The 58,867-nt window shown below is 40.9% G+C and overlaps 2 protein-coding genes across 2 annotated transcripts; one reads left to right on the plus strand and one right to left on the minus strand.

Annotated features, from left to right (window-relative positions):
• Positions 1-12,561: 12,561 nt before the first annotated feature.
• On the minus strand, positions 12,562-25,549 carry rlim (ring finger protein, LIM domain interacting). Its single transcript, NM_001016091.2, is given in 4 exon segments — positions 12,562-14,679; positions 16,442-16,525; positions 17,562-17,760; positions 25,499-25,549. Coding segments are annotated over 3 exon segments (1,920 nt in total). The 5' UTR covers positions 17,731-17,760; positions 25,499-25,549; the 3' UTR covers positions 12,562-13,012.
• Positions 25,550-30,386: 4,837 nt separating this feature from the next.
• Positions 30,387-46,820, plus strand: zdhhc15 (zinc finger DHHC-type containing 15). The gene is made up of 12 exons (XM_002931791.5): positions 30,387-30,602; positions 34,189-34,215; positions 35,053-35,147; positions 36,699-36,819; positions 37,313-37,382; positions 39,508-39,540; positions 40,109-40,229; positions 40,692-40,824; positions 43,336-43,462; positions 44,521-44,630; positions 44,722-44,795; positions 45,435-46,820. Exons 1-11 carry the CDS (start codon positions 30,467-30,469, stop codon positions 44,763-44,765), a joined length of 1,017 nt encoding a protein of 338 aa, XP_002931837.1. The 5' UTR covers positions 30,387-30,466; the 3' UTR covers positions 44,766-44,795; positions 45,435-46,820.
• Positions 46,821-58,867: the final 12,047 nt, after the last annotated feature.

Genomic DNA, 58,867 nt, shown 5'->3' on the forward strand with positions numbered 1-58,867 from the left:
TCCATTTCTATGTAGGAAGAAAGAGATGAAATGGAAGGAAGGATAGATGTTATAAGGAGAAGGATTTAAAAGAAAAAAGCAAGAAGAGGGACAAAAAAATAGTTTGGAGAGTTGCTTGGTGGGCCCTGGGCAGTCCAGTCTGATACTGCTACTTCCTACACACTAAATGTCAACAAGCAAACATTTGACTTTTAGAGTAGAGTACCAATGGGTCAGGCAGGTTCAGACTAACATTTTCACAAGATTTGTGGGTCAAGAGCATGTTCAGGCCATACTCTTCCTCCCACCCTTCCTGCCTGACCTTACTGTGCCCTGCCTCCACCTCTGGCAGCCTTTATTTATAGGCCCTTTCTGATCTCAGAGATGGTGTCAGGCAGGTGGGGGGGGGGGGGTCTATAAATATTGGGTGTGGGTTAGGGTCAGGTGTTGGTTGACTTTTTGTCGACCCGCACATCACTGTAGTACAGTACTTGGCATTCCCTGTGCTTTCAGATGATTAAAACCTCTTTTAAGACAAAGCAACTTTTAGTCTTAAAGGAGAACTATACCTTCCCTAAAATGCGTGTTGCTTCCCTACCACTCTCCCCCAAGGATCCTAAGCTTAGAGATGCAAAAATATTCCCCAATGAGAATCATCATTACCAGCACCTCATTGCCAGAAATACTAGAACTCAATGAATTAGGTGGAAATGAGTGTAGCCGAGGCCAGACCAGATGTGACACAGTTGGGCAGTTTGTATATATTTCAGTATACAGAGATATAATACCCACTTTGTTTGTTTGAAGCAACTTTCCAGTATAAATTTTATAAAAGTAATAACAAATGAAAGCATTCTGGCCATTTGTATTCTATGTTTTACTATTTCCAAATCTTTCCAGCCCAATGAACTGTAGAACACAAAGTTAGCTACACCGTGTATTGCCGCTTGTACAGTCTCCATCCTCTCAGTCCATGGACCATGGGTGTATGGCTTCACCACTTTGAAGACCAAACAGAAAATATACTACAACTAACACAGAGTCCCATGCAAGCATGTAATAGTATATTGTGCTTAATACCTGGGAAGCTCCAAGCACACGCTACACTCTGAGATAGGAACCTATTTTCAGGTACCATATGTTGCATGGTCTTTCCCAGTCTTGTGAATATACAGATTATTTCAGGTAAAAGCCGAAGGGAATCACTGCTCCCATTGACTTATTCAGCACCTCCTGTTCATGGCCTTCAGCTCATGCCTGATGCATAGGAAGAAGTCATTTCACAGAGTACATTCTGATAATTTGTATAATGCTCACGGTGTCCCAGTTCTGAATAATGAATAAGGACCTGCTGATAATCTAATTACAATTCACATTTATCCTCTCCAGCCATAAATAAAGCAACAGTCACACGCAGGCATGGACAGAGCGGGACCCTGACTTCCAGTTAGGGAGTTAGAGTTGGATTCCAGCTCCCAGCAGTCACAGCCAGATAAGGGATGCAGGGGGCTGTTGTTAACCAGCAATGGGAATTGCTGATTGGGACTTAATTAAAATGGAGGCTATGGGAGATGGCCTTCCTGAAATTTGGGGCTTGGATAACAGGTTTCCAGAGAACAGATTCTATACCTGAATGTCTGAAAAGCTGTAGCAAAATGACAAATATTCTTAGAATCTCATTGCCTACATGTTACCATGGATATTTCTGCTTTCGCAAATAAGAAATAGACCCTAGAAACAAACAAGGTCACAAGTGCTTCAGAATGCGAATGGTTAAAAGCGCTGCAGAGACTTGTCCTTAGCGCCAGCTCTCTGTTTAATCTTTAGCAGCTGTGGCGAAGGACAATAAACACTATTTATTGTACTAAAACTAAATTGGGGAGTTTGGGGATTACTGTGCAAAGGAACACATTAATACATGGTAACGGCCTTTGGAGGGGCTCCAGCCTGTAAGGGAACGTTACAGAACAAGATGAAGCCTGTGAAGTGCAATAGGCTGGGAATGAACACCGATCTCACACGCAGCTCAGCTCTGTACTAATTACCCCAGTGCGGCCCAGCAGCCAGTCTCCCACAGTATCTTTTGTCTCTGCAAATTAATGGAGGGGGGGTCTGTTAAGCTTTTTCTGGTATATCCTTACTGGGCGACCACTGTGGTGTTCTCCTTCCCTGACGCAGACCATTGTTGTTGGCTTCTGTGCTAACAATATGGTTAATTGCTGACACAGTAGAACACTGCATGTGTCTTCAGATGTGCCTGACAGCCTGAGACAGGATGTGCTGCCAAGTGATATTTCATCTACCGTGTTCCTGCGATTCGCTCACTTGTGTTTTTTTTATGTTGGATTTTTGGGATCCATAGCTGTTTTACAGAAATGTCCAAACTAACTCACCCCCCCCCCCCCCCCCGGCTGTTGCTGAACTACAACTCCTTTCATCCTTGGCAAGCTAATAGGAATTGTAGTATCAAAAGGTGCATACCATAATTTGGATTGAACAAAGCACCTTATAAAGTAAAATATGAGGGTCAACCAACGTCTAAAGGGATGATCTTTTAGTTCACACAGAAAGGTCCAAGCAGGGAAACTGCCCTGGACTACACACATTGTGGGCGCTAATAAAGCATAATGCACTCCAATGCATGCTATTTGCTGACAATCTCTGGGAAGGGACTGTGGCTGTGGGATAGCAGGTATAGTAGGGAGAGATGGTGCCTATAGTAGCAGTGGGATAATAGCCTCCGGGAAGAGACTGTGGCTGTGGGATCGCAGGTATAGTAGGGAGAGATGGTGCCTATAGTAGCAGTGGGATAAAAGCCTCTGGGAAGGGACTGTGGCTGTGGGATAGCAGGTATAGTAGGGAGAGATGGTGCCTATAGTAGCAGTGGGATAAAAGCCTCTGGGAAGGGACTGTGGCTGTGGGATAGCAGGTATAGTAGGGAGAGATGGTGCCTATAGTAGCAGTGGGGGGATAATAGCCTCTGGGAAGGGATTGTGGCTGTGGGATAGCAGGTATAGTAGGGAGAGATGGTGCCTATAGTAGCAGTGGGATAATAGCCTCCGGGAAGAGACTGTGGCTGTGGGATAGCAGGTATAGTAGGGAGAGATGGTGCCTATAGTAGCAGTGGGATAATAGCCTCTGGGAAGGGACTGTGGCGGTGAAATAGCAGGTATAGTAGGGAGAGATGGTGCCTATAGTAGCAGTGGGATAATAGCCTCTGGGAAGGGACTGTAGCTGTGGGATAGCAGGTATAGTAGGGAGAGATGGTGCCTATAGTAGCAGTGGGATAATAGCCTTTGGGAAGGGACTGTGGCTGTGGGATAGCAGATATAGTAGGGAGAGATGGTGCCTATAGTAGCAGTAGGATAATAGCCTCTGGGAAGGGACTGGGGCTGTTGGATAGCAGGTATAGTAGGGAGAGATGGTGCCTATAGTAGCAGTGGGATAATAGCCTCTGGGAAGGGACTGTGGCTGTTGGATAGCAGGTATAGTAGGGAGAGATGGTGACTATAGTAGCAGTGGGATAATAGCCTCTGGGAAGGGACTGGGGCTGTGGGATAGCAGGTATAGTAGGGAGAGATGGTGCCTATAGTAGCAGTGGGGGGATAATAGCCTCTGGGAAGGGACTGTGGCTGTTGGATAGCAGGTATAGTAGGGAGAGATGGTGCCTATAGTAGCAGAGGGGATAATAGCCTCTGGGAAGGGACTGTGGCGGTGAAATAGCAGGTATAGTAGGGAGAGATGGTGCCTATAGTAGCAGTGGGATAATAGCCTCTGGGAAGGGACTGTGGCTGTGGGATAGCAGGTATAGTAGGGAGAGATGGTGCCTATAGTAGCAGTGGGATAATAGCCTTTGGGAAGGGACTGTGGCTGTGGGATAGCAGGTATAGTAGGGAGAGATGGTGCCTATAGTAGCAGTGGGGATAATAGCCTCTGGGAAGGGACTGTGGCTGTGGTATAGGAGGTATAGTAGGGAGAGATGGTGCCTATAGTAGCAGTGGGATAATAGCCTCTGGGAAGGGACTTTGGCTGTGGGATAGCAGGTATAGTAGGAAAAGATGGCACCTAAAGTAGCAGTGGGGATAAAAACCTCTGGGAAGGGACTGTGGCTGTGGGATAGCAGGTATAGTAGGGAGAGATGGTGCCTATAGTAGCAGTGAGGATAATAGCCTCTGGGAAGGGACTGTGGCTGTGGGATAGTAGGTATAGTAGGGAGAGATGGTGCCTATAGTAGCAGCGGGGAAAATAGCCTTTGGGAAGGGGCTGCAACTATGGGATAGAAAGTATAGTGGGTCAAGATGGTAACACTGACACCTTATATTAGTATTTATGTGCCAATGTAATTTTAAATGGCAACAAGCACAAACTGACAGCTGAAGGTCTGTTTGCCCCAGCAAGACTATGGAATTTCAGTTAAAAATCCATAAAACCAACTCATATGCATTCTTAATCAAAACAGTTTAAGTTATGTATGTATACTGTATGTATTTTTTTTCCCACAGTAAGCGATTAACTCAATATTGATGGCATCCTACTAAATCTCCTCTTTGGAGTTTCAGGCTGCTCTTCTAACTAAGCCCTAAACTATATATCACACCTAGTATGATCTATGACAGAGTGTATTTGGACACTAAGTACAACTTAACCTAGCTTCTACTTTTCCCTCACCTGCCTGCTCAGGCGGGATTTCTCTGCAAATGGACCCAGAGCACATGAGTGCTCCAACCTATATACTTTGACACAGTGCCATCTAGTGGCCAAGCAAGACCTAGACTAGAAATACAAGGGTCATACTTTGACCCAAGTAGTGGAGCTTATTTTCCTTCTAATCTAAGCACCCCCTTAGCTGTCCAAATCTCTAGGGGACTGCTTGAGGAAAGGGGTAGCTTTCAAATGGGGGATCACTGACTCTAGTAGCCAAAAACTACTGCTCCTTAAGGTACAGTTTTAGTGTTGTTGTTCCTTTTTTTAACTTTACTTTATATTCAGACCACTGCTTGGTTGCTAGGGTAATTTGCTACTAAATTTCCAATTGGAGAGCTGCTGAAGAAAAAAAATAATTTAAAAAAACGCAAATAATAAAAAATTAAGACCGATTGCAAAAAAGGGATTCTGGGAACAAATTCCTTAAGGCTCTTAGAAAATTCCCATTTACATGAGTTTATCCTATAGGCTAAAGCTCACCCACTGATAATAGCTGATCAGATTTCCAACTACAGACCGGTTTAGGATAAACCCATGTAAATGGGAATTTTCTAAGAGCCTTAAGGAATTTGTCCACGCAACTCATGACTGTCAGGTCTTTCCAGGCCCCCACTTGTAATAAGCACCCACTCTAATGCCAGATCCTGTTAAGGAGTCAAGGGCAGGTTTAGGAACCAGAGTAAAGGTCCTCACCAGTACTTGTGAATTCCACCACACAGACAAGGTATTATTAACCATTAAGGCGCCCAAAGCCCATGACTAGGATGGCAACTTTAGGAGCATTCTTCAGCAGCTGGGACCATCTGTGGAAAAGGTCTGAACTGGTCCTAAATACAGCCCCGCACACAAATGCCCTTAAGGTGTGACCCACACAGTATCAGGCCTGGACTGGCAATGCCAGAGGGGCTTCTATAGAGGCCAATCTGTGCTTTACACTTGCCCTGTGTGGAGCTGTTTGGGTCTTCAACATCTCTTATATCTTTGTTTTTTCATTGTAATACAAGATGACTCCAATTGTGATGAAAATTTGCAGAAGAGGCTGTATATTTTTGATTTTAAGTTATTTGTATAGTCTGTCACATTGTTTGTGAATACAGTGCAGGCGAAATTACTGTGGAGTAAAATCCCCAGCGATGATATTAGTCAGATGTATTGGAAATTAGCATTTCTTTCTGTATAATACAGACTTTGATTTTGAGCTCATAAAAAAATCAGTATCTTTGGCACATTCCTGCCCTCTAGTGTCTATGGGGCATATTGCATAACAAGAACTCAGGTCTGACACCACAATCCTTCAAATTACACATATTGAGTTATTGCTTTACAAGTTCCAAGCTTTATTTAGGGCACCATTATATATAAATACATCGATAGAGAATAGCGTATTTTATAGGAGTACAGTACACTTTCCTTGGAAGGTATACTGCTTATAAATGGTGTTAATTGGGCATGCATTTCCCATAGATTTATATCAGAGCATGTGAGTGTATTTGACAGTGAATAGACATTAATTTTCTGCCTACTCCTTCCAAGCTACTATCAGTGGCATAATTGGAAGGGCCCCGAAGCATTATCTCTGCAGAGGCATTGTCATAGCAGGTAATATGGCAGCTCCATCTGCTCTGTATACATGTAACTGAACAGGAAAAGCACTGTGCACAAATAATGTTGTAGCCTTCTGTCCAATTGAAAATAAGGATAACAACATATACACCTGATATATAAAAGGTTTCAGGAAGGCAGTTGGGATGTTTTAGCCTTACACATACAGCAATGACAGGCCATTTTGACTGCTAAGGAGCAGGATGTGTGACAGAATAAGGAATTTCCATTGGAAACAGCTTGCAAAGCACAGCTGCCCAACCAGTCTATTAGGCCCACATACTCCATACACACCAGGGCTCCTAGCACATATTCTCTGCCATGGTTTTTTAAGTTGGCAGGGAAACACCCAAAATTGGCCGTGCAGCTTATTTGACATTTCTCTCCTGGCTGAACAAGGAACCCGATGGGGTATAAAATCCATTACCCGGAAAGCTCCAAATTACAGGAAGGCCATCTCCCATAGAGTTCATTTTAATCAAATATCTCAAATTTTTAATAATGGTTTCCTTTTTCTCTGCAATAACAAAACAGTGTCTTGTACTTGATCTCAACTAAGATAATAAAAATTACAGAAAAAATTACTGTAGACTTCAGGTATGGAGATCAAAATGATGGAAAGATTTCTCATCCGAAACCCCCAGGCCCTGAGCTTTCTGGCTGTCAGGTCCCATATCTACACAAGATTTTAGATTGAATAGATTGAAGATTTTAGATGAATGGCGTCCCAGGGCATATTATGTATGTGACTAATAAAACCTGGTTTCTCAGTAAGGTGCTGTTGGATCAGTATTGGATAGCAGCTGTGGAGTCTGCCTCTACGCTCACACTACGACTAACTTTGAATCAATGGGAGAAGTCAGATGGCCAATTTTGCCATCTGGTGGCCCCAGATCTTATGACCGAGACGGGGTGGTGATAGATCGAGGCTGTTGCTCCAACGTGAATCCTTTTGGATTAAGAAATTAGACACACTTTCGCCAAAGGGACTTAATGAGTACTGTTCTCTTAATTGCTTTTTGCCAGTTAGGTGATTTTAAAGTGTAGTATGTATTGCAATATAACTGGGGTAGCACTTATGTAAACATAGATCCTGCTTACCCTGCTGTGAGCATAGTTTATGTCTGATTAGGGCAGTGGGGCCGGTTGACTGATGCGTAACCTGTGGGTGGGGTTAATCTTGTATATAAAGTTTTATTGAATAATTTTTGTATTGAGGGTATAACATCGAGAACAAGGTCCTAGACCTGGACCGAAACGTTGATGTAACGATTATGTAATTATCTACAATAAAGTCAAATATTTGGAATTGGAGTGCGCATGATTCGTGGAGAAATTTATATATATATATATATATACACAAACATACATACATATACACTCATCTTATGTTGTTCTATAATGAGCAGAAGCTAAAATTTTGTCATCTTAATTAAACTCAACGCTCACCATCTGAGAGCCCCATATCTAACATCCCTGCTTAATGGGAATGTAAAAATCTCTCCACCACTATATTCTCAAGCAGTGGTCTAAACCATCTTTCCAGGCAGTCACTGGCTAACTCTGGGGGAGAGCCAAAGTGCTATTGTTTAGCTCAAGGATCCCCAACCTTTTTAACCTGTGAGCAACACAACCATAAGAAAAAGTTAATGGGGTGCACTAAAGGGGCTGTTATAAGCTATTTGGTACCCCCTATATGCACTGGCAGCCTACAGGAGGTTCTGTGTGGCAGAACACCTGATTGTTATGCAGCCAAAACTTTCTTCCAAGCCAGAAATTAAAAAATAAGCACCTGCTTTGAGGCTACTGGGAGCAACATCCAAGGGGTTGGGGTGCTTGCGAGTCACTGGTTAGGAATCACTGCTTTAGCCTATCTAGATTCACTAGAAGTGTCCTTGTTTAAACAAGGTGCTCAACTGCCCTTTCCTGAGCTGCATCCCATTTGTCAGGTCAAAAAGTGCTATGAGCCCAGTACACGGAGGAGAGAAGTGCCTGAATGTGGGCATGGAGCCTGCCATTTACTGGAATAGTCAGTGACAGGCAGCACAGACACATCTCTTCCAGCACTGTATGAACCTTGCACAGCAGAACATGCAAACAAACAGCCAGATATTTGTTACAGACCCCTGCATTTATTAGACATGCCCCTGATTTCTTGAATGATCTGGTTATGTTAGTATAGAATAGCTTGTTATAGATACACAGTATGGTGGCTCCCACACTTTGCATACGTTCAGCTACACAGAGAAGAAACATTCATGCTGAACAATAAACCATGTGTTCCTAAATCCTGCCTTTCCCTTCATTTTGTGCAATGGAAACGTTTAGCGGTGAAAGCAAATGACTTCTCAGATTACTATGAGCGGGGATGCACCAGCAGCAAGTGCAAGCTTCTCACCCTCTTGCCATTCATTTGCAAACCAGGGCCAGCCTTAGTGAGACAAGCAATAGATATACTGTATGTGGGTTACTGGTAAGAAATATGTACAGTATAATTGAAAAGAAAAAATATGAAACAAAGAAAAAAAATGTTACATAAGCAATAAAGTTAATTAAGTGACCAACCTCTCACAATATATCTCATGCTAGAGACTCAGGTTCCCAGGGGTCCGTACCTCTGTCCCAGCATGCACAATGTATCTATGATGGTTACCTTGACTAATCAAAGTCAGTGATTATCGGACTTTTTCTTTTCCGAGTCCCCTTTGGAGGTCAAATGTTTGGTCAGGGCCCCTTCAGCGCAAAACACATACAGGAAAATATTAGTGAACCAGCCACAGAATTATCTCAGACAGCAGATACAGTCACCCCAAATCTCGCCCCTTATTGACCTCAGAGCCAGGCTTTTATATGGCTATTGCTATTGTGGGTGACACATTTCCCCGAAATGCCTTTCCACCAGCAACAAAGTGAATCGCTGGCAGAAAGGCATACGTGTCACTTTATTTTTCCAAAGTTGTGTAAAGTTTCCTCCTTCAGCCAACTTTAGAAAATAAAGCAACACATATGACTTTTCACTGGCGATTCACTTTGTTGCCGGTGGAAATGCATTTCAGGGAAATAAGTTGCCCGCTGTAGCAGAGATTTATCATGCGTGACTAATCTCTTCATGGGGCATTAGCCTAAGCTGTATTTAGAAAATCAAACAAACACTTCCCAAATCTCAGCCTTCAGCCACCAGCCCTTGCTCCAGGACCCATGGTGCCAAATCACAATATGGAGATCACTGATCTAAGCCAATGGGGCAGTGTAACCCTACACATATAAAGTATGCAAATGCCTTTTTTTCTTTTATACATACACACTTCCTTACCTGGGTTATAATTTCCTGCTTGAATAAATGAATTCCAGCAGTCACAGCAGAAACATCAGTTGTAAATATACAAACTTTACTTTATCTTTATATTAGATCCTTTAGTGAAGTGCAGGAGAGAGCAGGCATCAAACTATACTCACTGCATTTTATAGGGGTACACAGAAAAAAGATGCTGAATATGGCACTTGAATCTATTTCAGCTAGTTAAAAGCTGGCATCCAGTTGGCTCTGCACACAACACCATGATTCCATAACCAAAATGAGCAGCAACAACATGATGGAGTCTTTGTAAGTCGCTCAAATGCTTTGTGGGTGTTACCTGCAGCTACTGCTAGGCATCAATTACATGTGTTCTTTAGCATGAAAAATTATTTAATAAAGTGAAAAATACCCCTTTTTGCCATAAGCTCATTCAGTTGGGCCTGTATAAAAAGGTACAGGAGTCTGAAATTGGCAAAAATGTATTTTTTTTTTTTTTTTTTCAGAAACACCCGATTCCTCAGATTGAAAGGGAACCATATTAGCCTTTTTCCTAACACCCCCCTCAGGCGAGAAGAGCCACTTAACTCATCCCTCTGTTTGCTGCATGTTGAAATCATGGATTCCATTCCCACAATCCATCACTTAAACAAGGAACAAGATGAGGGAAAGGTTGAATAACTTCCAGCCTAAATGATCCTTTTGAGTCAGAGCCAGGCTAATAGGTTTATTTCAATCAGAAGAATAGTGTGTGTAAAACATATATTTTTTTCCTTGTTTTTTTTTTTTTTTTGAAGTTCAGATCGTGTTTATGCATCTTTTTTTTTTTTTTTTTTTAACATAAGCCCCACTGGATGATCATAGAGTATATTTCCCCTTTAATGTTAAGTTTCAACTGATGTACAGGTATGGGGTCCATTATCTGGAAACCCGTTATCGAGAAAGTTCCAAATTACGGGAAGGCCATCTCCCATAGACTCCATTATCAGGAAAAGCATTTTACACCTAATTTCTCTCTCTGCAATAATAAAACGCCTTATAATTGATCACAATTAAGATATAACAAATCCTTATGGGAGGCAAAACAATCCTATTGGGTTTATTTAATGTTTAAATGATTTATTGGTAGACTTAAGGGTTGGACATTCAAATCCCTGATCCAGAAAACTCCAGGACTCCAGGTCCCTAGCATTCTAGGTAACAGGTCCCATATCTGTACTACAATCAGACATGTGCTTTAAACTGGGCATACACTTTCCTAAATGAGCAGATCTTAACCCAATGGGCCCAATCAAGTTGGTCAGAATTATAATGGGGGTGTAAAGTGACCTGTAGGGAGAAAACTGCATCAACTGCCTGCGTTTCTCACTCAAAGGGATTTTCAAAGTTGCCTACAGTCGGCAGCTTTGACCGGCCTGTGTATGGCCAACTTAAAACTAAGCTAGCCAATTATATAAAATTAGGAATGTTCAGCTGCAGTTGACTGAAAAGCTGGCTGTGTCATTGCTGATAAATAAGAGAATTGTGTTTGTTTGGTTTTAAAACATTTATTCCAATTACAGGTTAGCAGCCATCTTTGAACATATATTTAAACAGGAGCAAGGCCCGCTCTCATAAATCAGACCTTTCCAGCTAAGCTGCAAGCAATGTATATGGAAATTTTAAAAATAAGCATTGAAAATGGTGTTCAGAATGTCCATACGTGCACATTTTTTCCTTGTAAATCTTGACAAGCAAGAACTGTGCATTGGTGGTGGGATGGGGAGGGGGGGGGACATAACGAAGCTTCTACAAAAAGCTATACATTTTAAACAAAGTGATTTTTTTTTTTTTTATTTCAACAAGCATAGACATTTGTTATATTTCACAACAAGATAAATATCCCAAATTTAACTAAATCAGCAATTTCTACAGTATGCCATCATTGAGCCTTCAGACATACAGAATGAGATTCTTTGTTTATTTACACAAAGACCTACGGTGAGGCGGCAGGCTGAAAGTGGATATATGCTGCCATTGGTTACAAACTTTATTTTACATATTTGCCACCTCTGCACCCTTTCAGTGCTGGAAGAAAGAGCATTACCCCTTCATGTAAGTGTTCTGTGGGGGGAAACGAGTGAGAACAGAAAGACGGTTTAGCTTGCCCACCTTTGTGATAAAAAAGGATATACCCTGAAGCAAGGCAGAACCCCAAGTAACCGTACACGACATAGCTATACATTATTTGCAAGCATACAATTCATCAATCTTTTTAAAAAAAAAAAAAAAAAAAAGTTAAAGATACTTTAAAGTTTATATGCCAGGGGCTCCAAACTGGTGTTGAAACCCTATTTTTATTTTTTTAAACGAACTAATCCACGTTGTAATTTATTACTCAAAGTAAAGCTTAATGTGTGGACGCATAGGAAGATTACGCTTGGAATACGCCTTACCATAATATTATAAGAAGGGTTAAAGGTTAAAATGCCAACCTTAAAACATTTAACTAAAAAAAAGAAAAAAAATGCTTCAAAACCCTTAGATGTGACGGTGCTGCTTGCACTCAAGGATTATGGGTAACTGAAATCAAAAGACACACTGCTAGCCTTACCCCACTCTGTAGCCAATAACTTATAAGTGCAACGATCTTAGACTTTAGTTGATTCTGTTCTGGGTTTATTCAGCTTTCCAGTATTTGAAAGGGTAGTAAAATGGGTAATATGTTGATGATCCAGCATTAACAGGATTGAAAGATGGAAGGCCTCTTTTTTGCTTATGATGAACCGTGAGTGAATGTGCCGGGGGGGGGGGGGGGGGGGGGGGAGGTAGAGCTACAAATGAAGAATGCACAGGGTAATGAAGGAAACAATATAAAACAGTGGATATCTGTGCATATTTACAGTTCTGTGCTATGATATATGGCCACAGAACATTGCCGAAGCAAACTCTCTCTCATTCCAAAAAACACTGATGCAGGAAGAAATACACATAAAATTGTATACATGTACATATAAAGCAGCTCTTGCGACTAAACATTTTATTTAAAAGAAAACTTGGTGAGGGATGCAAACGTCAGTCCAGGTGGCAAGTTCATGTCATCGTTTCAGTGCCAAGGGGTCCTTGCATATCATTCCAGCACTGAAAGTTTAAAAACTGCTGGGGAAACAATTGTCCTTGCTTAATACATGTTCAGGTGGTGGAGGAATACAAGTCCTTGGACAGGCCATTCACCTGTTTGTGAACTGACACACATTTCATTAACACAATTAAATGCAGAAGGAAAATGAGAAATGTGTAATCAAACAGGACAACTCACTCCAAGCCAAGAACCTAATTTAAAGCACCACTCAAAAAGTGGTCATAAAAAGCGGTCCCCCCCGCCCCTGCTCCCCGACCCTTCCCAGGCTCTGGAAACGCCAGAGGCGTAACTAACAGTTTATATTAAAGGATTTACACAATGCTCTCTCTGTTGCCTGCAACCAGGACTGCTCGGCGACAGATGGGGCAGGTAGAATTTTCAGACAACCAACGGTCAATACAGTGGACGTGGTACTCGTGAGAACAAGGCAGTTTGCGAAGCTTGTTCCCTTCTGTATATTCTGTTATGCACACGCTACATGTTTTCAGGGCATCATTTTCACCAAAATTTCGGGTGGACAGGTTATCAATTTGCTCTTTGGTGAGTCCCCTTGGCTGATCATCATCATCCTCATTAAGCAAGAAGAACTGAGCCAGACTAAGAAAAGGTAGTGATCCACTTTCTTCAAATGTGACACCCCCTCTGCTATTGCGACCCTCCCTCCTGGCTGCAGATGTTGAAACATTGCTTCCTTCTTCACTTTCCACTGGAGCAACAGGTTCTGGGGGCTCAACAATAGGAGCTGGGGGCTCTGGACTGACAAGGTTTTGTGCTTCACCAGGAACTGCTGCAGGAGGGGACACTGGTGTGGGGTTGTTAGGATCAGTGTCGTTATCATTGTACATGAAGTAGCTGAGTTCCCCAAAGCCAGTCATTATTTGCCTCAGCATTGTCTGGATGGCCACAGATGTGGTCTCACTGAGCCCCGTGTTCAGGATTCTTCTAATTGGAATTCGGATGGTACTTACGTAGGTTCTAACTCCAGCACGTTCAGACCGCGAGAAAGTGCGACGAAACCCTCCTCTCTCACTCTCATATGTGACTGTGTTGTTGGGAGTCTGAGAGCGTGAACGTGTCCGGTTAGCTATGCTGTCCCTCTGCCTGTAGTCACCTGGGCGCACTCGCCTTACCTGCAGATCTAGGACAATTGTAGGAGGTCTCTGACCGGTACCTGTAGTCTCTGCATTACTGGAGGAGTCTGTCTGAGGAGGTTGGGAAGAGCTTCTTGACTCTGGGTTTGACAGATGAACAGTGCTCTGGGTCTGGCTCTGGCTCTGGCTCTGGCTCTGGGTCTGGGTCTGGCTCTGGGTCTGGCTCTGGCTCTGACCTTCAGTCCCAAGAGCTTGTTGTCTGGCTGTAATATGCTGTCTAGTTCTAGAGCTGCCCTCAGTTTCATTTGATGAAGAGCTGTTCTGCATTTGAGAACTAACATGGTGCCTAGTCCTAGAGCTACCCTCTGCCTCTTCCGTACTGGAAGCATCAACAGTCTGTGATGAACTATGCTGAGCCCTTCGAATAGGTGGCTCAACAGCTTGATGCAGAGGGGATCTGCTTCTATCGGTTCTAGCTCGAGTTCTGCGCTGATCGGGACTTCTGCTTCTGGCTCTCCTTTGCCCCCTCTGTACAGGTGCTTCCTCTGTCACCTCTGCTTGTGCCACCCTTGGGGCAACAGGTTCAGGTTCATTCTCATTCTCCCCTTGACTGCTCACTTCCATATCTTCAGCCCCAGGCATCTCAGATGACTGTTCAAGTGAAGGCATACTTGGGTTGCCCGAAGTACGATTCACATTGATTTCCAAACTAAACCTGAAATCACCACTGTTTGGATTTGTTCTGCTCACAGCCCTCCAGGACTGGTTGCCTCTCTGACCACTTCGTGTTGTGTTCCCGGTCTGTCGCACTGAATTTAACCAGTCTATTATGGAATCCCCGTTGGAGGAATCCTCAGCAGGGTCCCCGCTTGCAGAGACTGGATCACCTAAAATAAATGAGATATAATGTAATGATACAGTAAAATATGCTAAAGAAGCAAGACAGCTCATAGTAAAGCCTTAAAGGACATGTAAACTCCACACACAAAAATGTAATCAGTGAACAGCCTCTTTGAAATCTTTCAATACCTTCCACACTGGCTGTCCAGAGGTTAATAGTAAGGCTGCAACATCTTAATCACTTCATTTCCTTCTCCTCTTATAACCCACTTGCCCCCCCCCCCTCAGGAATTTGCTTTGATTTCTGGCGTGCCAGACATGCTCAGTTGTTCTTAGCTTAGATTACTAAACAAACCCCCCAGTCTATCAGCCAGTGAAGAGATGGAATTGCTGGTTCCCATAGAAACTCATCTCTAGCTGTCTGCTTCCATTTTTTTCTCCTAACCTCCTCACCTGAGCTCAGCTTAAACAAAGCAGAACTTGTGTGAGCCTGTGTGAGCCTGTATTCTTGATGAAATGTATGCTGAATAAGGGTCTGTGTGCGTGTATGCTGTTTGCAGATTTAAATTAATCTGATTATATTTCAGAGGAAAAATGGCCATCGGGTGAAAGCTGCTATTTGCTTTAGGAAAATGTGATGGTGCAGGCAAATGGAGGGGATATATGCAGTACAAAAAATGCCATTTGGGTGAGGGAAACGTGCCCAACTGATATACATTGTAGGCAAATGTAGGCTTTACATGTGTGTCTAAGAAAACAATCTTACAAAACTAAAAAGGATAACTTATAATTAGCACTGACGGTGCCTTCTTACATTCTTTATACTTTTCAAAAGATAAAGAGTAGCTTTGTGCCAATAAATACAAACTAATTAAACACTAAAACCAAGAATCCAACGTCAAATAGATGGAGGGTGGTTTTGCTCAAAATACAACTCTCTGAAAACAGAACAATCACAACATATGCACTTTAAAGGACAAGGAAAATCAGATTCACTGGAGGTTGCTATATGTTAGTTAACCCAATCAATTCCCCCCTCTGCTCCGTTAAGAAAAAAGTGCACCAGCCTGGGGCAAAAAAACTAAGAGTGCTGCCATCCTTTCCAAGGTGTCCCTAGCACTGACTTAATCTGGTGCATGCACAGTAGAATATTTTTTTTTACTAGTCTACTGTGCACGTACAAGTCCAAGCAAAGGATGACCTTAAATAGGATAAGATACTGGCAAGGCATTCGGTTAGCTTGTTCACCCATGTTGGTGCATATTTTCTGAAAACGAGCATTTGCCTGGAGAGAAAAAACTTCAAAAATCATTTTGTTCACCCGCAGTGAATTAGCGTTTCCTTGTCTTTTAAAGGGGATCTGAAATTCTACTAAATAATATCAACTGCTTTTCTATCACGTCAAGTAAAATATTACTAAACTGCGCCATTTAGTGGACACTGATATTAAGGCAAGCTTTGCATTATCTCAAAGACTTGTGCCCATACACAGGCTACACAACTATAGACAATGAGTAGAAAGCCATGTAAGGAGGGCAGCAACATTTGGAAATTACAGAATGGAAAGTGAAAGTAAATGCTATGCCTCAGGCACAGAGGTGGGAAAAGCAATATATGATTGACCATTGAGACTTTTTAAATATCAGGTATGGATGTTTTAGTAAAATAGAGTTTGGGTTTCATGTTTAATTTGAAAAGGATTTTTATTATAAAGCCTTTTTTTGTCTGGGTGAAAGGTTCCCTTTAAGGAAAGACAGCTCAGTAAAAGTTGCTCTCCAGTCTTAGCAGTGCTAAAGCGCCCAGTTGTACCTCTTGTTCCTTCTGTACTTGGCTGTGGTGGCCCTTCTTTGATTTGCTGAAGCCTCCTCAACAATTCCTCTTTAGTAATTTCCCCTGTAAAGCACAAGAGAGAAGCAGTTATTCATAAATGCTGTACAGTAAGTTGCATAGCAAAGGAAAATAGTGAATAAGAAAAGCACCGGCAACTACATTAAGAAGACAGTGGCTAACCACCCCCCCTTCTCCTCCACTTTATTTCTTCAACCTCTCCTAACCTCTGGCTCTCTCTTTTCTCTTTGCTGTTCTGCCTTTTTTCCTTTTTGTTTTTTTTCTGTATAAAAGTTTAAAAAGCAATAAAGAAAATGCTTAAAAAAAAAAAAAAAAAGTGGCTAAATAGGAGTTCTGCCACTGCATCCCTACCCCCACCAAGATCCTCCAAGAAAATGGTCAGTGCATAAACCGTGTTGAGAAACTAGATTGGTAATTTCTTTCTACTGCATTTCACCAATATTCACTACTTTTGTTAAAATGTCAATCTCAGTTCCCTAAACTGCCACTCCCAGACCCCATTTAAATGGCTACGGCCCCAGGGATATATCCAGACGATAAAGTACGCTGCTTTGTATTCATGCTGTAATACCTATGGTGTGCAATATGTTCCTCCTATGTATGTTTTTATTTACACACAAGCGAGTAGGTATATTTAACATAAAGAGGCAAAGGACAAAGTAAGAGTTATCAAAACCCATGAAGGCAAATATCTTAAAATAGGTCAAGCACATAAAAGAAATTATAAGACCAATGATTAGGCAGATAAAACCTAAGATGACACAGATGTTATATTTCCACATTTTATTTTACAAATGTTAAAATATTGCACCACTACCAACAGTGCCTGACATTCAGTTTAGCGCTTTTGTGGAGATACAGTAGATACAACACATGGGCAAAAATATTCAGACCCCTGTCCATCCTACATTTATTTCCCAAGGAAAAGTATAAATATACAGTTCTGGGGTGGCTTTTCAATATATATATATATATATATATATACACACATATATACAAAAAGGGCATTTTAAAAAGTGTATAAAAAGCAAGTGTATACATTAAACAGTAAAAAAAAAAAAAAAGGGAACATTTAACTTACCTGGAGTCCCCAATAGGTTGTTATCTCTCATAAGGCGGTAGTCGTCCTCATTCAAGTTGTTTACAAACTGATAAAAAGCTTCCTCCCGATCTAGCCTATCCATCTGGCTCTGGCGCTGGGACTCGGATTGTTCAGTGCTACCTTTTCCGGCGGAATCAGCACTCTCCATGATGATGAATTGATACTTTAATGATGTTGTCTAAAGAGGAAAAATGCCTCATGTTATTAAGTCCACTTAACAAAAGCTAATTCAAAATTATTAATGCTCATTAAAAGTTACCTATAGGTCATGTTGATTTTTATTGGGCGCCACTGAAGGTTCCCGAGCAAAATCTACGTTCAGGGTTGAATCGCCAGGTGGAGGTAGAATTTTTATTGTTTCTACCTCCATATCTGACGATTCAGCCCTGAACGTCAGTGGAGGGCCACACAGAAGATCGAAATTGCTACGTGTATGGCCACCTTAAATCTAAGCCTACTTAACCGTCAGTATGGACGTCAAGGAGTATCTATGAGTGTTAATATGCATACGCCCGATTATCATAACTGGCCTTCAGGCTGAGCCCCACAAAGTGCAACCCCCTCCCCATTTCCATCATCCATTGCAACCAGAGCCTTCGTTCTTAAAGAATGGGCCAATTGTAAACTACTTAAAGTTTTTGTACAAGAATTACTGAAGCCATTACAGGATACAGGATACCTCATACTGATAATATATCAATAGTGATCTTACTCTGGGGCTTCACCCTGCATAAAGTAGGATTTCACTATGGCTGTTTGCCTATCACCACACAGGGTGACAGGCAAATGATGGATCTTTGCCCAATCAGGCCACATAGGTTCATAATCAGGGTGTAAGCAATCCCGTCAGCAAAGGCCACACCAATGACTAAAAAGGCCCAAATCCAATGGTATTTTTAAAACTGCCTTATAGTTTATCTGGATAATTTGTTGAAATGCATTTGTTCGGGCCCATAGATGGGCAGTTTTACACAATGCCCTTGAACTTCACTACAACACAACTTTTTGAAACTGCCAATGCTCTTGCAATAAATCTAAACGGAAATACAGAATAATAGTTTAAAGGAACAGTATCACCAAATATTTTAATACTTAATTCCCCCCAAAACTGTCCAAAGGAATAGAAATACAAATTTAAGCTGCAGATGCTGAAAAAAGCTTAGGTGCTTTAGGTCAGCGTGTGAAGCTGACTTTCGGTTTAGTACACAAAGGTATTCAAGCTGCAGTCTTCTTTTCGCTTTTTTCCTATGGGGCACTTTTTAAGATCTGCAGCTTGACTTTGATTTGCAAAATGCCCCATAGGAAAAAGGCGAAAAGGAGACTGCTGCTTGAATTTGATTTTCAAACTCCAAGGAGAAGTAAACCTTACCTACCATAGCTGTTTTGGGAGGAATTAAGTACTAACAAATACTTCTTGGCCTTATGGGCTGAGAGTAAAAACAGAGTGACAAAATAGAGCTCAAATCTGTAGCTTAAATATTCTTTTGTGTGTTTCCTGACACACCTACAATGACAATACTGGAACAATATTATGATGCTCTCATAGTTGGAAACCCACCCACAGGTGCATGCCCAACAACCTGCCATTAGTGAAATATTCCGGCAGGTTTCGCTACAAAAAATGCCCATAAACTCCAATGGCTGTAAAAAAAAAAATAAAAAAAATTGTAGCCTATTGACTGAATTTTTGCCATTTCATCCATCACCATTCTGCCATTCTTAAATTTTACAAGAAAATATTTCCAACAGCATCAGTTAGAAGTACAATATTCAGCAGATGACAACATAGCCCACTTCTGCATTGCGAGTGAAGCAGCTAAATGCTACACCGCACAATAAGCGAGTGTTGCTCAAGCACGTTACAGCACAACAATTCTACCTTTATGTCTCTTTCTAGGAAATAAAACATAACTACAGCACAGACCAAAATGGAACCAAGTCAGGTTTCAGGCTTAAGAGCAAAAGAGGGAAGGAATGTACTATAGAGCTACTTTCACTCAAAAGAAACCCTATTACATTTTCCAAGAAAACGCCGATTCATTTACCCATGTGGGTCTAATTCTGCCGTCACATGCCTAAAAAACGACAAACGCAACATTCCTGCTAAACGGAAAATACTGACATCGAACAGGATCACATATTTGGGAAACAGAAGTCTGCAAGGAGGATATGAAATTTGTTGCAATGTGGAAGGTTTATTAATCCATCCCTACCGTATCAATATTCCAGATCCATACATCAAAGCTAAAGGTCACAACAAGCAACTGTGTCAGGGTAAACATAGAAAATGTAACCCAAAAACATACAGGAAGATTGATTAGCTACTGGCCAGGGAGTGTGTATGAATGCATAAGGACCTTACATTGCAGTCTTTATTAGAGCAACAAATAAGAATGATAAATCATCACTGCAGAGTATGTTGTCAATATTTAAAGCATAATAATGCCTAATACAGACAGAGTGAGAGCCGGGATGAACAAGTCATGGAACTTTGGGGTGCCAGGTAATATCCTCAAATTTTACAGCAGGAGTATTAAAATTCCCATGTTTCAGTGAATCATGTGACAAAATACATCACATATTTGGGTACGGGGGCATTATTGATGTTGCTATGGATATGGTCATGATTTTTATGGTGTACTTTCTAAATTACACTGTTTATATAGCAAATAATTCACTTTACCATTTAAAATTTTATTTTCGAACCAACAAACGTATTTTTTTAGTTGTAATATTGGTGTGTAGGCATCATCTCAGTGCATTGAGCCGGCACTACACATTAGAATTGCTTTCATGTAACCTATTGTTTCTGCTACTCCCATGTAACTGAAGGAGTCCAAAGCCGGACTTGGATTTCTCAAGGTGGCCATACACGGTAAGATCCGCTGGCTTGGCGAGGTAAGCAAATGAGCGGATCTTCTCCTGATATCCCCACCTACGGGTGTGCAATATTGGGCTAATTTAGTATTTTGGCCCTGGGGCCGAATTAGAACGGCGTCGTTGGTTCAGGGACTGCATCAACGAGATGATGCGGTCCCCAATCCAACAGAAAAATAAAACCTGCCCGATCAAGATCTGGACAATTTCAGGCCAGATGTGGGCAGGTCTGTCATTCCTGCCCCTACAAGCTGCTGAATCAGACAAAAGGACCGATATTGGCAGCTAGAATCGTCCCATGTATGACCACCTTTACTATTGAGCAATATTCTGATATCTACTGGGAGCTGCTATCTTGCTTCCTTCCCATTGTTCTGCTGATTGGCTGGGGGGGGGGGGGCGGAGGGGGTGATATCACTCCAAGTTACAATGCAGCAGTAAAGTGTGACTGAAGTTATCAGAGCACAGGTCACATGGCTGTGGCACCCTGGGGAATTAAGAATATGGCTAGCCCCATGTGACATTTCAAAATTAAAATATAAAAAAATCTGTTTGCACTTTTGAAAAACAGATTTCAATGCAGGATTCTGTGTGGGGAAGCTCTATTAACTGATGTGTTTTGGAAAAAAAAAAAAAAAAACAAGTTGTCCCCATGACAGTATTCCCTTAAGGCTTGCTTTCAATAGAATCAGGGGCCTAGCCCAAAACATGGAAGACATCCCTAATAATTACTCCTCCTCCACCAAGCGTTACCATCAGTAGTATGCATTCAGGATGGTTGTGTTATCTAGGTATCTGCCTGATAGTTCTCTCAGACAGTTGGAGAAATGCCATTTATCACTTGAGGACAACAATGTGCTGGCATTGAGTCTGGAGACAGTTTGGGACTTGCAAACTAAGGATATTCATTTAGAGTGTCTGGATACTTTTGGGCATATATAGTGTGAGTAAATTATACTTAATATATATGTCGATACCATGATCTATATGTATATATGGTATCATGTACAGTGTATACTCAGCTCTGGTGCTTAATTAAATTCAGTCAAAGAGATTGTGAAATTATAGCAATGTTTCTGGGGGTAACAAACGCTGACTCATCTTCACAAGTCAACTTTGTGGCAGATTAAAATGAGTTCATCACCAGAAGTGTGTGTGAGCCATTCCTACCAACTAGGATTTGTGCATGGACCAATGGATATAAATTTGGTTTGAGCAAATGTGGAGCCAGATATGACTGCAGCAGTTATTTCCAATTCATATGAAACAGATCAATGCCGGAGCTCAGGCAGAACACTGTGCTCAGTAGAAACATTACGAGGTAAGTATAAAGTAAGGTAAGTATATTTTTGTAAAATATGACAAAAAATGGTGCGCTAAATGTAATATACCCAGTGTATATATTAGTTCCGTACATTCATTAAAAAAATAATTCCACTACTTCTTGATTATATTTCCTTCTATGTTTTTTTTGCTACTCTGAAATCAACTTACACATTACAAAAACTCCTTAGACCAGGAACAATTTAAACTCCAGAACTAGGAGGTAAAAGTGCACAATCATCCTTATACATCATAGCATGTCACTATTGGCTATGATCACTGTTCTACTCATACACAGCATCACTTCCTGGATTCCACAACTGCCTTTAGTAAACATCACAAACCACTTGTCTCCCTGCCTTACATAACTCATCATTGGTTGCTAAGGAAGCACACTCCTGTAACCTTTCATAATATGATAACTAAGAGGGCAGTGAGTAGTATTCTGCCAATCTGTAAGAGCAAGCAGGAAGCTCATATTTAAATAAATGAAGGAGAACCGGAAATATAAATCTAACTATACTATTCCCAACACCCTGAACATGTACAGAGATAACACCAGGTGCTCAATGCATAAGATCAAAACATAAAAGAAAATGTCAACATTATGAGTGATTCCCAAAAAGTAATAAGGCAGTATTAGCTCTGACCCATCTGTGCAAAGAACCAAAAACTGGATCATTCTGAAAGGTTCCAGCTGGATTTGAATCTCTACAAAAGGAAATGCTGGAACACTTGCTGAAATAGGCCCAACGGATGAACTGTAGCTGAATCACAGGGCTGTTACTGAGAGCCAGCAAGCCAACAATACCACCCTTTGACATGGGCAAACAGAGAAGCCATCTCTTTCGGGCAAGCTTGCTTGCATGCAGGCTTATTACTTTTCCATCACAAGTGGGTTTTTTTTTTCTAAAGAGCACCTGAACTGCTAAATGTTCTTAATGTAGTAACCGCTAAGCACTGGGGATATGATACCTTAATCTTAGCTAAGTGTATCTACAGCAGGTAGGTGCCCAAATAATGGTACACCCACAGGTTTACTGTGTTTGTAAAACAGGTATGGCATCCATTATTCGGAAACCAATTATCCCAAAAAGTTCTGAATTACAGTAAGGCAATCTTCCATAGACTCCATTTTAATCAAGTAATTCAAATGTTTAAAAATGATTTCCTTTATCTCTATAAAACCTAAAATAGTACCTTGTACTTGATCCCAACTAAAATATAATTAATCCTTACTGGTGGCAAAACAATCCTATTGGGTCAATAATGTTTGAATTTTTTTTTTTTCTAATTAGACTAAAGGCAGTGATCCCCAAACCAATGGCTCAGGGGCAACACGTTGCTCAACAAGCCTTGGATGTTGTTCCCAGTGGACTTAAAGGAGGTGTTTATTTTTAAGTTCCTGGCCTGGAGGCAAGTTTTGGTTGCATAAAAACCAGATGTGTTGCCAGAGTCTTGTGTAGCCAATCACAGCCCTTATTTGGCAACCCCAAAAAAATGTTCATGCTTGTGTTGCTCCCCAACTCTTTTTAAATTTGAATGTGGCTCATGGGTAAAAAAGGTTGGGGATCCCTGACTCAAAGGAACAGTAACACCAAAAAATGAAAGGGTTTTAAAGTAGTTGAAATATAACATACTGTTGCCCTGCAATGGTAAAACTCGGGTGTTTGCTTCAGGAACACTACTATAGTTTATATAAATAAGCTGCTGTGTAGCCATGGGGGCAGCCATTCACGCTGGAAAAAAGGAGAAAAGGCACAGGTTACATAGCAAATAACAGATAAGACACCATTGTATTCTACTGGGTTTATCTGTTAGCTGCTATATAACCTGTGCCTTTTCTTCTTTTGAATGGCTGCCCCCATGGCTACACACCAGGGTTTATATAAACTCTAGTAATGTTTCGGAAGCAAACATACAATTTTTACCAGTGCAGGGCAGCAATACATTACAGTTTAATTTCTTTAAAATATATACATTTTTTGGTGTTACTTTAAGGTATGGAGGTCCCTTATCTGTAACACACCAGGTCTCGAGCATTCTGGATAAAATCTCATACCTGTACCATACCTACTGTACCTGGTTGGCCTCCCCAAAAGATACACCATAACATCTGACATCCCTTCTTTAAGTGAACACCTAGTGCATATCGCAGTGTATTATTAAATGTGGTGTTATCATACTCCTAAGAAGTTTACAGACTGTGTGTATGTGAATGATTACTTCCAGTCCCAGCAGAGCTTACAATCTAAGGTTCCCATAGCATTTACACATGGTTGGTATTATCAGGAGCCAATTAACTTGCATGTGGTCAAGTGAGTGTGTGGCAGGAAACCCAAGTACCCAGAGGAAACCCACTCAAACATGGGGAAAACATACAAACTCCATGCCCTGGCTAAAATGAATCATAAGCCCCCCTGCACTGGAAGGCAGCAGTACTATCCATTGTATATACCAGTTTATACAAGCACAAGGACTTTAGAATGTATATATGAACAGAGGCAAACTGGCTCCAGGGCAATCACACATAGTTAGCAATCAGCATAGAGCTTTGACCAGTGTACAACTTAGGAACTGAAAACCATATGGGCAGCAGGATGAAGCAGTGGGTAGCATTACTGACTTGCTGGGGCCCTGAATTAGATTTTGTATGTTCAAACCATGTGAGCGTAGGCTACTTCTCGGTACTGCGAGTTCCTCACTCAGTCCAAAAGTAGGTTATAGCTTCCTGCTGATTTAATAAAAAATAAATAAAAATAAAAACACAAGAAAAAGACCACAGTGTGTGAATGGGTTAGGGCCTTATACCTTAAGCTCCAGTGGGACAGGTAATGAAGAACAATCTGTATAAAGCCTGCAGAATGTCACCACTAATATATATATATATATATATATATATATATATATATATATATATATATACTTGGTTACTTTGGCTTTATGTACTGGTATCCCCACTATGAGGAGAACATGGGTTAGTAACAATGCTTGGGAAGTACATAAAGAGACCATGGCCTAATTATTACTGTACTGCTCTGTAACCTGTATCTTCCATCTCTTTCAGGAGACCTATAATAACATTCTCACATCCGCATTGCTGGAAGGATCATCCCTAGCCAGTAACATGTCAACACTATTATTGTCAAGCACGGTGATGTCGCAGATTCCTTCCCTGACCACAAGCAATATGGCAGCTCCAGCTGACAGGGATAATACATACAGGTAGCAATGGGACGCTCCGTACAAGCTGAGCTCTGGGCCCATAGCGCCATGCTGTATTCCCAGGGGCAGTGCTGCCCTTCCCTTGATGCCATGGGATAAAGAAGCAGGAGAGAGGGCTGTGTAGGCGAATCAGCACTTATGGAACATCCCCATGCCCAACAAATGGGGAGACTCGCAGCTGGACCACGGCAGGAAGATCGCAGGTTGTACATGGCTGCCCGAGGGGACGGACTAGTAGGTCCGTATGTGAGTGCTGGGGCTCCCTGTTATATCGCCAGGCCAAATACCTACAGCAACACACAGGGAAATCGCACAGCACGGTGACATGACAGATTGCTGCGGCCTTCTCACAGGAGCGCAACCCCGGACTCTAGTACTCTTCCTTTACGCACTTTGCTCCCAACAGCCATGGAGCGCCCTCCTGCCCACACTCCCTACAGCCGCACTGACTCCACATGAATCCCGCTTCGCTACCGCAAGTGCCCACATACCGCAGGGAGAGGCCGCTCGCTCCGGTCTCCGCTAGATTCCGGCTTCCTCCGCCCAGACCTTTCCTTACTCCGCCATTTTCTTCATTGTTACGATGGCAGCCCGGAAGTGAGAAGGCGGAGGGGCGGGGCCTACTCAGGGGGACAGGAGGGGGTAGTTCCATAACTAGATTAACGTGCGCAGCGCGTTGACGTCAACGTATGACGCTGCCGCCTGCAGCCATCTTGAGGCGAGAGTCTGAGATGGATGTGCCTGGTTTTGGTTCGTGAAAGGGCTTCTGTAGTTCCAAGTGGAGGAATACAGTTTCCTACTAACTCAGGCTACGACGTGGCTGCTGGGGGAAAGCTGGCGTTTCACAAGTAGTCGTTAGAGAGCTTTTCATTGGTTACAGGAACGTTGTTTTGACAATAAAAGTCTGTAAAGACGCAGGTAAATAATAAATGGTTCAATGAAGAAATTCCTGTAGTCGCAACATTTTTGGATTCATGGCCCTATGATATTTGTGAAGGAAAGTTGCGCTATCTTGTACCTCCTGTGCCTCCCCATCTCACCATAGGGTGTGATTGTGCGTGGGGGACGTAGCAAACCAATGGCATCGCCAGAGACCTATCTCCTCTGCCCCTGTTGGAAAGAACTCATTTAGTAGGAAAGTTATTTTAGTGATGCTGTATGTTTATTTACAAGGTAAAAGCTCAACCTAACAAACTGAACTAATGATCTTTCCGCCTAAGCCTGGTCCTCCCCCCCCCTTTTCTATCTCTATTGATGGCACCCTCATCAACCCTGTCGATTTGGCTCGTTGTTTGGGGGTGATCTTTGACTCCAGTCTCTCCTTCTCTGACCATACTAACACCACTGTCAAAACCTGTCACTTTTTCTTACGCAATATTGCCAAAATCCATCCCTTTCTACTGTAACAGCTAGGCTGCTCATGCACGCGCTCATCCTATCCCGACTTGACTACTGTAACCTGCTGCTAACCGGCCTCCCTAACTCCCATCTTTCCCCCCAACAGTCTATATTAAACACCACTGCCAGAATTCTCCTCCTCTCATCCAGGAGAGTTCAGGCCCTTCCCCTGCTAAAGGCCTTATCATGGCTTCCTATCAAACAAAGAATAGTTTACAAACTCCTTCTCTTAACCTTCAAAGCCCTCCATTCCTCTGCTCCTCACTACATCTCTTCCCTTGTGTCTCCGTACATTCCTGGCCGACTCCTTCGTTCCTCGCAGAGCAACCGTTTTGTTGCGCCCCCCACTACTACTGCTGTTTCCCGCCTTAAACCCTTCTGCCTTGCTGCCCCTTACATTTGGAATGCCCTCCCTGATTTCCTCCGGAGAGAATCCTCCCTCAGTCTTTTTAAAACTAAACTTAAAGACTACCTTTTGGAGCACTCACCCAGCACCTGATCTGGGAACTGGCACTTATATTTTAGTGTCACCCACTGTGACCTACAGCACTTATATTTGCCTATTTGTGTCTGTAAGTTACCCTCTCATATAGAGTGTAAGCTCTATGGGGCAGGGACCTCCTTCCTCTTGTGTCCTTGACTCTTAACTTATTGCTGCTGTATTTATCTGTATTTATTATTATACTTTGAATTTATCTATTATCTTATTAACCCCTTGTTTGTATTAATGTATTCTACTGTACAGCGCTGCGTACATAAGTAGCGCTTTATAAATAAAGATATACATACATACATACAAAAGCTGTGTAACATTGGTGCACATTACAGGTGCTTCTGTCTCTGATGCGTTGGAGTCGGCTGGCCCATCCATGCCTTCACTTTTCACAAGGAGAGACAACGTGGGACAGATATTAAGATTGCATTACCAAATGTCACGTACATAGCTGCACGGTTCCTAGAGATGATAGATATATATATAATGTACTATTGTAGAGGTTTAGGGTGCAGGGTTGGGGCAAACCTAAAACTGCAGGAATGTGTATTTATATGTTATGGGAAGGCTAAAGATGGGCCATACACAGACTGATCTAAAGTGAATGTGAGACTTGGTGGATTCTCTGTTGGCCTAAAATCTAACCCCCTATAAATGAACGCTCAACTAAGTTGAGCCTGAGTTCATTTCTCAAGGTACAAATTAGTTAGTGAATGAATAAATCTAATAATATATTACTGGCTTTAGGGACACTGAATTAATGCTAACACGTACCAAATAATTACCAGAGGTCCGGGTGTATAAACCCCGAACCTATCGCTCAAAAAATCCAACCTAAAGAAATGTATGTGCTCACCATTGTCCAAGAGTGGCCCGGGTGCTCAAAGCCCCGAACCCGTAGCTGGAGGGAGAAAACACCAGTTTTGAAAGAAGCATCGAACACACCGGACGAAAAGAGTGCTAAAACCCGGTCTTTATTTCTTCATTTTAAAAAGCAAGGTGCCAGACACGTTTCGTGCGTTAGAGCACTTAATCATAAAATCTAACCCCCCCCCCCCCCCCCCCCCCACAACTACCTTTTGCGGTTCCCACTGACTTCCAGAGAAATTGTGCAGACGGGAATACTTTTTTTCACCCTAAAATGTTTTAAGATGTAAAAGTATTCATGGATGCACTTCCTTTAGGGGTTCTCCATCTGTTTGTGAAGGTGTATTCGTTTTATAGAGAGAGGCAGTGAGTACCGATGGCAGATGTTCAGGCCCTTGCACTATAACAGTGGCACTGATACACAGCATTGGTTTCCCAGCTATGCAGTCTCACGAGGGTGCTGTAACTGACTGAAAGGAACAAAACAATGACAAAAGAAAAAATAAGTGCAAAAAGCAGCAACATGCAACAGATCGGGTGCACTTGCCCCAGGCCCTGTGTTTATGTTCAAAATCTCTTGACTAGAACAAGGGGTCCTTATTCACAAAAAGTAAGAAACGATTCACTTACTGGACTAACCAGTTATAAACACTAACAGTTGCAGTCCTGGAGTGCGCTGTTGCAATACTTGTTGCTTGAGATGGCAACCCCACAACAATTTCCATACCAAATCAGTTTTAGTTGCAAAAACAGTGATAGAAATGAACTAGTTCTGAAGCCCTAGGTAATCCAAAAGATTTGCAACCCAATACATTTACCTACTGTATTATATTCTAACTTTTCTCTTCAGTATGCCACTCTTGTCCCCTACCTACACATTATAATGCAATTCTTTTTCAAGGTGCATACCCCCCTTAAATCGGCAAGCTTGGGCTTCAGTTTGGGGGAGAAATACCAGCTGTGCCAGGGGCCTGTACATGAGCTTTAAATCAGTGTGTCAGCACATGTCTCATTCTTAGTGGTTGAGACCATTCACATCAGCTCACCCAGTAGCAGAAGCGCTGCATTGCCACTGAACACTTTTAAAACCTTCACAAGGACGTCCTAGGACAGAGAGCAGACTGGGCACTAGCTTGGAAATTAAAGGGAGCAGGAGCTGTCGGTCCCACAAAACAGCACCCAAGACTTCTGCTAATCTGTAATTCCAGACATAGTAAATGCAAACTTCATCTATAATTTAACTCAGTGTTTTCAACTTTGCAAATAAAGATGATTTAAACCAAGACTGTGTGCTCAGTTGTGGGTTAATGAATAAAAGTGTGTCATTACTTGGATGTAATATAAGCTGTAATTGTCTGTTACTCTAATGTAACTCAGTGAATTGGGAAGAGGCAAAATACATAATATATAATTCTAGTGTAAATTAAACAGCCACCATGGCTGGAACTACCAAAACAGTGGGGGACACATACCTCTTCTCTTAGAGGAGTAGAGGGGAAGGATAAAAAAAAAAAAAAGCAAGCAGTTGCCATTGGAGGGCAGTGTTGCAGGGAGTAGTGGATAAAGCCAAGGGTTTGCCTTAGATGCCCATCTGTGATATAATCGTATGAAAGGTGGTTTTGTACGATTTTCATCCAACTTTCGGACCGTGTGTGGACGTGTCCTGATAATTGTTGTACCATGGCGATTTATTCTATTGGACAGGTTAGAAAATCTCTGTCGGATGACGATAAAATCTGTGCATATACAGTATTCTGTATCGGACGATACCTTGGGCGACATGACCTTATGACTGTACGTAAGTCTGTTCTGGGGTAAACGGTTACCTACGTCACTACTGTTTCCGTAGTTCCTTTGAGTTTGTAGTCAGAAAATCGCTCGATTTGTTTGTTTTTTTTCCAACTTTAATAATGCTATTTAGATCTGACTGTTTATTTGAGATCATTGCATTTAAACATTTGATCGAAATCCGGACGTTCGTCGGACCAAGACTGAAATCTGCCGCGTATGGCCACCTTTAGCCAGGCTCTGCCAAACACTACTGACTACAGTGTCAATACATAAGTTGCAGATTTCCACTCATCCTATGAATCTGAAAATACACAAAAATGTGTGAGTGGCGGTACCCTTGTAACCACTGTGGCCAGAACATTCCCTATGCGCAGACAGGCAAGAGGCATTTTGATGGTCTGTATTTCCATTTCTTGGTTTTATTCATCTCTTCAATGAGACTGACTGGAAACTTGCTTTGATTGTACTTTGCCCATATCTTTTATGATTTGGTTTAGCAGTATTTAGCACTAGATAAGGTTGCCACCTGGCTAGTAAATCGATGCCATTGAAAACTATAAGAAGGCTGGCAGGGTTGGACTGGGCAGGGGGGATACGCTGTATGAACAGCAAAGGTCATATGTTTCACAATCACATTTAAAATTCTCTATTAGTTAGGGCCCCATTGGACCCTCTGTTTCCTTTCTGTAGCGGCCATAGCGCCTACTGCCCCGTTGTTACACACCTGTGCCTTTTACCCTAATTCCATTGGGGCCGGAGAGAAAATATGCATTTACTAAAGCTACCGCTAGAGGTCAGTAAAGAACAAGCTTTGCAACAACGCATGCGTCTACTCCCTGGCAGCAGAGTCTGATCAAAACCAATCGATTTCAGATCGAGCAGACCCGAGTAGCCGAGCTCCGAGAGAAGGATGTTGGCTGGCTGCAGGGTGGCTCTGCCCAGGGGGCTAAGGTGCTGCCAGAGAGTATTATCGTGGGTGCCTGTGGTTATCATATCCTTGGTGGTGCTGTGGTCCTACTATGCCTACGTCTGGGAGCTGTGTCTGGGTAAGTGTGGAGCCAAGAAAGGTGCGGAGCGCTTGGGTTGCGGATTGTATGAGGAAGTCTCAGCCAAGCTTTTGTAAATCCGTAGCTAGGTGTGGGCGGGGCTGTGCGAGAGATTGACAGGGGCTTGTTGGGGGTGAAATGTGTGTGGTATACAGAGTTGTACGTCTGGTTTCCTAATGTCACTGCACTGTAATTGTATCCATTCCTTAGTCTGGGTTTGTTTAGAGAACGGGGTGTATGTGGTGGGTCAGTATAGATGAAGCCTTTATATGCAATACCCATAAAGTAGAGGGAAGGGTAAAATCAGTAGGGGCTGCCAATTTGTTAGCCACCCCCAGTGAGCCAACCCCAGGCTGGCACCTTCTCCTTTCAAATCTGGGTGGCACAAGCATGGAGCAGTACCTTTTCTAAAATGTATGTACAGCTGATGTATTCAGGGCAGGGCAAATCTATGGGCATGGAACAAGATGGTGGAATATGTTCTGCACAATAATACCCCGGGCTGGTGCCATGGAACAAGATGGTGGAATATGTTCTGCACAATAATACCCCGTGCTGGTGCCATGGAACAAGATGGTGGAATATGTTCTGCACAATAATGCCCCAGGCTGGAGCCATGGAACAAGATGGTGGCAACATGTTCTGCACAAAAGTACCCCAGGCTGGTGCCATGGAACAAGATGGTGGAATATGTTCTGCACAATAATTCCCCCGGGCTGGTGCCATGGAACAAGATGGTGGCAACATGTTCTGCACAATAGTGCCCCGGGCTGGTGCCATGGAACAAGATGGTGGCAACATGTTCTGCACAATAATACCCCGGGCTGGTGCCATGGAACAAGATGGTGGCAACATGTTCTGCACAATAGTACCCCGGGCTGGTGCCATGAAACAAGATGGTGGAATATGTTCTGCACAATAATACCCCGGACTGGTGCCATGGAACAAGATGGTGGAATATGTTCTGCACAATAATACCCCGGGCTGGTGCCATGGAACAAGATGGTGGAATATGTTCTGCACAATAATACCCCGGGCTGGAGCCATGGAACAAGATGGTGGAATATGTTCTGCACAATAATACCCCGGGCTGGAGCCATGGATCAAGATGGTGGCAACATGTTCTGCACAAAAGTACCCCAGGCTGGTGCCATGGAACAAGATGGTGGAATATGTTCTGCACAATAATTCCCCCGGGCTGGTGCCATGGAACAAGATGGTGGCAACATGTTCTGCACAATAGTGCCCCGGGCTGGTGCCATGGAACAAGATGGTGGAATATGTTCTGCACAATAATTCCCCCGGGCTGGTGCCATGGAACAAGATGGTGGAATATGTTCTGCACAATAATACCCCGGGCTGGTGCCATGGAACAAGATGGTGGCAACATGTTCTGCACAATAGTACCCCGGGCTGGTGCCATGGAACAAGATGGTGGCAACATGTTCTGCACAATAGTACCCCGGGCTGGTGCCATGGAACAAGATGGTGGAAAATGTTCTGCACAATAATACCCTGGGCTGGTGCCATGGAACAAGATGGTGGCAACATGTTCTGGACAATAGTACCCTGGGCTGGTGCCAGATGTTTAAATTAAAGGAACAGTAACACCAAAAAATGAAAGTGTATAAAAGTAACTAAAATATAATGTGCTGCTGCCCTGCACTGGTAAAAGTTGTGTGTTTACTTCAGAAAGTCTACTATAATTTATATAAATAAGCTGCTATGTAGCCATGGGGGCAGCCATTCAAAGGAGAAAAGGCACAGGCACATAGCAGATAACGGATAAAACACTATTGTATTCTACAGAACTTATCTGTTATCTGCTATGTGACCTGTGCCTTTTCTCCTTTTTTCCAGCTTGAATGGCTGCCCCCATGGCTACACAGCAGCTTATTATATAAATTATAGTAGTGTTACTGTAGCAAACACACCAGTTTTACCAGTGCAGGGCAACAGTGCATTATATTTTTATTACTTTAAAGCTCTTTCATTTTTTGGTGTTACTGTTCCTTTAAGGAGGAGGGCATATGTTACTAATATAAGTGGGAGTGCGCCCCAGGGTTTCTTTGCATGGACACCCCAAAAGTCGAGCTGTGCAACTGACTGATATAAATGGAGGAGGGCCCACTCAAGCTAATTTTAGTTAAAGGAGACATATTGGATAAATGGGAAAAACCCTAATTTTGTAGGCAATTATGAATAATATACGGTGCTGGTTTCCCTTTGTGCTAAACATTGGCCCCTTTATTGGAGCTCCCTATAGATTCTATCACTTCTCCGTTCAGTATGAAATGAAGAGTGGGCGTGTCCTAACGATCCCTGCCAGAAGCATAGTAGGAGGGGGAGAGCCAATCACAGCCCTGCACTCACACAAGCACAGACAGGCTTCTGTTCCCTATCAGGTCAGCCTAGCTGCTGATTGGTTCCTATCCTACAGTGCAGTGTACAGAGGGCCGCCGGCTCCCCAGCTCATCCAGAGAATTCAGCCAGCAGGAAGTGGAACAGATGGGCGGGAATAGTGGGGTTTTGGTGGAATTTCTCAATAAATCAGTCTTAAATACAACTTTTTAAAGCACAATCCTTCTATATCTAGAGGAGTATAATTCTCTGGTACATTCTTAATTTTTAAAGGATATGTCTCCTTTAAGACTTTAACGGCTAGAGGGAGGTTTGGTGTTTGTTTTGAGGTTTTGGGGAATCGTGAGAGTATCAACAATAGGTTTAGCATGCCTGATGTTAGAAAAGTTAGGATATATGATTTATGTTACTTGGGAAGTAACTCATAGAAACCAGTAGCAGTTTGGTTTGTATAGCCTGTTAGACGCAGAAAAGCAAGCATAAGCGATAGCTGTCGGCTGCAGCACTAGTACAGGCTTACTCAGTGTTCCGTTGGTCATATTTGCTCAATGAAATACAAGGTTTCATATGTCTTTAGCAAACCGTCTGGGCAGATATTAACGTGCTGTGACGTCAGTAGCTTCTGCGATCAAACAGGCTGGAGAATGTTTCCCTTAGGCTAATTCCACTCCAGGCTGTTTCTCCACCTTCATATATACACAGGTGGGAAAAAAACTGATCCGCCTCTATCCACTATGTGATGCAAGTGCACTGACAGGCACTGTGTGACCCCGTGTACACACACACATGGGCAGATTTATCAATATGTGAGTTTTGAGTGAAATATATAAAAACTCACCCACACGCTATTCATTCCTGTGGATTTTTAGAAGTGTATTTATCAAAAGGTGAACTCTACTTTTCACCCATTGATAAATACATTTCTAAAAATCCCATAAGAATAAATAGAACATGGGTGTGTTTTTATGCATTAAGCTCTAAATTCACATTTCTGCCCCACAGAGCGGATTTTGGCATGTAATAACAAAAGCACACTTTTTATTTTTAACACCTAAATCTGTTCCACGTGCATGCACCTAGACCAACGTAGTGCCAATTATTTTGTTGCACAACATACTAAAAGTTTTTATCTTTAAGCAACATGTAAAGGAATAGTGCAATAAGTAAAATCACTGAAGCATCTGTTATTGTGTTAATTTAATACTGATTTGTTTTTCTCCCACAGTGACTGTAACAAACCCAGCAGAAAAAGGTGAGTAGCTCAAAGGCCTGGAACGGGATTTAAATAGGCCCTGGCATTTCAAGTACACAAGTAATGACTAGAACCTTACAGCAGTCCCTTTGGCATTTACCAGAATCCACAAGTTACCAGTCTGGGTCTGGTAGTCCAGTAACTTCATTCAAATCAAACTGATTTCTCTATATGCATAGCACAGACTTGCAATGCTTATTTATTAGAAGCAATAGTAGCCCAATGGCAGCACTAGTAATAAAGCAGTTCTTACTGAGCTCTTCAGATGCAACAGTATTATTGAACCATCCCATAGCAGCATAGAACAGTTAATTGTGAGCAATACTGCTCCACAGGGAGTTCTTCCTGCGTATGTGTAGGTTTGAATAAAACATACTGATAGGCTAATTGGGTTCTGATAGAATAGACTGTAAAGTGTGGTAAGGAAATTATACTTTACTGAGATGGGAACTCATGTGCATAATTAAAGAAAATGTAAACGCTCTAAATAAATTAATGTGAAACTGCTCACTTCTCAGAACTTTTGTACTTTTCATTTTTCCTAGTTTTAACACTGCAAATACAATATTGTTGAACCTAGAGCACCACCTGCTTTTCATTTTGGCCAGCTGGAAACATTGGAGATAAGTTAGTAAGAAAAAGAAAGCCACGTGATGTTGCTTTGCTCAGAGAATTAATTTAGTGAGCAGATATGACTGCCCTTACATTTCTCTGGTCAGTTCCAAGCAGAACAAAATGCCACAACTTTCCCCTTCCCAATAGCATGATTATCTACCAGCAATGAGCAGCAAGTTATCTGTTTTCTGTGTGTTAAATGTCCTTCTTTTTCATCACCAGCCACATACCTCCTGCTATTTCACACGGTTTTTGTGCTCTTCATTTGGACTTACTGGAAAGCAATTTTTACACCCCCAAAGCAACCAACAAAAAAGGTGAGAGAGAGGACTGAAACTGCAACTATACGTGTAAGCCAGGGGTTCCCAACCTTTTCAACCCATGAGCCACATTCAATTGTAAAAAAGATTTGGGAAACAACATAAGAATGAAAAACGTTCATGGAAGGTGCTAAATAAAGGCTGCAATTGACTGTTTTGTAGCCCCCTTGTGGATTGACAGCCTATATAAGTCTCTGTTTGGCAGTACCTCTTGTTTTATGCAACCGAAACATGCCTTCAAGCTAGAAATTCAAAACTAAGCATCTGCTTTGGGGTCTCAGAGCAACAGCCAAGGAGCAACCTGTTGCTTGCGTGCTACTGGTTGGAGATCACTGGTGTAAGTGGTAAAGAATAACATGTAGGAAACTGCTAAATGGGTAACAAGCTATTCGATAAGGAGAAATCTAGTCAACACCTTGCAAATACACTGTATACAGGAGCTAATGAGTGAGACAAACTTGTTATCTGTGGCTAAGAAATTCGCTAAGCACCTTTTTTTAAGCTGTGTCTCTACTGTTATTAGGTGGTTGATGCCTTGGCAGGCACAAAGGAGACTGTTGTACCACTATAACATGTTAATATACATGTACAGAAATGACCTGCCACATAGATAGTTGCCATATTGCAAATATACCATGGAGTTGGGAACAAGTTGCTAGGGCAGATTAAGGAATAATTTAATCAAAATATTATTGCCACTTCTGACTTTGTTTGTGTATGTTTATTGTTTGAGAGCATGAAGACACACAACGTTTGTTTATGTTTATTGTTTGAGAGCATGAAGACACACGACACACGGAGTTACTTGTAGCCAGCTACTTGTCATGGCTACAAAATAGACAATACTGATAACTAGTCTCTATTGTATGTCTATGATAGCGTGTTTTATGGTGGGTTTTTTTTAGCTGTGACAAGCACTGTTTATTTCATGATAAACAGACATCAAATATTTGACCTTTATTTCCCTGCACATATAAATGCAGACTACCTATTTCTTACCTGTTGAACTTCTAAGTATAGGCCTGATGGTCTGTATCCCTGTTATGGTAATTTGGCCCTTTTGCCAAACAATCGGATCAATCCGATATTGCCCACCTCACTTTAGGTGGGCATATCACGGAAAGATGCGCTCATTTGGCAACCTTACTAGACAAGGATGTCTTTTTAATGTATGGCCACCTTTACTGTTATCACAAAAGTGATATAGATTTATATTCTATTTATTCAGTGCTCTTTGTTGGTAAAAAAAACAAAAGTTATACTATCAGAGTATGACAGAGGGGAAAAATTGGGAAATGAGCCTGGCATGTTTGCAGCTAGATTTCCGAACTAGTATACTAAATACAGCAGGGTTATTTCTGTTGCTGAACCGCCGGACAGTATCCAGTCTATGGCTTTCTTTTTCTTGTTTGTCACATACATATTTATTGTTCTAATTTGCTTTAGTAAAACTATTGAATGGGACTGTTCTATTGAATGGTACTTTGTTGAACCAGATTATTGTCATGTTCCTGTTTCACTGTAATCAAGGTTTAACTGTACTTTCAGTTTTTGCTGCCATATGCAGAAAAGGAACGGTACGACAATGAAGAACGACCCGAAGTTCAGAAGCAAATCGTGGCGGAGTTTGCAAGAAAATTACCAGTTTATACCCGGACTGGAAGTGGAGGTCTGTGCAGCACTTTCATTCTACTGAATCTAAATTGTTCCATTTAAACACTCAGAACACATGTTTACCATGATAGCACCCCTTATTCTAGTACAGGTATAGGACCTTTTATACATAATGCTCAGGACGTGGGGTTTTCTGGATAAGCAGTCGTTCCATAATTTGAATCTCCATACTTTGTCTACTGAAAAATAATTTTAAATAATAAGGCCTTTAATAAGGATTCATTATATTTTAGTTGGGATGAAGGGCAAGGTACTGTTCTATTATTACAGTGAAAAGGGAAATCTTTTTTAAAAATGTAAATTATTTGCTTAAAATGGACTCTATTGGAGATGGCCTTCCCTTAATTCAGAGCTTTCTGGATAATGAGATTCCAGATAACGGAACTTATACCTGAACAGATCTCTGTGAAAGTTGTTCATACATTTCAGTGTGTCAGTATCTATAACCACGGCTGTATGCTACTCCTAACCTTTTGTTTCTTCTGCAGCAACCCGATTTTGTGAAACATGCCAGATAGTGAAACCTGATCGCTGCCACCACTGCTCAGTCTGTGGAATGTAAGTGTTTGGGAAGGAGAGGGGGGGGTTTATCAATGGGAGGTTTCAATGGAGAAGCTTATATACCTGTATATGATGGTTGGTCTCTTTTTGGGTAGGCTAAGCTCTTTAATAACTTCATTATTCTTTACCCATACATCAGAAAGACAAGACAGTTCAGTACCTTGGAAACTGTAACTACATGCCAAAACTGACATATAACTATTAGGTAGCAGCTACTGGTTGTGGCTACTAAAACTGACAATGCTGATCCTTTACTGATAACTGTCTTCATGTGTGTTTTAGCAGAGGCATTTCTCAGCACTGTCTATGAGGGGGGGATTTTCTGGAGTTTAGTTGCCATAAAAAAGTAGCTGCTACAAGTAGCCCATTGTGTCTTCACCCTTAGTGCAATGCAGTGAATTCAGCCATATAGTATAGTGTATAATGTAGATAGTACTTTGAATAAAAAAACTTCTCCATGATATGTAGGTTACATTTTTAATATTGCTTCTACCTTTAAAACTGTAGCTCCCTAAAGGCCAAAATGTTTGGGATGTAATGGCCAGGACCTTGCCTGTTGAGAACCAAGGAACTTAATGCTAATTGATTGTTGCGCTTTGTAGCGGAGCCACAGTAAACTGTGTATGGTTCATTGTGTAAATAACCTTAAGGCCTCTGGTACACGGGGAGATTAGTCGCAGTCGCCGGTGGGATGGCATACGCGGTGGCGCAATTTGCGGATATCGGCGAAGTTGCCTCGAGAGGCAACTTCGGCAATCGTGCCGCCACGTATGCCATCCCTCCGGCGATTTACATTTTCGCCGGTGGGATGTCATATGGGGGAGATTAGTCGCCCGCAACAAAGGAGATTTGTCGCAGGCGACTAATCTCCCTCGTGTGCCAGAGCCCTAATACCTTTGTTTCCCGTCACCCTGTAAAGCCAGATGCAGTTTAGGGGCATTATAAGCCAGTCACTTGCGCTCACTGCTTTTTCGGCAAGATGTTTAATTGTAATGTAATGTAGCTTGAGCTGCTGCACAAAATTTAGGTAACTTGCAGATACACCTTCTGAGTTGATTTTTAGTCTGTGGTACTACTCCCTATAATTAAATAAAATTTGATTGACCTGTTGCTGAGCTGAACTACAACAGATTGCTTACTGATTGCTGATACCTAAAGGCAGATAGCCTCCTAAAAAGAGACAGTTGATCTGCCAAAATCAGAAATAGGCATAAAACTAACTTTCAACTACCAAGTTATCTATACTGGGAATAAAAGAGGGAATGCCACAACTTTGCTGACCTACCTATACTTTACTTGCTAGACAACAATCAACAAAGGCAAGTTTTAGATTAGTTCCACTTAATCCAGAAGTCTCTACTGTGGGTCATTTGGGAAAGTCATTTTTAGGTGGGGACTAATGGGGGCACAAGGAGATCTTGCACACACCTGGACTGGCACTGTAAGAACTATGTTACACGCATATTTTTCCCACTAGCAGTAAAATACTAATGCTAAATAAGCTTGTTTCTGTAACCAGTGACATAAATGACAAATATACACACAGTGATTAGGTGAGGAAATCCAGATCCACAGACACACCCAAGAAAATTGCTTGGTTATTACTCCAGTATTTTCTCTATATCCAATTGGCTATTTGGAGTGGGTTAATATTGTTCACATCATGGGGAGGTTGTTATTATGTATACATATATAATTGTCTCTAATTAATTGTAATATTGAATGCATTTATAAGGGATATTTACTTATGCATTTGCTTTTCTAAAGTTGCTTAGTTATTAGTAAGGTGTATTTAGTAAACATGGGTGATATTATGCATGTAATGCATTGTAATACTAAATACATTAATAAGTGATAGTTGTTTATACATTGAATTTTTAAAATCACTAAGTTATTTATAAGGTATGTTTGGTGAACACGAGGCCTTCATTGGCCCATCAAGGTATTCATTGATTAAGGCTGTTGGGTATGGCTGCAGTAAGTTACACGTATTTTTAATAGGAAGTTTTTTTTATTACCATCTAGAGAGTTATTTTTTTAGTATTTTAGAAAAGCTGTGTGTTACCAGAAAAAGGGGTGCTCTTGGTTATATGTTATATGCTTTTTTTTCTTCCTGCTGCAGGTGTGTTCTGAAGATGGATCATCACTGTCCTTGGTAAGTGAGCAGCACACACGCTCCATTCGTCTTCATATCTGACTTAATATCCAATATTGTCTTAAGTCTTTATGTTCCACATTAAATCTTTTATTATCTCTGATAGTAAGCAGCTTTCTAGATAAACAGCTTCCGAAGTCAGATTATATCTGTAATATCACGCACAACTTAGGGCTTTGTGAGGATCACTTCTGGCAAACCATTTTTCCTGTGATTTAATTTTGAACACCCAGGCAATTGGCTATTATATAGTGGGAGTGTGCCACTTGGCCTGTGTTGTATATATGTCTTTCTTTTCTAGAATTAAGTTCATTTTTGTATTTTTAGTTCAAGATTTATCTCTCTGTTTTAACATACTTGCAAATGAGCATTAAGCGCATATAAATGTAGCATGCTGCCTTTAACAATATGCAGCTTTAAATGCAGGTGGGAACAACCAGGCAGAATATAAACTCTGTTATGCCATTTTTGTAGTATTCACAAGGCTTCCTTGTGCACTTTTGAAACCTTTTGGTGAATTTCCTTTCTGTCTCTCTTAATACTCTTTATACATATTTTTATTTTCTAGGGTAAATAACTGCATAGGATATTCAAACTACAAGTTCTTCCTTCTTTTCCTTGCCTATGCAATGTTGTACTGCTTGTATATTGGCTGCACAGTTTTCCAGTACTTCATTTTGTACTGGACGGTAAGTGTTATTTTTGCTGAAAATCCAGTGATAAGACATGTAAAAAATTGGGAATTGGACAGTGTAAGGATATGTGCATTATAAATGCAGGAGCATATTTTGTCTACCAGTCCAGAGAGTGACTGGCCTGATATAAATACAAATGGCCGGTTGTGCAGAGAGGCAGACTCTCAGTTCTTGGATGACATACATAGGGAGAGTTAGGCCATTTGGTCAAATTGCTTGTTGGGGGGGGGGGGAGATGCTTCAAATATATACAGATAATATACATTTTGGTCAGTTGATATTTAGGGCCCACAGTTCAGGGCTATTTCTTTATTCTGTATGGAGCTAATAGGCTGGAGGAAAGCATGGCCATTGCTCTGTGTACTGTATAGTGACACAGTCACATGTTATAACACCAATATACTGTTTTGAAATATTTTTGTTTGTTGCAATAACCAGTCACTTATTCGCTTACAGGATACGTTGTCAAATGGCCAAGCAAAATTTCATGTGCTTTTCCTGCTTTTTGTGGCTTTGATGTTCTTCGTCAGCTTAATGTTTCTCTTTGGATACCACTGCTGGCTTGTTAGCCTAAACAGGACCACACTTGGTAAGATTTATACAGTTTATAAACTGTTATTATGATTATCCTTTATGTGGTGTTGGCATGTTTACATGGTGCTGTACAGATATTGTTTCTGCCCAGTGAAGCTTACAACATAAGGTCCTTAAAGGAACAGTAACACCAAAAAATTAAAGAGCTAGTAATAAAAATATAATGCACTGTTGCCCTGCACTGGTAAAACTGGTGTGTTTGCTACAGTAACACTACTATAATTTATATAATAAGCTGCTGTGTAGCCATGGGGGCAGCCATTCAAGCTGGAAAAAAAGGAGAAAAGGCACATGTTACATAGCAGATAACAGATAAGCTCTGTAGAATACAATAGTGTTTTATCTGTTATCTGCTATGTGCCTGTGCTTTTTCTCCTTTGAATGGCTGCCCCCATGGCTACACAGCAGCTTATTTATATAAATTATAGTAGACTTTCTGAAGCAAACACACAACTTTTACCAGTGCAGGGCAGCAGCACATTATATTTTAGTTACTTTTATACACTTTCATTTTTTGGTGTTACTGTTCCTTTAACACATTCAGCACACTAGGGACAGTTTTGTTAGGAGCCAATTAACCTGCCTGTATATTTTTTATCATGGATGGAAACTGGATTATCTCACGAATACGCTTGCAAATACGAGGCGAACAAGACTTCTTGCAGATAATATCCTAGTCACAGCTGAACCTAGGACCCCCAGTGCTGCATAACAGACGTGCTAACTCTGAGCCACCGTGCCACCCACTAAACGACAAAATGATAAAACTTCCATTTCCCTGTACTTTTACTGGCTAACTTTAAAGGGCATGTAGTGCCCATTTGCTGTGGTAGGACAGCTTTGTATACATAATTCAGATGTTTAAAACCAAAGGCATCTCTGGGCACATTTAAATATAGGTGCTAAAGTGCACTTTTGCTGACACCAATAGCAACAAATTTAGGGAAAAATATAATAAGCTCAGAGTTAGTTCTAGCCCTTGTAGTGCATGCCGGAAAATCAGATGTTTCCTTTTAAACAGCAAATCACTTAATTCTGCATGCTGGTCGGTTGATATTGATATTTGAACTTAAGCTAATGTTCTACTTTTGTTATTTGAACATTTCCCATTTCATTTTGTTGCCTGACTTGCACAAGACTAATGTAAACTATCTGCTGTTTTATGGCTATGGGTTACTGCTTTAGTGCAGATTAGCATCTATGTCAGTAAAGGAGTCTTTGTATTTTAAAATGAAGGTATGCTGACCCGTCTGGGCAACAGGAACATGTCTCTATGCATGTGTAAAACCTTGCATGGCTAATGATTTTTATTGGTGTAGCCCTATATCAGTGATCACTGTAATTGCTGGAGGACAGATATAAACCTGGCCCCAGCCTAAAAGAACTGTGTCCTGCCTCCAAGCATGACATCTTTCAGGTTAGTAAGCAGGGCTCTGGTGGGAGGCATTGCCTGGGTTTAAATAGGAATAGTTGGCGTTTCTATTAAAGTTGGAAAATATCACTGTGCCTTTCTGTAAATCATTTATTCTAAATATTACGGAACTTTTCAACAAAGATCCAGCACTTAAGGGTAAATTGTTTTGTATTTTTATTTTATCACATAATCATGTTTGTCACAGGTGCACAATTATATACTGTGTTCTTCTTTCCTGATTCCTCACTGTTTCCAAATGCCTGCCTGTATGCAGGTGGTGCTCTGCAAATTCCATTTCCCTTATGCTTGAAAACAGCAGCAATGTGCCTAATATTATAATGGCTTGTTGCTGTGGTAACCCACTCACAGGCTTTGCAAACGCCAAAGTAATTACAATCCTTTATTGCAAAGGATTATTTTTTTACATAGCGTCATTGTTCGTGGGCTATATGAGGTTGTCTCTCACAATATTGTCAACTGGATGCCAAATACTGCTCTGTGGGAGTCACTGCTTTAGACACATGCTCCCCATCACATGGGAGCACACAAGACATAATCCGTGCTGCTTGTGTAGCTTTCATTCATTACCTACATGTCATGTAGGTAATTGTGTACTAGGAGAAAATAGAAAAATAAGACTTAGAATATTATAATTACCCAACCTTGCCTCTAAAGCTTTAAAAGTTGTACAGTAACACAAACAGATGAGTATTGGCAAGGCAACTCTAGTGTTTCATATGATGCAGTAAAGAAGGTACCACAGAAGAAAATGGAATTTCTAATATATAGAGTGTGTGTGTGTGTACATATGTATACAATACATATATAAAATGTATATATATGTGTAATATATATGGGACCTATATTCTAGTAAAAATTCTTGTAAAACTTAAACATTAAATTTTACTAAAAATGTAAACATTAATTAAATCCAATAGGATTGTTCTACCTCCAGTAAGAATGTATTATGACTTTCAAGTGAAAGGTACTGTTTTATTATTACAGAGAAAATGTGAGCTTAATGTAAATGTATGTATTGCATTGTATTGCAATTCTGTTGTCTGAGCAAAAATGGTTTCTTTGTCTTTTTAGAGGCATTTTCAGCTCCAGTTTTTCAGAGTGGCCCTGATAAAAATGGCTTCCACCTGGGGATCCATAGGAACCTACAGCAGGTGTTTGGAAAGAATAAGAAACTATGGCTGATTCCTGTATTCACAAGGTAGGTGTTTTGCAATAAAACATTTGACCAGTAAAAAGTCTGACCAAATAAATTTTGCAGTTGGCCCAAAAGTTAGTCAGATCGGGGACCACATTGGCTCATTGATGCGGTCCCCGAACCAACGGACGCCTATACCCGTAGGTGGGGATATCAGGAGAACATCCACTCGCTTGGTGACCTCGCCAAATGAGTGGATCTTAGCGTGTATGGCCACCTTTACACCCCAACTGTTATATACTATTGGAAGACTTCCCTCCCCTAAATGTCTGAGATGCAAGGCCCCCTCCGCTAACTTATTGCACCTATTATAGGACTGCCCCAATGTACAGAAATTCTGGAAACAGGTTATACATTTTATGGCTACAGAACTATCACTTCCCCAAGTATACAACCCAACACCATGTTTGCTAGGATTATTGGACCCCCTGGTGGCCAGAACATATACTAGATATCTCATGAGGTTACTCTTCTTTTATGCTAAAAAGACGGTAGTCATGCACTGGATGGGCTCCACTCAACCAACACTTGGCAAATGGATCACCCTGGTCAATTCTATGAGCTTACTTACTTAGCCAGAGGTTGTACAAGCAAGTTTGAAAGTATTTGAATCCCCTGGGACATCCACTGAATGAAGATTGAGACTTTCCAGCTTTCCCCGCCCCTTTTCCCCCTTTCTATCTTCCTTCTACCTTTCAACAGTTAAAATCAATAAAAATATTTAAAAAACAGGCAAAGTGTAGGCTCAGTGCTGTACGAGAAAGTGAACTTTCTCTAAACTTGCTTGTCTTGTTGCTATAAAGACATATGTGTTTGATGTTGCTTCCCATTGCCATTAAATGCCTCTGCAATTATACCTTAGTGGCCAACTGTGCACAATTGTGTATGTACAATGGTTCATCTTGCAGTACATGGTACCTGATGCAAATATACACTGGTACCCTGCCCCTGGGACAGTGCGCTGCTCCCTAGTTTTTACAGCACTTTTAATGCAGTGGTTGCTTGTAAACAATCTGTGTGAGTTCACTGTTGTCTGACTTGCATGTGTCCTGTCCTTTAAGCCTTGGGGATGGTTTTACCTATCCAATGAGAATGGTCTGTGAGTCCCGAAACCCACTTTTGGCTGCAGAGAATCAGTGGGAAGATGATATGACAGATGAAGAGAGCCAAGGTAGGTAAAAGGAGGGACCTTGAATTGTGTTTTCTAATTAAATAAATTTTAGCTTCAGAGACTAAAATAAACACATTCCCTTGTTTTCCAGCATATTGTGAAACATCAAACATAACCGTACACATAGAGAAATAGTATTTCTGACTTGGAAAACTTTAAATAAAGGTAAGTGTATATACAGGTCTGCTTGATATTTAGTGGGATTAAATTAAGTAACCGGTTGAATATAGTGCATACAAGACCACCACGTAATGTGCCCACCTATAAAACTAAGACGTACGGGGTTGCAAAGTGTAATTTCATGCACAATCACCATGTTTTTCCCCTAAATCACAGTGTTGTCGTAATCACAAGGTAGTATTGTGACTGATGTGATTTTGTTGTGTCCAACACAGTTGTGGCCGGTGCACACAGCACCCTAAACACCCTGCTCCTAACCCCTCAGGTAGGGGAATGGCTGGGGAGGAGGGTTTCTACACAACTATAGAAGAAGCAGACCAGGTCTGCTTCCTCACTCTATATTTACACTACTGAACACTGATTACCCTTTGCATGGTAGACTGTTACATTTTATCATCGTTATGTCTGCAATTACATATGTGTATGACACATGTATACATGCATACTGAATTCTATGCCAGATGCCAGCTCAGTAAGTATCCCATCAAATAACTACTAAATTGCAATACTCCATACGTGGGCAGTCCTAATCCAGAGCAACTTTCCGTTACTTAGCTTTACTTAACTTGGTGTATGTATTTTTGGTGAAAAATTGAAATGCCTTCTGTTTTATTTGATTTGCAGGGGCCAAAATATCAAAAAGCATATTTCCCAGAATGCCCCACTAAAGAGACGGAATCCAGACTGCCTATCCTGGAGCAAAGTGATGTAGGAACACAATGTACCTCTCTGGGGCGGCCTAGCCTGAGCCGCTGTATTCAGGCTGCTGTTCTTTTGGAATTTGGGGGGGGGGGGGGGGGGGGGATTGGATGTGAGAAGGGAAAGTGGACCAGTCATATTTAAAACTATTTGTTTTGTGGATTTTCAAATGCACTGTACATTGCACAATTAGTGAGCTGTTTATCAGCTTGGGGCATTTGTATAAATTTAGTTTACAGATAAAAAAAATACTGGAAAGGGAATGGGTTTTTCTTTAATTACTGTCTTTTAGTGACATCAGATATCCGTTCACCTCTTTGCAGTATTTTTGTGTTTGGAACAGAATAGGGATTCTGTAAGTCTTGTTTTTAATATTGTCCTTTTTGCTTTATTTAGTGATAAAAGTCACTACTTCATTATGATGTAAAGTAGGACAATGTTGCAGGAACGCAATTCCCAGCATCATTCTGCTCTTTCAGCTTAAGTAGGATGATGGGAATTAAAGATGTATATATGTACATTCACAGGGTTACCTTTTGAAGGGGCAGTACATCCCCTTGGTAAACATGACTAGACCTTGTGCTAAACATGCCTTTTGCTTATTGTTTAAAGGGGTAGTTTACCTTTAAGTATACTTTTAATATGTTATACAATGGCCAATTCTAAACAACTTTTTATTTGTATTCATTTTTTGTTTTTATAGTTTTAGCATTTTTGCCATCTTCTTCCGACTTCTTTCTTGCTTTCAAATAGGGGTCACTGACCCCTGCAGCCAAAAATCTATTACTCCTTGAAGCTGCAATTTTATTGTTATTGTTACTTTTTATTACTCCATATTGCAGTCTATTATGAACACCCCTGCCTGGTTGCTAGAGTTATTTGGATCCTAGCAACCAGATGGCTGCTTTAATTCCAAACTGTAGAGCTCCCAAACAAAAAGTGAAATAATTAAGAAACCATGCAAAAACTTAACTCAGAGGTAAACAACCCCTTTAATAGCAAAAGATCTATGTTTTTTGTTATTTCTTGAGCTAAACAGTGAAGCTGAAGCTACTCCATGTTTGGTCCTTGCAAGGTAGAACATTAAATTATCAGAGAATAGTTAATTTACTCCTGCTTACAAAACAGTGATAACAAAAGGGATGGGGTTGTATCCTTGTAATCTAATTATGTAATTATGTATTCTTAATTATGTATTTTAGTATGTTCTGGTCTATGTTCTGTAAATCTGGACACTTGGGCCATTTCTTTAAAATCCTACCAGTCAAACTAAGTGCCCTTTGCCCAAAGAAGAGTTACCACAATGCACCACGATTGTTTTACTTAGTTAAGGTTGCCATACACATGGCAGATATTCTCCCGATATCCCCACCTATGGGTGGGTGATATCAGGCAAATGTAGGCTAATTCGATCTGGGGCCAAACGATCGAATTATAATGGCGCCAATGGGCGCATTCGGTTCGGGTACCGCATCAACGAGCCGGTGCGGTCCCCGATCCAACTAAATCTTTTAACCTGCCCGATCAATATCTGGCGGGCATGCCCCTTGTTGCTGCCCCTACATTGGCCGATAAGCTGCCAAATCGGTCTAAGGGCTCTGGTACACGGGGAGATTAGCCGCCCGAGGCCGGTGGGATGGCATACGCAGCGGCATGATTTCCGCAAATCGCTGAGCCGCGTATGCCATCCCACCGGTGATTAAAATTTTCTTAGGTGGGATGTCATATCGGGGAGATTAGTTGCCCGCAACTAGTTGCCCTCGTGTGCCAGAGTCCTAAGGGACTGATATCGGCAGCTACAATCGGCCGGTGTATGGCCACCTTTAGATAAAAGACCTTGTCTGCTTCCTCTATAGTTGTATAGAAATCCCCCCTCCCCAGCCATTGTCCTTAAAGGTGGCTGTTAAAGGTGACTATGTAGCCTAGCATTACAGCACTGTCAGTATTTATAACATTTTTTAAAATCTGTGTCATCAGTAGTGTGGTTAAGATTCAAACAGTCTTAGGTGCTATAACGTCTTAATACATAAAACTGCATTAGATTCAGTTTAGCACCATTCCAGGAGTGGGTGTTCTGTGTATAGCAGACAGACCCCACTCTATATAATATGTTTGTAGTACACTGCCAGAATACAGCGGTATGGGCTCACAAGCAGGGAGGGTGGTTGCAACATCCATAAGAAGGGTTTATCTATGTGAATGCAGCTTAATTACATTGGGAGTTGTAGTTCACAAGCATCTTGAGAGTGCCAGAAGTTGCCCATACCTATTCTTAGATGGATAAAAAAAAATTTCTTGAGCTTTTTCATTATTGGGCTTATACTGCACTGACTGCTTCTTTTTCATGCATGCATCATAAACTTAACACAATACTCTCAATTAGTCAGTCAGCCTGAGCCTAGAACCATATAAAATCTTTTCAATAAGATTTAATAAATGAAATGATATAACTAAAATAGGATGTAGTGGCTGCTTTTATTAGATTTATCTAGATTTTACTATATATATATATATATATAATTTTTTTTTTTGCTGTAATTATGAGCCCCCTGTTGTGCTTTTCAACACAGGTCAGAGAACTCTGAGGTGACTTCTGATATCCTCATTACAACAGAGGATATATTATCTTTTTATCTTTTAAATCATAAAAGGTTCAATGAGTCGTTTGATATAAATGACATTACTAAGCACCAATTATAACTATATATATATATATATATATATATATATATATATATATATATATATATAGTAAAGCACAAGAAATCTGCACTATTAGGGCTTGCTTAAAGTAACAAAGTGGTGTTTATTCAACGTTTCGGCTCCAATCTATGGCTGTCTTCAAGACACACACAAATTAACCCAGTGAAGTAGCATAACTGAAAAGAAGCGCCAAAATCTTTTGTCAGGCCCTTCCCCATCGTTATCTCAGCCCCTAATCTTGACATCACCTGGTGAAAGAAATCTTACAGAGTAAATAAGACTTAACAGTTCAAAGCCCCCTTGTGGTGTATAGTAGAATACTCATCCTCTAACCAACAGTGACGTAGTATAAAATGTGATATTTGGACAAAAAAAATGTAAAAAGAAATGGATAGTCCACTACACGTCATGTTAGTGATTCTAGTCCATACCCCCTTTGGAGGGAGGTGAGACATGATACCATACACAATGGAGACCTAATCATTCATCCAAAACATACTGTGCCCTTTATCGCCCCTTCTGGGAAACAGGACTGTCATGTACACTTCCATGGCTCATTGATTACGCCACCATCAACGCCCCTTTCACACTGTCCCACATGCACACATCACTACTAACTCCCTCACGACCTGTCAGCATTCTAGTGACCAGACCAGCACCCCATCAGCATTTCAGACCTTGAACCAAATCACGTCTATTATACCTCCTGTCTTTCTTCAGTTACAGGACGAGGTACATTCACTGGGGGGGTGGGGGCAAATGTTAGTCACCCCCCAGTGATTGTAATCACTTACCTGATACCCCAGGCACGTGCTCCTGTTAGCAGAAAACTGCACCAACCTGGGGTATCTATCATCTTTGTTTTTGGCAGTCGACTTTTTTAATAAGCCCAGTTGAATGGGCTCAAAGAAAGGGTATTTTTTGAAGGAGCACAGTAGTGAACATTTTGCTGTCTCAAAGACTATACAAAAAATAATAACATATATTAACTATCTACTTCACATTAGTGGGCTTTTATACATATAACAACCTCTGTATAGTTATTAAAGGAAATGTATAGTTGTTAAAACAGATGTAAAAGTGCTCGGAGTGCTGTTTTAAAAACTGTATTTATATTGATTTTTTTTGCCTAATTTGTAAGATATTGGTAACATTTTACACTACTAATATAATGACATTTACAAACAGCGCCACCTGCTGGTCCTTTCTATCAGCCATGATCCAGTTAGGAGCAAAGTTCAGAAGAACAGGGAACAAGTTCTGATGATGTTCTGCTCAGGAAAGAATGAGGAAAGTCATGTGAGGGTTATGATCCCTTCTCTAAGCAGAGCAACATCAGAGTCTTTACACTGCGGAATTTACTCCATAGGGAAAGCTCAGCATTAGCTTAAAGGGTGCAGCCTTATAAATAGTTATTTTATTTAAAGCCAAATTGTAGACTTTTTTTTGTTTTTTAGGAAAAAATTAAATATGCAGCTTTATAAATATGCCCCAATATTTCCTGTGCATTGTGTTTCATATTTGTATATATCGAGTATTCTGTATATTTGGGTGTAATCTGTGTATTTATGATATGTAGATTTGGGGGTTATCATTTTGTGTGGCTAAGCAGTATTCCTACTACTTGAACCAACACCTTTTTATTCTTTCACGGGAAAGTAATTATCACCGTAATTCCTTCTGTTTTCTTTAAAAGGGAAATGTAATAAGGGCCATTGTATTCCTTATTGTCACAAAAATCCATATATGTATTATTCAGGACTTGCTTTACTTACATTTTTAATCTATTTTCCTTTTTATTGAAATGATGCCAATGGATTATGTTTGTGTCACTTGTCTCACAATAGGAAATGTATTGGTATAGGATAATTGTTGCAGAAATGTCTCTAGGAATTGCTTAGCTACATTGCAAGTATTTCCTGTATAATTCCTGATTTTTTTTTATTTATTTTTTTTTTAAATCCTAAGCCCAAAGAATGTATATTTTGTACTTTTTTAAGACAGAGCAATTGTAAGAGGGTGTAACTGTAATGTCGAAATCTCTGATTTAAAGAAATACAATTCTTTGTTACAAAATGTAAGTTTTTGCTGTGTATTTTATTAAAATCTTATGGATAATTTGTAGAGGTGTTCCAATATATCCAATACACTTATATTGCAGTAAGATGGCAAAATAGCATGGAAGAAGTACAGTTGATTAGGGAAAGAGGATCTCAAAATGTGGGGCTACAGGGTGTTGGTTGGGAGGGCCCAGGCTGAAGAGACAAGTTTAGCCTAGATATCTTTAGAAGCCCAGCTGCTGTGTCAGAGCCAGGTTTAAGGCAAACACTTCAGTGTAACTATGACTGATACAGCAATGTTTGTATATGCCTGTGCCCTAGTAATTACTGGTAACTAAGGGGGCCCTGAATGAACATGTGACCTAAAGGGGGGCTTGAACTGAATACATCTGGAAACCACTTCATTAAAGGTGTGCCATGTAAAATGCCCATTCTATAGGAAGTATCGCATATCACAGGTGGAAATGAATTAGGATTTTTGCTAGAAATATTTGACAGTATATAACCATAAAATGAATGATGCCAGCTAACTCATGGCATGATGAGAAACTCCATTTATAACAGGATTATGCACTAGTTTCTTGCCAGTTATAGGCTAACCAACCATGGACAACTGAAATTTAGGTAATGGCTCTTTATGGTAACCTCTCTGCAGGTCCAGCAAAGCATCTGTTGCATTTAGGGCCCTGTTAGTCAAAATAGTCATATGTTAACTACACCTATTACTGATGTCTGTGATACACCCTACCATCTGTCACAACTCCCCCTAGGCATTGTTGTAAAGACACTGTGGGTATGGAGAACAATGTCAGTCAAAATGGCCAACATTTTCTGTGACCCTTCCATCTGTTATACAATGCAAAGCACCCTCGATCAGTGCTGTCTAACTTCTGCGGTGCCGAGGGCTGGAATTTCTCTCACATACATGATGGCTGCTAATGGAAGCCAGTTTTGACCACTCCCCTTTATAAACCACACCCACTTCAAACCACACCTATTTTATCACAATTGTGGTAGTGCAGCAAAGATCGAAATGCTTGGTCCTTACTGCGGGAAAATCGACTGTCATTCATATGTAAAAGAATTATATTATGTCATATTAAGATATACCCTTAAATCCATATGCCTCTTTCTCCCCTGTGGATAGCACAGCAACCCCCAGCATATAATTACACACCTTAGGGACCATTTAATGGCTATTTCCAACTGCTAACAAACTCCCAGAACAAACCCCTGCCATGTTCACCTCCCACAGGCAGCATAGGGTAGGCAGAGTATGGCATACACAGGCAGCACTCTGCCTGCCCTACCCTGCCTGTGTGTGCCATAGTCTGCCTGGGTGTGCCATACTTTACCTGCCCTATGCTGCCTGTGTGTGCCATACTCTAAATGCCCTACCCTGCCTGTGTGTGTGCCATACTCTGCCTGCCCTACCCTGCCTGTGTGTGCCATACCCTCCCTACCCTATGCTGCCTGTGTGTGCCATATCCTCCCTGCCCTATGATGCCTATGAGCCATAATCTGCCTACCTTATGCTCCCTGTGTGTGCCATACACACAGGCAGCATAGTCCAGGCAGTACCTACAATGTCTGAGGTATGAACAATGTGGGTGATTACAGCCTGAGCCTGAGGTGTGAACAATGCAGTGGTTGAACAATGCAAGGATTAAAAGGTGTGAACAACACAGAGGACTGCATTTTTAAACAATACAGAGGGATTACAGCCTGAATCAGAGGTGAGAACCATGCAGGGGGCCAGTTAATCTCAGTACTGATACCATTTAAAGCTTACACAAAGTTAAGCCATCAAAGCAGCCAGACAGGTGGGGGGCCACACAGAGGGGGGGGCCGCGGGCCGCCAGTTGGACAGCACTGCCCTAGATCATATATAAAGCATGTGGATCAGTGACCCTGTACATTTTGTGTGGAGGGCTGTCTGTCACTGGTAAATGTGCATCAGCTGGAGCAATTGGTAACTGTTCATTTGGGCACCACTTGTAATGTTATACACTCAACCAATAGCCACAGGACTCACATGTAGGTCAGGACTATCATAAGTAATAAAATGGCATCTGTAATGTTTCACCTTTGGCAAAAAGTCTTGTCCCCCAGTACCTTCCCTGCCTCTCTCCTGTTACATACATTCCCATAAATCCTCATTGATTATAAGGAGACAAGTATAAAATCCCCTGGATGCATCCCCTATAGGACTTTTTTGTGTATTTCAAAAATATGTTTCAGTGGCATCATGTTTGTGCCTGCATTAAATGTCTGTCATAAATTGTGCACTGATTTTAGTGCCTAATATTCCAATGTATTGCATCTACTTCTTATGGACAAAAGTACCACTCACCAAGGTGATATGTGTGAATTGTGGCTACAGATATATAAAACTACAGCACATTATATATATATATATATATATATATATATATATATATATATATATATATATATATAATTTTATATATATTTATAAAACTCAACAGTAGAAAGCACTCACAGCTATAGCGTCAATCAAGTCAGTGATTTGTTTCAGCATACCATCTACGCGTTTTGATCACCACAGGATTGTTATATATATATATATATATATATATATATAAAATATATTTTTAATGCATAATATTGTCTACAATATTTTGTGTGTTCCAGAATATAATGTGCTTTTAGTGGATTACCTTGCCACTAAAAGGCTTCGGCATATGGCATAGAAGCTCATCATCATAACAGAATTACCTACCAATGATGTGTGGGCAAGGCAGTTGTGCACCTTTGATAAAGGCTCTCAGCCTCCTGTACTGCCATTCTACAGAGGGAACCCCAGCAAAATGCACCTTGAGTAAAGTGGTTTTCATTATTTAACTACTTAAATGGAGATTGGAGAGCCAGGGAGGCAGCAACTCTACTCAATCACTGTCCATCTGTCTATCCATTCTTGGAGCAAATGCTGTACTCCAGACTATTATGTAGCAAATATTGTCATACATATAAAGTTACTGCTTCACTACTACTTCACTACAATCAAAAGTTACTATCTTTTTTTTTTCTTTTATTAAAAATAGATACACTATTTTTTTTAAAAAAAATATGAAAAATCTAAACTAAATGGAAGGAGTTAAAGTTCAGTCGTGGGAAGACCCTAAAACTTGCAGGTGTGCTCTGAAAAAACCAATGGAATTAGTCAATATTTGTTTTTTTTAAATAATTGGTGTTCAAAAACTTTTCACTTGGGAAAAATGCTGTCTGTATACTGCGCCTGGGATGTGTAGTGTTCAATGAATGGCACATTCTATACAGCGGTGCCAGGCATGACACTTGTATCGCTATGGCGATAGTCTGGAGCAGCCACAATATTAGCTTCCAAAAGTGTCAAATTCAAGTGTTTTTAACTTTTCTGGCAATTTCTTGATCTGCTTGCATCTCTGGTGGCCCCTGCACGTCTATTTTTTCTCTTTACGACTATTTATTCCAGTTTTGCTACAGGCTTTTTGTATGCCAAAGAACAGCAAATCCTTTTGTTTCAAAATCTGCAGATAGACAAAAAGACATTAGTTAATTCAAAATTTCCTAGCAAACAACTGTACTGTACCCTGGCAAGGAATCTCAGTGCTAAAGCACACCTTAAAGGGCACTGTAATGGTGGAACAGAGCTGTGCTAATGAAACACTGCCCAGAATGATACATTCAGACTGTAACCCATAAATCCCTATCTCCCATTCTTGTGTGCTTTTTGCTTGTCATTACTTAGCTTTATATTCTGTGGGACCATCGATTTCTTTTTTCCTTCTTAGTAATAATAAGGTGGGCCAGTGCTGTAGTAATGTGCTTTTTTTAATTGTAAAATATTTCTACCCGAGTGGCACTCCTGTGACTGTGTCTTTCAATTCCTGGTGGGACAATGGCATATGGTGCATTATGATCCCTGCTAGAAGAGTATGCTATGAGCCATAGTGCAATTTCAGAGAATTTTCAATGCAGCTGACCTACAACCTTTCCCTTTGATGTCAGTAGAAATGTGCCCGTAGTCAGAAGCCACCATTTTTAGACTGCTAATAGGAAGCTTTTAACTCAATTAATATTAAGCAACCCAAGGGTTAACAGCCTTCAGACAGAAAAACACCAATACCTTAATAGATGTTCTGGAGCAGCCGCCAATTTAGCTTCTATGCGTTTCTTTTCGGCTTCAAGTTCATCGACAATCTCTGTCAGTATCCTTATGTGCTTGCAGGCCTGATGGCCCTTGCACTTCTTTTCTCCTTTAACAGCCTTTTTTTTACAACACTTGCAAAACACTTTATGGCATTCAAAAGACACTATGCTGCAAGGATAAAAGATAAAAGGAATCAAACGTTAACAATATTATGGAATATCTGAATATCACTTCTTAGTGACAAAGAGGTATATATATTAATGTCCCAGATTGCATTGATGCTATAACTCAAAACCATTGCAATTTCAAATATATATTTTTCAAAATCTACTTTTGGAAATATAGCAAAAAGATAATAGAATTTTTAAGCATCTTTAAAAAGCAGCTTAAAAAAAATCAAGCTTTGAAAACAAATATTGTCTTTTATTTAGGTTCCACAATATTTTGCACAATTTACAAAGAAACAAAACTAACTAGAAAGGGAAGTTTGAGAACAAACTTCATGTTGGGTTGAAAAACATGAAGTCACTGAATGGGCTCCGCCCACTTTCTCTAACCTTGGACCACAGTTATACAGTAAAAACCACTGTGCAAAGTTTGGGGACCCTGGTTTTATAGTGTCTGAATGGCAGCAACTTATATTTCCCCACTGAAAGTCAACGAGTTACATCTGATTGGCAGTTGGTGGCTCCACCCCCTTTTTCTAACCTGGAACTGCAGTTACCCAGTGACTAACTCTGCGAAGTTTAGGGACCCTAGGATTAATAGTTAAAGAATGGCAGCAGTTAAAATTTAAACCAATAAAAGTCAATAGGCAAATTGTGATTGGTGGTTGGTGGGTGAGCCCACTTTTTCTAACCTTGAGTCGAAGTCACCCAGTGACAAACAGTGGGCACCCTGGCATAAATAGTGTGAGAATGGCAGCATTTTAAATTTAAACCAATAAAATTCAATGGATGAAATCTGATTGGCTGTTAGTGGCCCAACCCACTTTTCCTATTTTTGAACTGCAGTTCCCCAGTGACCAACTTTGCAAAGTTTGGGGACTCAGGCATAAAAATTGTGAGACTGACAGCATTTTACACCATTGAAAGTAAATAGGTGAAATGTTACTGGCTGTTGGTGGCTAACTCTGGAAAGTTTAACAAACCTGGAATTAATAATATTTAAAAAATGGCATCAGTTTAAATATAAACCAATGAAATCTAATGGGTGGAAATGGATTTGCTGTTGGTGGCTCCTCCCACTTGTTCTAACCCTGAATACATAGTCAGCCAGTGACTGACTGTGCAAAGTTTAGGAACCCTGACATAAATAGTGTGAGAAAAGCAGCATTTTAAATTTAAACCAAAAAAATTCAATAGGTGAAGTCCGATTGGCTGTTGGTGGCTCCACCCACTTTTTAAAACCTAAAAGTGCAGTCCCCTAGTGACCCTGGTGTTAATAATGTGAGAATGGCAGCAGGTTGTTGAATTGAAAGTCAATAGTTAAAATCTGATTGGCTGTTGGTGGCTCCACCCATTTTTCTAACTCTGAACCGCAGTTTATAGGTGACTAGCTCTGCAAAGTTTGGAGACCTTAGTATTATTATTTAAAGAACAGCAGCGGTTTAAATTTAAACATATGAAGTCTATAGGTGAAATCTGATTGGTTGTTGTTGGGCCCCGCCCAGTTTTCTAAACTTGGAACATAGTCACCCAGTGACAAACTGTGCAAAGTTTGGAGACCCTGATTGGCTTTTGGCGGCCCCACCCACATTTTCTAACCTTGAGTACGTAGTCACCCAGTGTCTGACTGTGCAAAGTTTGCGAACCCTGGCATTAAACCAATAAAATTCAATAGGTTAAATCTGATTGGCTGTTGGTGACCCCGCCCACTTTTTCAAAATTGAAACTGCAGTCCCCTAGTGACCAACTGTGAAAAGTTTGGGGACCCTGGGGTTAATTCTGTGAGAATGGCAGCAGATTGAATTTCTCCATTCAAAGTCAATAGGTAAACTCTGATTGGCTGTTGGTGGTTCCGCCCACTATTTCTTACCTTGAACCACAGTTACCTGGTGCCTAACCCTGCAAAGTTTGGGGACCCTGGTGTTATTACTGTGAGAATGGCAGCAGGTTGGATTTCTGCCAAGTCAATAGGTAAAATCTGATTGGCTGTTCACAGCTCCACCCACTTTTGGGCATCCAACAATCATCATATTTTCATTCAGGCTGAGCCCATGACTATGTGATTCAAGTTTTGGGAGTGTAGCCTCAAAGCTGTAAGATTGGCAGCAGTTTCAATTTCCCCATAAAAGTCAATGGGTAAAATTTGATTGGCTGTTGTTGGCCCCTCCCACTTTGCAGTTTAAAAAAAAAAAAAAAAAAAAACTTGAATGCGTAGTAACCCAGTGTCTGACTGTGCAAAGTTTGGGAACCCTGGCATCAAACCAATAAAATTCAATAGGTGAAATTTGATTGGCTGTTGGTGGCTCCGCCCCCTTTTCAAAACTACAACTGCAGTCCCCTAGTGACCAAGTGTAAAAAGTTTGGGGACCCTGGGGTTAATACTGTGAGAATGGGAGCAGGTTGGATTTCCGCCAAATCAATAGGTAGCTCCACCCACTTTTGGGCATCCAACAATCATCACATTTTCATTCAGGCTGACCCCATGACTGTGTGAATCAAGTTTGGGGAGTGTGGCCTCAAAGCTATAAGATTGGCAGCAGTTTCAATTTCCCCATTAAAGTAAATGGGTGAAATTTGATTGGCTGTTGTTGGCCCCTCCCACTTTGAGGTCACCCAACAAATGTCACTGTCAATGTTTCATTTGGGGTGACCCCATTATTATGGTATTCATGTTTGGGGGGTGTAGCTTCAAAGCTGTAAGTGTGGCAGCAGTTTGAAAATCTTCCCTGTCAAAGTCAATGGGAAAATTGGGGGGTTCGGAGCGGCGCCACAAAAAGACGGGGGGCGGGATCGCTTAGAAAAGCACAAGCAACCTGCTCCGCTATAGGGCGAAGAAGTGTGGAGAGTTTGGGTGTTGTACCCCTAAAACTGTAGGAGGAGTAGCGTTTAGAAAATGGGGGCGCTAAGAATAAGAAGAAGCGGAAGAAGAAGCCAAAGTGGAAGAACAGTCTGTTGGGGGTTTCATCCCAACACAATAATGGAGAAAAAGGCATCACGTTTAGCTGCAATTTTCATAGTATGCCAGCATGAATATATAAAAATAACAGAACTCACCAGTGATAAATGCCAAAAACAATTAAAAACAAGCAAACAACGATGAGTGTATAGGATATGCCGAAAAAGAGGCTTGAGAGAAGGTCATTCTTTTCAAAAACTGTAGATAGATGGAAAGATGTAGTTAATGAAATGTTCCTAGCATAATGGCAATACATATACATGTAATGTACGCATTAAATTCATATTCAATTCAGCATGACTTACTCTCTATTTGCTCCTTTGGAAGAATTCTAAACTCATATGATTTTGTAATTAAAGTAAAAAATATTAAAATAAGGGATGTTAACATCATAGTACTGCTCTATGCAGCTGTTGTTATATAAGTGGTGCTGGTTTCCTTTCCTTTGTGGATACCTGCTGAATTGCATCATCCTTGCATTGTGATGTATCAAGTGGGAGGGGCTCTTGCTAAGGCTGATTGATGATGTCACAATGCAGGAGAGTTTAACCTATTGTACGACTGATTATGTACTGGGGTTTGCATATATTGACACAGAGAATCCATATTGTTATGCCCCAATGCAGTGTATTAATATCTGCGGCAATGCTTGACAGTGAGCAAACAACTGCGCTGTACATAATATCCGTACAATCATAAACAGCACTCTAAATAGCACTGTGAGGGATGGAGCGTCTGTACTGTGCTAATAAAATGCTGCACAGAATGATACATTTGTGCCATTCTTTGTGTATTTTGGTTATCATTACCTAACTTTATATTCTGTGGGACCACTGATTTCTTTTTCACTTTGTAGTAATAATTAAGGTGCGCCAGTACTGTAGTAATTTTTTTTTTTTAATGTAAAATATTTCTTCCACATCATTTCCACATACAGTACATGTCTACAGAAATGATATAGCCGCATTTAAATAAATGATCGAATGACCCTGTGACCAGCGCAGTTGGTTATTTGTTAGCACCATTAGGGCTCAGATATTGCCTTGCTTATCACGGCTGAGATCTGGGCTCTCTCCCTATCTGGATTATTGATGCTCATTGATTTAAAGCTTTACACCCTCCATAGTAGAGCCAAAGACTGATGTTTATAATATGTGGATAATATGTTCTTAAACATCTTGTAGTCCTCCTCCATAACTGTCTAACCACCCCCCCACCGTAACTCAGTACATCTTTGCTCAAACACATTCATTTCTATAGGGCAGGGGTAGGGAACCTATGGCTCGGGAGCCAGATGTGGCTCTTTTGATGGCTGCATC

This window comes from Xenopus tropicalis, chromosome 8, assembly GCF_000004195.4.
Source record: "Xenopus tropicalis strain Nigerian chromosome 8, UCB_Xtro_10.0, whole genome shotgun sequence".
Classification (NCBI taxonomy): Eukaryota; Metazoa; Chordata; class Amphibia; order Anura; family Pipidae; genus Xenopus; species Xenopus tropicalis.

What these genes read in the sequence shown, in the direction of transcription:
- zdhhc15 (XM_002931791.5), top strand. Translation starts at nt 30,467, where the DNA reads ATGTTGGCTGGCTGCAGGGTGGCTCTGCCCAGGGGGCTAAGGTGCTGC. An exon ending in CGTCTGGGAGCTGTGTCTGG is followed by an intron (nt 30,603 to 34,188) that starts GTAAGTGTGGAG and finishes TTTCTCCCACAG; the next exon opens with TGACTGTAACAAACCCAGCA. An exon ending in AACAAACCCAGCAGAAAAAG is followed by an intron (nt 34,216 to 35,052) that starts GTGAGTAGCTCA and finishes TTTCATCACCAG; the next exon opens with CCACATACCTCCTGCTATTT.